The 62287-nt window shown below is 38.7% G+C and overlaps 1 protein-coding gene across 1 annotated transcript; it reads left to right on the plus strand.

Moving 5' to 3' along the window:
- Nucleotides 1-14687: 14687 nt before the first annotated feature.
- Nucleotides 14688-50677, plus strand: SSPN (sarcospan). Its single transcript, XM_008051122.2, has 3 exons — nucleotides 14688-15129; nucleotides 42356-42442; nucleotides 48468-50677. The coding sequence occupies exons 1-3, from the start codon at nucleotides 14854-14856 to the stop codon at nucleotides 48831-48833; spliced, it is 729 nt and encodes a 242-aa protein (XP_008049313.1). The 5' UTR covers nucleotides 14688-14853; the 3' UTR covers nucleotides 48834-50677.
- The last annotated feature ends 11610 nt before the right edge of the window (nucleotides 50678-62287 follow it).

Below are 62287 nucleotides of genomic sequence, written 5' to 3' on the forward strand. Positions count from 1 at the left end.
CTGTGTTCCTTGTAGATCCTACATGTTAGGGCATTGTCAGATATAGAGTTGGCAAATATTTTTTCCCAGTCTGTGGGCTGTCTCCCTGCTCTCTTGATGATTTCTTTGGTTTTGCAGAAGTTTGTCAATTTAATGAGGTCCCACTTGTCTATCTTATCTCTTATGGCATGGTCACTTGGGGTTTTGATCAGGAATTGGTTGCCAGTTCCAATTTCCATAAGAGTGTCTCCTACATTTTCTGAGGTTCTTATAGTTTGAGGTTTTATGTTTAGGTCTCTGATCCATTTAGAGTTGATTTTTTAGTATGGGGATAGGTAGGGGTCCTATTTCAATCTTCTGCATGTGGTCAGCCAGTTTTCCCAGCACCATTTGCTGAATAGGTTCTCCTCTCCCCAGTGGTTGGCAGGAGGCTTTGTCGAAGATGAGTTGGTTGAGAAATAGAGGTTTTTGTTTCTGGAATCTCAATTCTATTACATTGGTCTATATGCCTGTTCTGGTACCAATACCAGACTGTTTTGATTATTATAGCTTTATAATAAAGTTTAAAGTCTAGGAGTATGATACCTCCTGCTTTGTTTTATTTTTTGATGAGGATTGTTTTGGCTATTTGTGTCATTTATATTTCCATATGAATTCCTATATTGTTGTTTCCAGGTCTGAAAAGAATGTTGCTGGTAATTTGATGGGTATTGTGTTAAATCTGTAGTTTGCCTTAGGTTGATCACTACATTTAAGGACTTCAATTTCTCTACTTTAACAATCCACATGCATTCTGAGTACACAATGTATTTTTCCTCAATCTGAAATATAGCTTTTAAGTTCATTGTTCTATCTATCTACCTATCTATCTATCTATCTATCTATCTATCTATCTATCTATTTATCATTAAGTTGGAGTCTCACTTTGTCACCCAGGCTGAGGTGTGCAGTAGCATGATCATGGCTCACGGAAGCCTCGAACTCCTGGGCTCAAGCAATCTTTCTTCCTCAGGCTCCTGAGTAGCTGGGACTGCAGGTGCGCCCCCCTACACCTGGCTAGGTTTTTAATTTATTTGTTGAGACAGGGTCTCAATATGTTGCCCAGGCTGGTCTTGAACTCCTGGGCTCAAGTGATCCTCCCACCTCAACCTCCCAAGGTACTGGGATTACAGGTATGATCTATCACACCCAGTCTCCCACTAAGCAGTTTTAGTAAAGAGATTCATTTGAGATGAATGGGGAGGAAATCAGATATTTGTTTTTTCATCTTCTCCAGAATCATACTCCTACGTAGTTAGAGATCCAACAAATGTTGAAGAAGTATCCAACAAAAAGATCTACCAGATGTTGTTTGGGTGAATAGAACATACCAAGGGTAAGTAAAACAATGGAGAGGTACTCAGTAGAGCTTACAGCTCTGGAAGGGAAGAATTTAAAATTTCCAAGGGAAGCTGGGCATGGTGGCTCATGCCTGTAATCCTAGCACTTTGGGAGGCTGAGGCAGGAGAATTACTTGAGTATAGGTGTTCAAGACCAGGCTTGGCAACATAGCAAGACTCATCTATATTTAAAAAAAAAAAAATCCAAGGGGAAAACAACTCCTACTGTCTGCCAGTCTATTCAGAAGATTCTCTATACCTTGGCAGAGCTCCAGAAATGACATCTTTAGAAAACAAGAAACAGGTTTTAAACAAAGCAGAATGACTCTCTTAAATTGCACAGAATCTCAAAGAAGCTTTACTTTTGTGCTGTGTATTTAAAGGAGATCTATTTTCTTCTTCACTCAAGTTGTATGTGTCAGTAAAGGATCTCTGTGAAAATCATTTTCCTTTTTTTTTTAATGTTTAGTACTTATTTTTTCTCTTTTATTCAAAGAAGCTGTTCTGAATAAAGTTACTCAATATAGTTGGAAAAACTTCATTTGATCCTCTTTGTTTATCAAATCCTTTGTTATCTTCTACTTGAACAGCAAAAATACCATGTGACACAAAATTATTATTTAGGACCAAAGTCGGTTATCTTTCTGATGGCTGAAGGCAGATTGGTCAGCAATGGTAGTCCTCTCCCACTTATTTTTAAGAGCATGTAATATTATAGTTGTTTTCTCAATGGTGGCTTAAAAAGGGGGTGTGGTGAGACTGCATTTTAAAACCACAATTTCTCTTGGTGCTACAGGTCAGTTTACAAAAGGCAATTAGACAGGCAGCGATATCTAAAAAGTATGATTGTGAAAACAGAGACACTAATTATGGATCAAAGTTTAGTTACCATTTCTTTCTTTCTTTTTTTGTTTTGCTTTGTAGGATAATCTGAGCCAACCTTACCCAGTGAGATAATCACCCGACACAACCAGTAAACTAAACCTGGCACACTGATGCCTTTCATTGGAACATGATGAAGATAGCACTGTAACTTAGAAAGAGAAAAATCAAAGACTACCTTTTAAGAAACTAGAACTTTTACATAGAAATAAACGGCCTGCTCAAAGTAGTTGCTCTGTAAGGCATTTCACTCATGCAGTGTTGCTGTTGCTGTAAGTATTTTTGTTGATTATTTTTTTAAGAATTACTTTAAAACCCTGTGTGACACATTATTTTTAATACTCTATATGGAAGCCAATGGTATTCTTTTTTTTTTTGAGTTGGTGTCTCACTCTGTCACCCAGACTGGAGTGCAGTGGCCGCTCCCGGCCACTGCAGCCTCCACCTGCTGAGCTCTGGCGATTCTTCCGCCTCAGCCTTCCAAGTAGCCGGAATTACAGGCATGTGCTACCACGACTGGCTGATTTTTAAAAATTTATTGTAGAGATGAGGTCTTGCTGCCCAGGCGGGTCTCGAACCCGCGGGCTCAGGCAATCCACTCATCTCAGCCTCCCAAAGGTGCGAGATTACAGGCTGAGCCACCGAGCCCGGCACCAATGGTATTCTTGAAGTTCCAAATGTTTTGAAAAGCTATGGTTTTACTAAGTAAAAGTTTAATTGACAAAGGTGAAGAATTCATTTTATAGCATTCATTTAGTACCTGGATCTCTCTCATCCCGCCCCCCCCAACCACCTCCCTTTCTCTCTTTCTCCCTCTCTGCTCTCTGCTTCTCTTCCTCTCTTCTTCTCTCCCTCTCTTACTCTCTTCCTTCCTTCCTTCCTTCCTTCCTTCCTTCCTTCCTCCCTCCCTCCCTCCCTCCCTTCCTCTCTCCCTCCCTTTCTCTCTCCCTCCCTTTCTTCCTTCCCTCATTTGGGACAACGGTTTACAATCCTGGCCATGGATCAAAATCTTCTATGGAGAGTTTGAAAACTATGTACTTTGAAAAGTACAGATGCTGTATGCCAACCCCTCTTCTGAATTAGAATCCCTAGAGGAAGGTCTAGGTCATAGTCATTTAAAAAGGGAATCATGGGTGAATGAGTGATTCAGAGACACAATCAGGAATAAGACCAACTGGCTTATGATAGCCTCTTATACTTTTAGAAATTTCTATCTTTATAGTATATTATACCTATAGCTTCTCACGAACCTTTCTTTGGAAAAATATTATTTTAGCACATCTTATTATTATCAAAATCAAATTCAGTTAATACATAGAAAATCTGATCCTGAGAGAATTTCTTCACCTACCAAGTAAACAACATCTTTTTAATTGAGCATTCATTATATGCCTAATTCTGTGTTGTTAGGTGACTATAAAAGAAAGTCCAGATTCAATCTTTACCCAAAATGGCCACTTTTAGAAATTAGGGAAGATATTGGCAGTATTAAGAAAGGAACAGTCACAATACTCAGGTCTATAGCAAACCATAGCCACCTTCCTCATAATGTTCTGATATATAAACAGGTAGGGAATGCTGCAAATTTCTGGCTGGGCTGTGCACTCAGACACCACTGCTGATCACAGGGTGATTCTGAGCTGACAACAAAGCCTAGGCTGGACACCCATACTAAGCCTCATCACAACTCCTGGTCATCATCCCAAATCTCACTGCACTTTAGATGGCAACATGAAAGGAAGAAACTGGGGAAGAAACCCTATTGGCAAATAAGAGTGTCAGCAGTCAAGCTGGCCTGGCTTCCAGCCACTGAGCTAGTGGGTCACTAGAATCCCACCAGTCCACATTGGCTTCTTAGGGGTGCAGTCAAGGTGTGGGGCAGAAAACAGGAAGGTTACTACTGCAAAGCCTGCCGGTGAAAATCTGAATAGACAAAGAGCAAGGAACTCCCTTTCTGGATTTGCAAAGCATTATGTATATTTATAAACTGAAGTTCTTTATTCTAAGTGTTTGTTTTCTGCAGTCTATCCTACTCATTTTCCTTACTGCTAATACAGCTCTTAGCACACAGAGAGGTCACAATCATGCCTTATAAATGAATGAACATTGTCATATAAAACAATGGCAGCAAATAAGACCATATAATAATAACATTTTATTATATATAAAATACAATATAAGTAATACAAATATAAATAACACAAGACCATATACATAATATTGAAAGAGGTAGTTCATAGCCTGGATAGTTAGGAAAATCCTTGCAGAGAAGACGGGCTTGGGATAGACCCTTACACGGAGTCAACCTTATATTTGCACAGAGGACATCTGACCTGGTACCAGGGCTGTGGACTCTTGTTTTGGATGTTGGAGGAAAGTGACAAATCTGACGCTTTGAAAGTTAACATAAACTGGAAATCTGCCCAAAGACCATTATTGGTCAATATATAGACTATTCAGTTGCATGATTAATTTCTCTTCTAGAGGAGCATTCACAGAGGAAAGACTATTACAGAAAATAGTAAATAATTTCTAATATAGAAAAAGGGAATCAAAATGCAACTGTACAACCACTGAAGTGAGTTTCTTTTGAAAACGAACTTAAAACACACACACACACACACACACACACACACACACACACACACACACACACACACCATAATGTGCTCATTAGAGGACAATCAAAATAGGAAGAGGAATATCTAATCCATGTCTCACTGCCTCCAGCAATCATTGTTAGCATCTCAACGAGTTTTCTTCCAGGTGTAGTTTTATCCTTATTAAACCTCAAGCAACTTGCTGTAATAAATATTTCACATATCCCCCCTTCTCCTCTCTTGTGTTGCATCCCCTGGTCTCTCTAAACAGGATATTCAAGAAGAGTAAATTATTTTGATTTAAAATATAGATTGTTTAGGTTTTTAGAAACAGAATTTAAAATATTGCATGATCTGAAAATAATGCATGATATTGAAAAAATATTCCTTCCCCAGATTTACATGACACATTAGGTGATTATAGTGGATTGCTTATGGACAATAAAAGTTAAATAAAAAATAGATGTTGAGGAAGATTGCAAATGATGGACAGGGATGAGGTTCTGAACTCTGGCCAGACCTTGCTTCTTCAGTAGTCAGAGTGCTGAGAGAGGGCTGTCTTCTCAGAGGCCAACAAAACAGTTGGCTATTTAAGAGTCAGTCAGTTCCTCCTCCATTCACACAGCACCTTGTACTGATCTGATTACACCCTTACTAGCCTGGGCTGAGGAGAAAAGAAGTGAAACTAGGAAGAATTGTCTCCCTTGACCAAGAACAGGGAAGGAACTGCAGGCTGGGTGAAGAGGTGAGGTCAAGCTGAGATAATGTCCAGACTGAACCACATTCCAGAATCACCTCAGAGATAAATAACCACAAGGCATGAGTGACCACTCTGCTATGCCGAGTCTGTGAGTGATCAAGTCCTCACACATTTCCCAACAACAGATTGCCTGAGACTGGTATGCTGTAGTAGAGTGACTTTGTCCTGTGCCTTGCAAACAATTCTGTTCTAGTTTGTGTCTGTTCCTCCAGTTGAACATGAGCTCCTTGGGGGCAGGAACCTGCCTTTTTATCCCTAGTTCTTACTTGATTGCTTGGCAATATTAGATACTCAATAAATGTTTTTGAATGAGCTAAAGAAGGAATGCTGTACAGGTAGACCACTACTGAGAAGAAATAAAATTAAAAGGTAACAGTCTTTAGAAAATGAACACATTCTTTTTCCTTAAGAGATGGCAAGAGTGTTGAACTTAGCTTGGGATGTGCCCTGGCAGGGTTTTACAGCAGGATTTAATCATGAGGGTATAGCCCAAACATACAAATGCCTAGATCACACCCGAAGCATAAATCAGGCATGTGAAAAAACACATTTTAAATACGCTACAGCTGTTTCTGACCTGCATCCCTGACTAAAAACAAGTGCATGCAAGTATCTGTTAATTCACCACTTAATTTTATGATTTAGGCTAATAAAAAAGAACAAAAGTTCCAGGTGTAACTAACTAGTTGACCATGATGCCTTATTGGTTCAAATACACCTAAACTAAAAGTGGTGCAGATTATTAAATAGCACCTGGCATTTCCTTATCTGCCAAATTGCAAAAGCATTATAAATAGACACCTTATAAAATATATCTATCCTGCCCTAGACTGGTTTTGTGTCTTCAGACACAATTCAACAAAAACATTGTTATTTTATTATTCCTGTCTTTCTGGAAATGAACTCACTGCTCACTTGTCACTGCAACATGATTTCTTTTGCTCCTACAGGTCTGTTAACTGCTGAGATGAGGATGCTCACAGGCTGTGTTGAAATTCACCGGGGTGGGTGCCTTAGTCAGGGAACCCTCAGTTTCAAGAAATAGAAAGAACTCTCTTAAAAAAGGAAATGTACTGGCTTGCTTATTTAACTTAAAAGTTCAACAAATATGGGTTGCGCTCCCAAGTATATGATGCAGTAGTAAACAAGACAATCTCCTGCCTTGAGATGTTCAGGGTGTCTGCTTCAGGCATAACTGTTTTTAGGGTTCGAATATCACCCCTCTCCCCCATCGCTATATATCCCCATCCCTACAACCTACCTTTTTGGTTCTTTTAACCTGCACCCTCACTCCAGCATCTTTATCTCATGTCTAGTGGATAGATTCTGAATCACCCTGCTCTGGCTTAGTCTTCCATATGCCCAACTTTTAACTTCAGGTAGAGAGCAGAGATGCCCTGATTGGCCAGGCCAGGGACAATAGCCTACTCCTGTGGTCATGGAGTGGATGGCAGTCCACAGACCATGCTGGGGTGGGTAAGGGATCATTCCTCAATAAAGAGAGATTTTAGGCCTCAGAAATGATGTCCAACCCACATGTGTAATATTTTAGGGCGTAAGATGTTTGAGAAATGTGAACTTTTTCTTGCCAAGTTTTGACTAAATCTAGCTTGATGTTAGACAATCAAAACCTTGTTTTTGAAATACCAGCAACTCAGTAATTTCTAGGAGATTGTGTGAAATCAATTAAGGAAATCCAGTGTGAACTTCCTACTTATTTTGATGTAATCTTCACAAGGTGTATAGTAAAAGATTAGAAATAAAATGGCAGTCCTCTTTGATTGGTTGGGGTGGGTGACAGACAGCACTTGAGTATAGACACTTTCCTGTACCATGGGGTGGGGTCATAGGTGGGATGGGAGAAACACTAAAGAAATAGAATGCACTGCAGAAGAGGGGGGAATCATCTTCCTTTAGGGAACATTCTGGAAAAATTTCAATTACAGTATTGGACAAGAATGCAGAAGATGGTAGTGAGGAAAAAGAAAATCAAATTGTGAAGCAAAGTTCTAATTCAGTAGTTGAAACTTCAGCGATATCAGGCAGTGAGAAGAACAGGGAAGATCATGTCTTTTGTGGTGAGTGTAGGAGGGGAAATAATGAGGACGAGATTGCCAAAGAGAAATTGTGGACAGAGATAATGCACAGGAAGGGAAAAGTGAGGAAAAAAAAAAGAGGGCTGGGCTAGGATCCTAGCTAACAATGACCTGACTTCTTACCCCTACCAGGAGGTATTCTCTGTGTTTTCATCAACTGTTGCATTTGTACTTCATAGCAACCTTCTGAGGTAAGTACTTTACTATTCACATGTTGTAGAGAGGAAGTCTAGGCCTAGAGAGGTTAAGGAACATGTCCACAATCACACAGCTGGTAAGAATTAGAGGCAAGAGTGGGACTCAAGGAGACTTCGTCCAGCATTTGTACTCATAACCACATAAAAATCAAAGAATTCACAGAATTGTAGGGGAAAAAGAACACGGCCTATAGGACTTTGTCATGGGGCCAAAGACATCTTTAAAGGTGATGATAACTAGATATAGAACTAAATATGGGAGTGGGGGTTAGGGCCACAGAAACATGCACATTATAAAATGATCAAAGATGTCAATCTGGCTTAGAGTCAGACAGTGACTCAGCTCATCTTACTAAGGCTAGAGGATTAGTGGTCAAAATGAAAATCTTGTTGTTTGCATATGGCACATGGGATATTTAAAATGACTTGGTGGGGTTTTTAATGTTATTATTTAGAAAACCCGATTATAATTCATCCCAAGTGTCCCTGCTCAGTTGTTCCTAAAGATGACTCTTTAAACAAAAATAAAAATGGACAAATGAAATATGCAGTTAAAGAAATGTTTGTATCAGAAATACCTGAATCCAGATGATTCCATGATTTTTTGGGATTCATAAATATCTGTTAAAATCATACAGTGTCATTTGCACTGTACTGGGTACAGTGAAATGTACTGGGTACAGTGAAACCATGGTGATGAAGAAAGCAGAGTTCCTGTCCTTATAGGACTTGCAGTCAGGACTCCAGATAGCCCCTGTTCTCACCACCCTGGCACCGGGGCAGGCACATCTGTGCACAGAGCACAGTATTTCCTGAACATGTAGAATTGCCTATGTGTGCAGTGTACTCTTGAAATTTTTCTGTACAATAAAAAAACCAAGTCATTTCACTAAAATATAAGTGAATGTAGAGCAAAAAGACGTGGGTTTAAGGGAAAGTAACCTAGAGCAAGTCACTTAACAACTCTGAAGAAATCCTGACTTCACAGGGTTTTGGTCCAATTTAAAGAGATAATATGCAAGAGTACTTGGTAGCCTATAAAATACATAAACATCTAAGCCATTGTTGTTTTTATAATTGTAATTTACAGAAAATTATGTTTTTGCCTATTGTAGAGAAAATTTTCAGAAAATGATGCTGTTTTATTAAGACTTATCTATGTTTCCAAGATATGAGGGGGACTCAAAAAACCAGAATTTATTTATTAAAAAAAAGTGTATTTATTCTTACGTGTTTAAACTTTAGTCAACTTCAAAATATGCTTGATAGGTGTATTGTTTGATGCAATACACCTTTCGAGATGCTTTCTCCACTACTCAAAACAGATTTTGAACTTGTCAATTTTGATGCCTCTTAGAGCTTCTACTGTTTTCTATTTCACCTCTTCTACATCGGCAAAACGTTCCTCTTTGAGGACTTTTATCATCCAAGGAAACAAAAAAAGTCAATTAGGGTGAGATTGGGTGAATAGGGAGGGTGGGGCACAGGGTCATGCCAATTTTGCCCCAAAACTGCTGAACACTCAGCATGGTGTGGGCAGGTGTGCTTGTAAATCACCCATCATGAAATGGGCAAATATAGTGAAAGAATCTCCAAAACACATTAAGTGAAGCATAACAGCAATAGAAGAACAATCCGTGAGGAGAAGGAAGGTGGGTGATTTAAAAATAAGTCTCTGATACTCTTTGGTTCTTCAATGTGCTTTCTTTCAATAGACAGATCTTAATTCTTGTTCCCTGGAGTGTGGACTGCACATTGTGACTTAATTTTAAAGGATTAAATGTGACTCAGGTGTTGTTAAGTCACTTCTGAGGCTGTGTCATGCAAAGAATAGCACTCACCTTGTTTTCTAAATCTTGGAATCTCTTGTTCTGGTTGAAACCAGCCACCATGTTGTGAAGATACTCAAGCAATGCTGTGGAGAGGCCACATGGAAAGGAAACAACTTGCCAGGAAAATCTAGCCACCTGGAAAGCAGATCCTTCTGCTTCAGTTAAGACTTCAGGTGAGGCCGGGCACAGTGGCTCATACCTATAATCCCAGCACTTTGGGAGGCAGAGGCGAGAGGATTGCCTGAGCCCATGGGTTCGAGACTATCCTGTGCAACATGGAAAAAAGCTCGTCTCTACAGTAAGCCAAAAAATAAGCCAGGTGTGGTGGCACATGCCTGTAGTTCCAGCTACTTGAAAGACTGAAGTGGAAGGATGGCCTGAACCCAGCAGGTCGAGGCTGCGGTGGCTATAAGCGTGTGACAGAGTGGGAGAGTGAGACTCTTACTTAAAAAGAAAGAAAAAAAGGAAAAAGACTTCAGGTGATTCCAGATTTCCAGTCTTTAAGTCTTTCAGCAGAGTAATAGGAACAGACAAACCATCCCTGTTATGTGCTGTTTGAATATTTGACCCACAGGAATCATGAGTTAATAAATCATTTTTATTGTTTCAAACCACTAAGTTTTGGAGTGATTTATTATGCAGCAATAGATAATACAGAGGAGTCAGGCAGGAGAGAAATGAGGAGAGTTTGGTAAGATAAATTTTCAAAAAAAATCCCACCCTACTAGTTCTGTCGTTAATTATTGATAGATACACAGTACTTCCAGTATTTTTTATTACATTTTAAAAAATTGAGATGTTATTACATACAATAACACATATAGATCTTAAGTATTGTTCTGTGAGTTCTGACAACTGTTTGCACCCATATAACCACCACCCATCCAAGATATAGAAGACTTACTTCCATCACCCAGAAAGTCATCCCTTGCTCCTTTCTAGTTAATTCTCTCATCCTAGCTCCACACTTAAAAAATTATATTATCATAAATTAGTTTTGCCTTTTTTGATCTTTATATAAATGGAATTATGCAGTTTGCATTATTCTGTGTCTGGTTTCTTTCACTCAGCACACTGTTGAGTGTGATTCACCCAAGTTATTGCCTGTGACAATGGTTCACTCCTTTTCTTATTGGCAAATAATATTCCACTATATGAATATTACCATTTGTTTGTATTCTTCTTCCTGTATTTTGTAATTAAAAGCAATTTAGTTATTTCTACTTTATCATATACAATGGAAACATCAAAATTAAATGTAGAAAAATTTGATATTATAAATAGCATCTTATAAATAGGCAAAATGTATGATGCAATGATGAATAGTTATTATGTCTACAGAATCTCTATAGAATGAGAAAGTTACAAGTCCTCTGTTGATCATAAATAGTTATGAAAATACAAACTGCCATGTAGTAATTATAAATGGGTCAGTTCTTCTGGGAAAAAAATTAAGCTAAAAGACACATTTAGAATTTTTGAGTTTTGAGGTGTTTTATTATGCAGCAATAGATAATACAGAGGAACCAGAAAGAGAGGAGATAAATTAGGAGAGTTTGGTAAGATAATTTAAATTTACAAAAAATAAAAACATCCTACTTGTCCTGTTGTTAATTACTGATGAATATCCACTAACTTCCTGTATTTTTATTATGTTAAAAAAATTGAGATGTCATTATATACAATAACATACACAGATCTTAAGTGTTGTTCAATGAGTAAGGAAAAATAAACAGTAAATTTTTAAAAGAATAAAAATAGAAGAAAATAGGAGGTTTCTTTTGTACTACATACACTCTCCCATGGACACACACACACGCGCGCAGATCATCAGTATCCCTAGAGTCATTTTAAATATGGAGGCAAGTGAAACATATGGGCCAATGGAATTGCATGGCACTAATGAATTCCCAATTGTTTTCTGCAGAGCATTTGATACTTTTTAAAATCAAATCTAATTGAACATTTTAAGATATATTTAATTACATATTAAAATACCTAATGCAGACCTTTGGGCTGTAATAATTTTTCTATGAAATTCCTTTTTGTTCTGAGAATCTGAGATCATATGTTCAGAAATAAGTTGTTTTAAAGATTATTTCTAGTTGGATTTCCTAAGGACATTTTGTTAATGACACAAGTTTTAAAGAGTTATCATCTTCCCTGTTCTGAACTTCTGAAGCATAAATACTTCAAAATAATGCTAAAGTTGAGATAGACTGCAAAGATAGAGATACTAAGCTTGATTTTGTTTTTTCCCCCAGAGGATCAAAATAATCTCAAACCATATATTAACTACTCTCCTGCAATTTCTAATTTACAATCTCTGTCAGTTTTGAGTTATGGGAGCAGCCAAGAGTATCTGAAAACACTTTGTTTCTACTGTACTTTTTTCCCGGTAATATAAATATCTGAAGAGGTTATTGCTTAACCTATAAAACAGTGACATCATAATTTATGAATCCTAAAATAACCCATTCACTTCTGTTAAACTATGTGATGAGCTAGACATGGTGATTTTTCTCAGAGGAAAGGACATATTAAAGAATTTTCCTTGTATCTTTAATGACAGTCTGATCTCATTTTAGCCCCGATTACCCTCTTTCTATCACTAACCATTTGACGGTAACTTTTCTCTTCTTTGTATCTACTTTCCCAAATCAATTAAGTGAAAATACCATCCTATTTCTATTATCTCATGGTATTGCCAGATACCAGGCCATCTCAAACATAGGTTCCACCATGTTGGAAATCTGAACAGGTATGAATTTCCCTAGACTACTGGAAGCTGAAAATTGACGTTGGCAGTTGTAACCAGACTAGAAGGATTACGATTTAGCTGGAATGTTGCTCATTGACAGTGGTTTTATTTGTAACTTGACTCAGCTAGGCGATTAAAAGTAAGCTTTTATTATAAGAATATATGTATAGCTGTTTCCAAACTGTAAACCACTAGTTCTGAAATGTAGACGACAAACCTACAGCAATATCCTATTATCTTGTTTGACTATTCAAACTTAAATCTAATTTAAAGCTTTGAAGAAATGGCTAAAAAGATTTCGTTTCTAATTAGATGATAGTCCAGCAGTGTGGTCAGCAAACAGAGCCTGTTATCTAGTTATAAATTAGTAATAAGAGAAAGCATGGTCTCCATCGACCATTGTATATTATGGAGGCGAATCAAGATATTTTTGTAAAATATTCAGATAGCCTTAGGTCCAAGTCAATAACTAATTCTAAGATAGATACAATACTACCCATTATAATTAGATTGTTTAAAATCACAGACAATTTAAATAGTTTACACGCTTGCTTGCCTATAGGCAATATGCATACAGAAAGTAATTAATAAAACATAATTCACAAGACGATTGACTTTGGCATTCACATTCCAAACTAGGTTAGGGACTTAATAATCTAGTTATTTAATAATTCTGATGCTCAACTTTTTTCATGTTTAAAAGTAGAAATTATAATTATAAAGTGATTGTAAGGAGTAACAGTAAATTATGTAAAGCTCCTGGCATGTCCTTGTTTCAGAATAAATACTCAGAAACTGGCAACTGTATATATTATTAATGACAACAAACAATTAACTACAGGTAGTCTTTTGACTTTTAATAAATATTTACTATGTTTACATAGGAAACCCAAGCATTTTCCTGTTTTGTCATTTGGGTTGTTCTCAGTCAGGCCCAAGTCAGGTGGGTATCTCAGTGTAATGCCAACTCTAATTTGTCTGTTCATAATAGAAATCCTAATGTTGTGATGGCCCCAAAGCTGACAATGACCTTGCCTCAGTCCATCTGTTTTTCTGGTGAGAGTGAGCACTGCTTCTACTGCCGCTGCGTGAAACTGAGATGTGCGGTTTAGATTCTACATTTGTTTCATGGGCTACACTTTTCTTGCTGGTCCAGAAGGAAGGTATAAGAAAAGCATTGACATTCATAAAATTAGGATGAGGAATAATTTTACAGCTTCAAAGGTACCTTTGTGGGGACTTGGCAGTGTACAAAGAGAGCCAGGGACCATTAGTTTATAATTCAAAGCAAACAGAGCCGGGAGTTAAGACTTTCTTTAAATTAGCCGATAGCAGACAACCTAGGGATAGGCTTTATTTATATTAACATCTTGGCATTTATTTTTGAATACAGTTTCTGAATGTTACAATAACCATATCAAAGGAGATATAAATATCCCCAAAGTGACGGGATCATTTCTAAGTGGTTTCACTGAAATCAGCTCTATTGCTACCAAGTAGACGGTCTACAGAAATAAGGATAATCCGTTGTATTGATTTCTTCTGTGACTTTAGGCCAGGACCAGGTCTGTCTTGAACATCCTCATATCCCAGCACATTGTAGGTACTTTAAAAATAACTCATAAATGTCGGCTGAGTAATACTGTCCAACCCCTCTGCACACAGTTGTGGAGATTAGCAAGGACTGGCTGGGGACTTCATACAAACTCTTAAAAGAGCTTTCAACAACAAATACATACGAGAGAGTCCACAATTAGCCCAGCATCTCTATAAACAGTTACTTCAAAGGCAAATACCTCAACGGGAAAAATGTATTTGTCAGCTGGATTACAGAATTTAGAAAGAGAAGCGGCTCTGTCTCTGTTGGAGAAGAACAACTTAACTTCTAGAAATGACTTCACAGCTTGGAGCCCAGAAATGCCTGTCTTGGATTACATTGCCTAATAATTAAACTCGAACGATGTAAACATTGATCACTTTACACTGCACCTCGCAGAAAACAAAAACCCAGACCCTGGCGTCTTGCGAGGAGAGCAGACACCGCACACGCGCACACAGGCAGCCTGTCTACGGTGCACAGGGTCAGGAGGCCCCGGGTCCCGCGCCCGCCCCCGCGGGCGGTGAGCAAACCCTGCCGGGAGCCAGCAGGCGCTGCGTCCGGCGCGTTGGCAGTTGGCGACCCCCCTCGAATCCCCCTCTGCGGCGGGCTCCCTGTGGCCTTTGGAGGCTCGCGAGTCGGCTCCAAATGTTTTCCATATTTGTTCAGCCTGCGTAATTCGAATACCAGGGCCGGCTCAGCCCGCTGCGCCGCGCTCGGGGCCCGGAGCGCACGCACCCACCCACCCAGCCGCCACCCACGCAGCGGCCATGGGCAAGGACGAGCAGCCCCGCGGCCAGCAGAGACGGGGGGGGCCGCCGGCCGCGGACGCCGCCGGGCCCGACGACATGGGGCCGAAGAGCGCAGGGGCCCCCAAGGAGAGCCGGGAGGAGGAGGCCCGGACGTGCTGCGGCTGCCGGTTCCCGCTGCTGCTCGCCCTGCTGCAGCTGGCCCTGGGCATCGCCGTGACCGTGGTGGGCTTCCTCATGGCGAGCATCAGCTCCTCCCTGCTAGTCAGGGACACTCCATTTTGGGCTGGGATCATCGTAAGCATCGAGTCTGTTTTGCTTAAGCGCGTTTGCCAGACAGGAATGCAAAGCGGCATGGCCGAGTCGAGACTAACCCCGCTGCATGCGCCCTTCCCCGGGTCCGCGCCTCTAACCCGCGCCCTGCTTGGTCACTGACGCCTGGCGCGCTTGGGTTTCTGGGGGCGAGGCTGGACGGGTGGGACTTGTGCCCCTCTCCTGCTTGTGCTCGCAACGCCTTCCCCGGGCCCGGCTCCGACTCTGTGGAGCCGGGGAGTTGATCTCAAAGGCTGCTTATTTTGGTCAAAGTGGACAGCCTCAATAACAACAGCAGATTCACTCAGGCTTTTTCCTTATCTTACTCCCCGGACACCACCCCGTCCCCAAAACAGTAGCTAAAAGGGAAGTAAGTTCATCTAGTAAAAGCAGGTGAGAGGAAAAAAAAAAAAAAAAAAAAAGACTACTTGGAGTTGCCACATTGGGAAGTATTACTTTTATTTTTTAAATTGAGGTTCCGTTAGTAAGTTGTATGAAATGATGGGCTAAGGCAGGAAATTTGAATACAGCAAGCACAGCTTTAATCCACTAGAGTCTAAAGTGGGATAAACCCAGGGCGCTGGCTGTGGCAGAAATATCTTTGGGACTCTGCTAATGGATGTACTGTTCTAAGCAGAATACTGCTCAGCTGTTGTGTGTGTGTTGAAACATGTAGCACACTTGGCTTAATTAAATGAATTCTTTAATGTAAAACGGGTGTCATTTTTTGAACACCTACTGTTTGCCTGCCCTTCTAGAGTCCTTACTTATATTTTTTCTAAGCTTCATATCATCCTTACGGGATAATGATTACCCTTCTCAGTTCTCAAATGGGAGAACCTAGCCAGGCTCACCCAGGTTCATGAGTTGGCAAAGGATTCAGTCAGGTTGATTCCTTTTTACAACAGATTCTATCTGCATTTTTCTCATTGAGACACACTGCCACCATATTTATAGTTTTAGTGTTATTTATATCTCAGTGCCCTGTCTCTTATTAAACTCTTTCATGTGCATTATTTCACTTGACCCATGAAACAACACTTTGAGGTGGCAATTGTCACTCCTCTTTGGATGTAAGGAAAATGGGCAAGAGAAGTTGAATGACATTCCCCAGCTCAAAGATTGAATGTGGTAGAATCTGAAGAGACTAGAAACAACACTTTTGACTCCTACTCTCATGTTGCATCATTACTGCTATTACTGACCACACACTGTATAACTAATAACAGACATTAAAGATACCTGGTACATACACATTGATACAGGTATTTTCTAATTAAGATTATTTGAATTCACAAATTTTTGCAGATTTAAAACTTTTAATTTGTGTACTAAGAGTTCCCATAAAAATATCATGATTAGAGTTTTCTAAATCAAGTGATTTCAAAAATAGCTTTTCACTAAGATATACTGGGTATTTTAGTCACCTCAATGACTGTCAACATACTCGGGGGGGGGAATCTGTCCTTTAAAGCTGTGTGAATTTAAAGAAAAGAGAAATGAAACTCATTCAGTGTTTTTGAATATTATTTGCAAATGTGTTTCTTATCTTTATTTCAATTTCAAAAAGCACAACACCAAAGAAGCAAATCAGTTGGTGAATAGCTTGTTTTGATGTTTAAGGCATGAACATACAAACTGTGCAACTCTGAAATTTCATGCACTAAAGTTCCTATGGGATATGATGTTCCTAATTGCCCTGGAAGCTCCCTGGGTGTGGCGCAAAGAGCATTCTATACAGCCAGGTCTCTGTTCTTTCTGGCTTTCTTTTTTGTAATCTAGGATTCATTTGAAGTTTGATCTCAGTTTGTAGCCCTGATGGTATCTGTAATCTTAAATTTTTCTTTCAATAGAAAGTATACAAATCTACAGAGAAGCTAGTAGAGATGTCCTAAAACTAGTGAGGAGGGTCTATGAGAAGCCAGACCAGGGACAGCTCTCATCCCAGCAGGGCCCAAGGTGGGGCAATATGTCACTGTCGCACATAGACACCTTGCTTATCCTGGCCACGCTGCTATGGTTGGCCATAGGGCACTGTTCCAAGCTTTCAGGGAAGGGAAAAGACAGTGCGGCAGCTAGTGAAGTACAGATGTATGAACACCACACCTGGTGGTGAGTCCCAGCTTGACTATTTTTTTCTGAATAACTTTAGACAAATTATTTAACCTCTCTAGGTTTCCATTTCTTTACTGATGAAATCAGAACGATAATAATAATTCCTACCTCTTAGGGTTAAAAATGAATGCATGGAAAGCATTCAGTACAGTGCCAGTGAACGGGAAGATTCAACAAGTTGGCTCTGCTGATTTGCTGCTGATGAAGGCATCACTGGTAGTGTCACTCTTCAGAGGACAAGTGGCTCTATTTCACCTCTAGTCTTGCAGAACAGTCATTCTTGACTTGCTATGTTTCCCAGACCAGTTTGAATCCTGAAGGAGATATCTCAGCGGTATTTGATTAGTCCACTACTTTCTGAATCTCTCTTCAGTTTGATAAAAATGAACTTGGAAGAGAGTGGCCTCTTCAGGGTCACTTTCCCCTCAGGATACTAAGTGATTAAGGTCTGGTGTATTGGGTAGGGATATGCCAGTTTGCCCTCTTCAGGAGACCTACCAGACTGAAACAGTCCAGGTCAATCCATGGGACTGAGACTGAGCCACACTGGCTTCTGGGACACAGACTGAATCCAAGTTGAGTGAGGCACCCCCCTCATCTACAACTTTACATGCCTCACTCTTCTATTTCCCTGTATTCTGGTTTCCTCTTATCATAGGGTAGTTGCTTCCTTTTACAAGGGCTGCTATCCCATTAGCTTGGAATTTGGGTATTGCCATTGTCATAGTAGAACATGGGTATACAGATAATTCCACTTATGTGATTTTAGTTGATCAAGGCCTGAGTGACTTGATGAATAATCATTGAACTTTTGGTTATAGACTACAGAGGCCCTTGGTAATCTATGATCAGAGTTTTATGTCCTGTGGGATATTAGGAAAACAGGCTATTTCTTATCTATCCATAAATATGACTCCACTCCCTCCAAATCAGAGAGATGACTGAAGTCTTTTTATTTTAGTTAAAAAGATTCTTGAAAGGGGAAACATAGAGTGGAGTCACTATGGAGACCACAGAACTTGTAAATGTGCTGTTCACCTCTTAAAATGACTTGAGGGTTATAAGTTACACCACCATGTTGTAAGATGGCTTGAGGTTTGTAAGTTACACCACCAAGACAAAACAAAGTGAAATGGCATCTTTGAGGATGCACTTAGCAAAGGGTAAGGGGTCTTAGGAAAGTGAAGTTTGTTCTGCATTTTATTCTATTAATGACTTGAGTAGCTGAGTCAGATAGGCTCTCAAGTTTGCTCATTTTTTGGAATTTTTATTGATGAAAACATGTATAAGGATTGAAGAAATCTAAGAACTTTGAGGACTTTACTTCTTACTCACATGAGTGCAGTTTGGGTGTAGGTGAAGCATTATGTGCTAAAACTTTGGCTTTTTCTTCTTTGTTCCATAATGCTTGTGGAGGGTATCTGCCAAGCTCTGCATTGGTGTAAACAGAATAAAGCGTGTACCTGGGAGAGATCTCCAGATGCTGATGGTCATGTGCCCTTATCATATCTGACAGTAATGAATACTTCCAATTAGAAAATTTAGCCTACACAAATATTTTTAAAACCCACTTACCTTTCAAAGTATTCTGTGTGCAGTGATTTATATGCTTTGGCATCTCTACTCTGAAGTCGATTTAAGAGCAAACTCTCACTTCTCATCTCCAGTGAAGATATTTAATATTCGTTAGTCTCTTGCCATTGCAGGGAATATTCCCATGGAAGGGAAGAATTTCTTTGCCTCGTTGTATGTTTTAGCTTTCCCCACTCTCCCTCCATTGCTCCCACACCCCGCCCACTGGAATAAAAACCTTGAGATATATACCCATTAATTGCATTAGAAAGCTGAAGGCAAGGGCTTAAAAGAAAAGGAAGAATATTTTCTTCATTTAATGTCATTCATAAAATGAATCATATGAATCTATGATGATAAAAAGTCCTGTCAAGAATTTTGTTAACAGTTTTTATATGCTAACTTACTCTAAGGAATTCAAATTGCAGGTTTATTCAAATTTTAAAAGTCTATTTTAAGTCTTGACTTAATGGAAAAGAAGATTGGTTAGTTATTTATTTTAAAACAGAATATACCAAGACATTCACAAGTAGACATATGACCTATAACAAGTAAAGAACAGATCTAGTTATTACCCATAATTTATAAGGAGAAAGTAAGATATAATGATTTAGTTGTATGGTTTGATCATGGTTGTGAAAAGAAACTGGAAGAGAGAAAGTTTTAGCATTGGGGTTTTGGATAGATCCTTCAACAAGTCAAGAAGCTAAATGTGGTGTCAACTTTCTATATTGTCACTTGAAAAATGTAATCTAGAATTGTATTTTTAGGAATATACTGCATAGTAATACAGTATTATTCATATTGAGACTTTAATATGCTTCCCAAACCTAATATACCATCCTTGGTACCACTGGGAAATAAGTTTTATTATAGCAGCTGTCACAGGATTGTTAAGAACTGAGGAGTGATAATTACATGGTCCAACTCAATCTCCACTGAATACGTAGAATAAATAACGACAGGAAAGTTATCTTATAGGCACATGATATTCTTATAGCATAAAAATGAAATGTAACTGGATTAATTTGGCCAAATAAATTAATTTTAATACGTATATGAAAATAAAAAATAATATTCAATAGTGCAGTGAAATGTTTCCTGAAAGAATTTTGGAATAGAAAAAAGAATAAGAGAGGTTACAATTGAACAAAATAATTAGATGCTCAGAATCATCAGGAGACGTGTGTTTTCACCTTGACCACACTGAGCCAGATATGCACAGACTGAGTGCTTATATAATGAGAAATTTGTCCCTAAATCTTTCTTTTTTAAAAAATAAGGAGGAAAAGGGGCAGGTCTTGATATTTTTCAGTCTTGTATTATGGATATATTCAACTCAGTCTCTGGAAATTTTTGAGATGTCAGTCATCATTTTGGTTTTAATTTTTAAAAAACAGAATTACTAGTGCATAGAGCTTTGTAATAATCAAATGAAAAAATAAGTTATTCTCTTACTTTAAGTATAATGAACATTCAGTAAGTGTTGAATTGAAATCTTTTCTTCCACACTTGCCATTATCAGAGATTCTGTTTGAACTTGCATATACCCATTTGTAAACTGTATACAATCATCCTTTGGTATCTGCAGGGGATTGGTTCCAGGACACTCTGCAGATACCAAAATTCATGGATATTCGAGTCCTTGATATACGAGTAAAATAGTATGGTATTTGTGGGTAGCCTAGCATATTCTCCTATGTTCTTTAAATAATCTCTAGCTGACTTGTAATACCTAATACAACCTAGATACTATGTAAATAGTTTTTATACGGTATTGTTTAGTGAATAATGACAAGAAAAAAAGCCTGTACTTGTTCAGACAGATGAAGTCATCCAGTTTTTCCCCAAATATTTTAGATCTCTGGTTGAGTGAATCCATGGATGTAGACCCCATGGATACAGGGGGCCAACTATAGTTGTACATTAAAACATAGGCAAATTTAAGTTTATCTATAACATTTAAGAGAACTATGAGGTAATGGTAAGGAATGTGCTATCACTCAATTTTGGTTTCTGGTTTTCAAAAGTATTCAGAACATATTAACTTAGCATTTTCTAGATGTTTTATTCCACGTTGCAAAATGACAGGACCAAAAAAGAAGGAAGAAGAGGTCATTTGACTTACTTTGCATTCTCCTAATTAGAATAAACTCCTAATTAGGATGGATGTAGCTAAATGCTGGATGTCAACGTTACCAACCTCACCTTTTACAAAGAAAGCAATGGCATAGTTTTCACTAATATTTGGTCTAATGATGAAACAGATTGCCAATCTGATGACCATTTTCAATTTGGTCTGAGGAGATGGATGTTTCCTAGACTTTTTCTTGCCTTTAGCCTTGTCCATGACATCTCTATTAAGGGTTATTTAATTGGATCCACTTGCTTGTATTGCGCCCTGAAGCATCAGCATCGACATTAAAAGGATATCCACAAGGGTATGCTGGAGAGTTCAACATGCATGTTTCTGTGTTACTGTAGGACAGGAATGGAATCTAGTCATTCATCTTTAATTAGGTATCATTTCACTGCAAAATGCAGTTCATTTTTAGGGCCTAGATCTTGGCAAACTATAGTAGCACTAGTCAAAAAAGCCCATCGTAATCCAGAGCTGGATGGGACTTCATGATGTCATCCTTTAACCTCCTAGTTATTACCTGCTGGGAATGTTCAAGTCTAGGTTTATCACAAGGACTCCATAAGCTGACAGTGAACTTCTTTTTTAAAAAAAATAGATGCTGGGAGCAGGTTTTATAGCATAAACTATATAAAACCTATTCAGAGGCACACCCTCTTTCAGATGGTTTGGATGCAGCCTCAGATCTCTGTGTATTGAGATAAAACTTGGCAGGAATAGCTGTCAGATGCCTGAGCGAGGCAGCTCACTCCATCACCCAGGTTAATTTTAAAATTCATGTGTGTACACCTACACATATGGCATTAACTAAAATACATTTTTTTCCCTGTCTTAGTCAGCTCAGGCTGCCATAACAAAATACTGTAGACTGGGTGACTTAAACAATATTCATTTTCTCAAAGTTCTGGAGGCTGGAAGTTCGAGAACAGGGTGTCAGCATGGTTGGGGTCTGGTGAGGGTTCACTCCCTGGCTTGCAGATGGCTGCCTTCTTGCTGTGTGCTTGCAGGGTCTTTTCTCTACTCATGCACATAGAAAAAGATAGAAATCTCCCTCTTCCTCTTCTTATAAGGCCACCAATTCTATCAGATTAGGATCCCACCCTTAAGATCTTACATAACCTTAATTAACTTCTAAAAGTGACTATTTCCAAGTATAGCTACTTTGGAGTTTCAACATATGAATTTGGGAGGACACAATTCAGGCCATAGCAACTTTTGGTAGGTGTTGTATATTTGTACGACCACCTCAGTGATTCTTAAGTTCATTTTACAGCTGATTAATGAAAGCCCTACAGCTTTCTTGGAAGAGCTAGACGTCTGAATGTTTTCAATGAAGATTTTGAACTAGTTAACTGACATGTGGACCTACAACCGGGTGGTGTGGCTCTATGCTCATGCCAGTCATGAAACATATGGAGGATGTTGCTTTCATTGTGTTTATAGATCTTTTCTCTTGTCAAATTTCTGTAAAAATAAAGTCAAGTAGATATAGCTAGTGAATACAATTCATAAGGGTAGCGTAGGCATTTCGTTTGCTGCATTGGCTGTTGAAGACTTCGGAACCACTGTGTGGTAAATCCCTGCCTTCCTTTACGCTACAGGTAGTAGTAACCCAGTGTCAAGATGTAGCTTAAGAACACCTTGGCTTCTGAGGCAAAGGTGGTTGGCTGAGTGGTACCTTTGGGGGATGCTCATATTTTCAGCCATTCAACAAGCCCACTGTCCTGTGGGGGGCGGTGATCTCACACTTGGTGTTTCTAGAACTCAAGGGAAGTCACCTCTGAACTCTTTTTAGAATATGCAGCCATCGTTTTCATTTTTGGTGATGATATCGAAAATTAGGTTAACACTCTTTGTTCGGTGGAATGTGTCAGAATAAAACTGTAGGGGCATCCCCACCTTGGGTCTTATTAGTTAATAGCCTCTAGTAGGAGCCTGCATGTGCCTCTTTGGCCGATCCCCACTTTGACATATGTTCAAGGGCTTTTCATAGGATTCTGTTTGTTCAGAGTAGAAATCCCAAGTTGGGCTCTGCTTTTCCTTGACCCAGTACAGTACTGCACTAACCCCAAGCCACTCCAGAGGGAAAGACAAGGGAAGATTCAACAGGCAGCCTTTCATAATATCGGGTCCAATCTCAGTTTCAAAATGAGTAACCCACAAAAAACATGGCCACTCTTAAAATTCCAGAGGGATCCTGTAATATCTCCAGTTTGATTTTTGAGCATATTTAAAGTTGATACTCTATGACCTAACATTACTAGAGCCAAAGTCCCTTCCTAATCATGAATGTGAGTGTTTCAGTGAGGTGTTCACAAACGCGCATTCTCAGATTCCGCTCAAGCTCTGTGGGGTCTGCTTCTGTCACTGCAGAAAACAGCAACTCTCTCCTGGCTGGGAGAGATGGTAAGAAACCTTGAGGATGCTCTTTGCAGTGGTGTCCCACTCAGTTGTTTTTAAAGCATTTGATTCAGCATTCATTGTAATGAGCCATTAAAAACCTCTTTAAGATAAGTTATTATCAAGGCCTCTCTCTTGTATGGAAGATAATGACGGGAGAGGACTGGTAATGTGCTAACTAGATTCTGTCTAGGGAGAGAATTTTAGCTTTATTACTAGGGGGAAAAACAACGCCCGGCATCATTCTAAAGTATCATCAGGTGTGGAGTGCGTATCAGGCCATTAGGCACAAGCTGAACCTTGTCTTACCCTGAGCTTTGTCAGGAAAGCTATGATGGTGGCATTTTCCATGACAAGGGCAACAGCATGTCAGTCCTCCTCATTTTTGTTGGAGGTGCTCTTCTCTCAGAGAGAAGAAACCTGCAGGAGAACTATGTCTACTTCAGGGAGAGAGTGGAGCACCCAATGCCTTGAGCAGGGCACCCTTGGACTCCCTAAGGTGAATGAATTTTCATACATGCTAAGGAGTTTCTTCATGACTGCATACAGATGAAGTACAGGAGTTGAATCTTTTAGTTTACGAGTTACACGCTCAGTAAAAGTATATGCACTTCTCTCAAGCTCTCTGCTAGTCAGATCCTGAAACAGAAGGGCCAAACCCACACAGTTTGGCTTCATGTCATCATCTTTTCATGAACAAGTAGTTGGAGATGCCTGTTAAAGGGTTTCAGTGTGACAAGTTGTGATTTTTAAAATGAACATAGGGTGACCGTAACTATTGTGTTATGGAATCCTTGAGAAATAATTCTCATTCAGTCACCAAACCGAATGCATCACAAATTTTTCCACCTCGAGACCTCCCTGAAGCCTCGCTCCCTTTCTCCCTGTCCTCACACACACATCACAAAAAGCTCAGTGTCTGGCTAACCCATGTTGCCATGGGAGGCAAGGGGGGAACGCGAGAGAGACTGCAGGCTGCTTGGGGACACTGACCTCCTCATGTTGAAAAGGACAAAACACTTTTCAAATGAGCAGTAATATTGCTGTATATTACTTTACATTCCTTTATATTCTGTTTATTTTTTTAAAGTGCTCTCAATTAGAAAAGCCTCTTGAAAGGATATAGTCAGGATGCCCTCCAAGTAATCATCTCATAAACAACAGACCTTAAAACTCTGTGCAGTGTTTTTATCAAGCTAACAAACTCTTGATAAGAAGCAAAACCAAGGTGGGTTATCAAGCATTCAGTGCAAACAACCACTGCTGGAAAAAAAAAGAGATTGTTTACAATAACAGAAAAATTAAAGACATGATTTAAAAAAAAAGAAAAAAATCCTCTTGATATCTTTAAAAGGCTGAACAAGATGACTCTCTTATTTACAATGTTATGTAATTTGCTTTATATTGATTTACTGTACAATTTCTATATGCCATATCATTTAATATATTCATTGTACTATTTCACATATATGAATGCAAGGGTTTAATGTGGAATTATTCTTGCAGTCATTTCTAGAATGGGATCTAATTTGAAAAGCTACTTAATTATGCCTGAGTAATGAAATCCTGCCTATGATACACCACTGGAGTATGGCTAAATCCATATTAACAAGATTCCTTTTCCTCTTCTGAGGACCTGAAAAATCCCAAAGTGACACAAGTAAACTATAGGTTATTTTTTCCCCCCACAAGTACCGTATGTAACAATTCTGCCTCTCCTGTTGATTCATGAGAAACACTGGAACTCAATATTTGGTTCTCTTACATTTTTTGCAAATGAGTTATTTTGCAAAATTAAATATTCATAGAACTCGTGGATGATTAGTTTCTGGTGCCTCGCATCTAGATCCTCTCCCGCTGTATTTCCATATACTGGGCACAGTGCCCCCAGGAGCTTAGTCTCTGGGAGAGGAGACACTTGTACAACTAACTACAGCATAGTTTGAAAAGTCAAGTGCCAAGGTGATCCCCTGAAAAACGTGCAGTGGTGGCACAGAGAAGGGCATGATTTAAAAGGCAAGGAGAGGGGGTCTGAAATTGTAGGATGGGATCTAACTTTGGAGGAAGATGAGTCTGAGTAGGATCCCGGTTCTACCATTTTCAAAAAAGTGGTAATGATTTCTTATTTTCATTTTTGTGTTTGAACAAGTATGGGCAATTTCGTGCAATTCTATAATTTTTAAATGATAAAATATCTCAATTCCATAATAACATAGGAAATAATAAAGCACCCATTTATCCATTCCTAGCTTTGTTAAATTTTCATATTTTGGTGTAATTGAGTTGTATTTTTCTTTTCTAGAAAGGAAACATTACAGTGTACTGAAGTCCCCCGTGTTTCATTTCTTAGTCGCATTCCCCTACTTGTCCCTTCTTACCCAGAGGTATCTACAGTCCCTAATTTGGTATCTATCACGCCTATGCCTGTTTTCATACTTTTAAAATATATGTATATATCCATTACTAATAATATTTTAAGTTTTATATGAATGGTATCATAATATTGTTTTGTTCAACATTGCTTTTGCGATTTATTCATAAGAGCAGATAGATACAATTAATTTATCTTCTGTTGATAAAAAGTTAGGTTGTTTTCAAATGCAATTTTTTTTTTTTTGCAACTAAAATGTTGCAATGAACCAGTGAACATTCTTATCCATGGCTCCCTATGCATGCATTTCAAAGTTTCACAAGGGCACATTCCTGGAAGTTGAATTGTTGACTCATAAGATAGAGGAATCTTCAACTTAGATATCGCCAAACAAGTTGGACTAACTTACACTCCCACCATTAGTAAAACAGAGCTGTGGTTGCTTTTAACCTATCATATTTGTGTACAATTGCATCTTGTTTTAATTTGAATTCTTTTGATTACTACTGGAATCGAACATAGTTTATGATGATTGACCATTTTATTTTGTTCTCAATCATTTATTTCTTAAAAACATTTTCTATGAGATTTTTTGTTTCTTATTTACTTATAGGATTTGTTACTTTTGTGACCAATCTGTGATTTCAGGTACTGTAAATATCTTTTTCTGGTTGGTATGGTGTTTTTTGCTTATGGTTCTTTTGTTATAAAAATATTTACTTTTAATATATTTACAAATCTTTTTTGTGGTATATGCTTTGTTATAGTTTAAAGAAATTTCTCTCTAAGTTCATAAAGATATTTTTCTAGACCATTTTCTTAAAATGTTAAAGGTTTCTTTTTGTATATATAGATCTTTAATCTAAGTGGTCTAATTTTTTGCATATGATATGTAGTAGAGTCTATATTTTATTTTTTTCTCATGTGGATTGTTAATTGTTTTAGCATCATTTATCAAATAATCAACCCTGATCTGTTGTGCCCATTTATCATCTATCAAGTTCCCATATTAGATTTGGTTGTGATTTTCTTGTTTCATTGTTCTATTTTGCTATCACTATGCCAATACCATATTGTCTATATTAAAGCAATGCTATAATGCCACTTGTTATAAAGATGATAGGATAAACAGCCCATGTCCAATCTACTCCTCCATCTTAGTCTTCTTCAAAATTGTCTTGGTGAGTCTTAATAATTTTCTCTTATATATACTTTAGAATTGGCTTTTCAAGTTCCAAGAAAACTACTTCTGGTATTTTCATGGGATTTGTACTTCCTGTATGTGAGCAAAGATCTCTCCATTTATTTGGGTCTTCTCTAATTTTTTGTTTTTTGTTTTTTGATTACTGACTTTAACTTCATTGCTTTGCGCTCACTTCATATGTTTATCATAATATCAATTATTTGATATTTGGTGAGACTTACTTTGTGGCTATTTTATTTTAATTTTTTTTGGAAAGCAAGAAAACAGTATTTATTGAGAGGACAGAAAAACTCCCATAATGAGAGGGGACCCAAGAAGGTTGCCCTGTGGCTAATTTTTATAAACATTTCATGTATGCTTAGAAAAACGTGATGCTCTTACTTTGGAGTTTAGGGTTCCATATTCAATTTTAAAATCAAGGTTTTAATCATGTTGTTCACTGTTCTACATCACTACTGGATTTTTTTTCTTCTTGAACTAAAGGTTATTGAGAGATATGTTACATTTCTCAAAATTATATGGATTTATTTATTTCTCCTTATAATTCTGGCCATTTCCTTTAATATTTTTAGTCTACTTAGTAGCTACATACGAGTTAAAGATTATAAAATAGTCCTCTGGTCCAAGTTTAACAGTTATTTTTCCTCAGTGTTTTGAAAGTATTATTTCATTATCTTTGGACTTCAGTTATTGTTGTTAAGAAGGAAGTCTGCTAAATGTTTAATTATTGTTCCTTTATAGGTAATATGCCTCTTCTGATTATTTTTCAGATTTTCTCTTTGTTTTTGGTGTTCTACAATTTAACTACAATGAGTCTAAATGTGTTAATTCTACAAAGGACTGATTATTTTTCCTGAATCTAAGATTTTTGTGTTTTTTATCAATTCTGAAAATATTTCAGCCATTTTCCCCTAAATACTGTGTCTCTTTTCTCTCAAATCCCTTTGTCTGTAACTGCTATCAGATATATATTTAGAACCTTCTTATTCTATCATCTCTATGTCTTAGCCTCCCTAGTGTGTTTCATTCTCTATCTGTCTGTGCTGTGCTTTGGGTTATTTCCTCAAATCTACTAGTTCATTATTTCTCTCTCTAGTTGAGCTTAACTTGTCTACTGAGTTCTTAATTCCAACAATTTTATTTTTCATTTCTGGAGTTTCTTGATGTTTTTATTGATGTTTTTTTATGTGTTCCTGGTGCTTTCAAAAGTGCCCTGTTCTTTATTTTTCCTATTTCTTCCTTCATGTCTTTAATTATTTTTAATGCGCTTTTTAAAAGCCTCTGTCCATTGGTCCCATTATTTGGAATTCTTATGGCTATAATTCTTAGAATGTGTGTGTGTGTGTGTGTGTGTGTGTGTGTGTGTGTGTGTGTGTGTGCATGTAAATGCTGGCTTTCACTAATACATTAATTCTTATGTGTTTGCTAAGTTTGTTTTGTGAGTGCATCTTTCAAGAGGCTTTATGTGTGATAATTTGGAGTGACCCATTTGAGGGAATAACCCTCCCAGACCATTTTTGTCTTGCCATATGTCCCAGTGGTATTATACCTATAGCCACTTTGTTTTCTTAACCTACTTATTATGAAAAACTTCAGACTTCCACAAGAGTAGATAAAATTGTATAATGAACCTGTATTCTTATCACCCAACTTTAATAATTATCAACTTATGTTCAGTTTTGTTTCATCTATATGCTCCTGTATTTCCTCCACACCCACATACTGAATTATTTTTAACAAAATCTCAACCGCTACATCATCTCATTCATAAATATTCTGCTATTTAAGTCAAAAGATGAAGACTAAAAAATAATCAAAATACCAATATCATGGCTAACAATTTCTTAATAGAATCAAATCAGTGTTCAAATATTCATGATGAACTTATGAATATTTCTTTGCAGTTTGTCAAAACCAGTAAAATCTATGTACAGCAATTGATTCATGTATTTCTAATGTTTCCTTTGCTCAAAGATTTGTCTTTCTCACTTCTTTTTATTCTCTCTCTCTCCCTCTCCCTCTCCCTCTTATAGTTTATTAGTTGAAACAATCAGGTTTTTTCCAGGATCACTTTCATGTTACTTTCTCATCTTGATAGGTTCTAGGACCATGTGAGTAGTAAAAAACAAACAAAAAACTCAACTCAAAACCTGCACCCCCAATAGCTACGACAGAACAATTTTTTTATGATGACTCCAGTCCTAGGTGGGCTAATTGTTTTCTGGGTCTATAAAGATGTAGTCATTGCGAAGGCCTGTCTATATGTCATAGTCTCAATTCCGTTTCTTTACCTGTAGATGCTTGGGGCATGCACTGTTGGCCTATGGCTGTGTAACCAAGCCCTTTCCTTTGTAGAGACTGGACAACATTCTTCCCATACTAGTCTCTTTCCTTTCTTGGATTTTTGCCCAATTTCTTTTATTTTTCTTATTAGCTCTGATAGTCATATAAAGGATGTTGGCTACATTTATCCAGAATTTTAAAGTATTTTAATAGGGAGAGAGCTTTTCTATAATTTAGTTACTCATATTATGCAGCAATGAAACCTCTTAATGCTTAAAAAAATTTTATCAATCAACTTGCAAGTTTCTTAACATCTCTGAGCCACACTTTTCTATAAAATAGGATAATTTTTTAAACTTATTGCATTGTTTTGGGTAATAAATGAGCTAATATATACAAAATAAGTAACATAAAAGGTAACTTTTCTGGGTGGGGGGATACTGGAGCAGGGTTTGAAGAATAAATAGAACTAGCTTCAAAATGGCTGAAGGAGGAGTTCTACACAGGGTAGATAAGAAAGCACAAAAGACATTTTAGGTCAAAGGCATAATTTGTGTCCTGTGACTGTTTAGCTCAACCTTCATCCATAAACAACTTTATTGCTTCACAATTCTGCTGTTTGTGCTTATTCAGTCTTTTGAGGATGTAATTGCAAAAGTTCCCACAAGTTCCCATCAAATATGAATCTTAACTCAAATACCCAAATCTGTGTTATAATATTAAAATGAGACCCAAACCAAAGGGATTCTACCAAAGATCTCCATAAGTCATATACTGGGATTGTTGTCAGATTTCTCTTCTCAGTTTCCTGTGAGTTGTTGAAACACTCAGGCATGGGATTCGTTCGTTTAAAACGATGAGCTATTTGCAATCACTTTCAAGCAGTCTTGGAAATTTATGAACTATAGCGGCTTTGTGCTGGCACACTTCTTGCAGATCCCCCTAGCTTTCCAGCCTTACTTTGGCAGTAACATCAAGGAAAGCACACTATATCCATTGGATTTGGGGGATTCACACTCCTCTCACCCAGCTGCTGGTCACAAGTTCCAGCTCATTTTTATCTGTTCCATTGGGGTAGTTTGCTAATATCTTACAAAGAAACATATGAGATACGAGTGAACATCTGCAAAGCAGTGTGCTGAGAAATAGGGCTACCACTTACCAAACACATTTTTCATTTCACTCTTTCTGTGCTTGTACAACAGATCTGGCTAAACACACAGCAATACAAATTACAATGCAACGTTGTTGAGAAAAAAATTAAAAGAAAAAAGATATCAAATTTTGGGTATCAGATCATTTCAAAGCATGATAAAAAAAACTTTCCACTTTGAATTAGGAAGGGTGTATCAAGATGAAGGACTTGGGCCTGGCATGTAAGTGCTCCTTAATGCTCCATACTTCTTCACCAACCAATCGGATCTGTCATCACAACACAGCAGGTGAATTCACTCTCTCTTCTGGCTAGGGCATGGGCAATACTTTCCCTAAGAACCACCTCACATTCTTAGAAATGCTATTTTTACAATGTATTTTCCAAAGAGATCTAGATTTAACAGAGCTTTAGGTGAAGATAGGCCTGCTTGTGTATTATAATTGCATTAGTTAACATTTGTTTTACTTCGAATGGTATCTGTATACTCGTTTATGAAAAATACATACATTTACAGTAATTCAGGCACAGGCCTGTCCAATATCAATTCCTTAGGCAAAAGGACAGTTATAATAATAAAGGGGAAGAAAAAGATTGAGGAGATGTTAAAAATGGGCTGACTTAGGTGTAGTTGAGCTAGTGTCTTTTCTCTTTAGACCCTGAAATACTTTTCGTGATAGAATTTATCATCTAGAATTGGCTTTTCCCTGAAAAATTTTGACCTAGATCTCTACCAGCTTCTTTTAAAAATAATAATCTTATGGATCATCTTTGCAAGGTCAATATTACAACTTGTTTTCCCCAGAAAGATGTGGAACTCCCCAGAAAGATGTGGAAACAAACAGACGAGGCTCTGTGTTGAAGCCCAAATCCCTTGTGGGCCATAACGTGGTTCTTCCATAAACAGAGGATTTCTGCAGTAGAGCTTTTCATTAGCAACTTTTACTCTCATGAAAAAAAAAAAAAAGCGTAAAATCAGTGACGCTCTGGGGTTGTGGATTTCTATGACAAATGGAAAGGCATTGAATACCTTCCAGGTATATCATAGGCCAAATAAAACAATCCTCCACAAAAATTCCTAGATATAAAAAATTATTACTAGCTATAGTTTTGTCTGTTGTAGAAAAATAAGCTTTTTGTTTTAATCAAAGTATCACTCTGTCACCCCAGCTGGAGTGCAATGACACCATCACGATCATGGCTCATTGCAGCCTCAATCTCCTGGGCTCCTGTGATCCTTCCACCTCAGCCTTTGGAGTATCTGGGACGACAGGCCTGCATCACCACATCTGACTATTTTTAAAATTTTTATTTTATTTTTTTGTAGAGATGAGGTCTCATTATGTTGCCCAGGCTGTTCTCGCACTCCTGGGAAAAACAGCTTTTATTTTGAGCTTGGTGTAATAAAACAAAGAAAAGCTATTTTTTTTTCAAAATTAGAGTGCTTTGAGTTTTAGTGTTGGTGTATTAATCTTCAGTGTTTAGAGGCAGATTATCACAGTGTTCCCCTCTTGATAGTCAGTTCTGCCATAAACCCTTCGGCTGATTTTCAGTCTTTATATTTACACTGCTATCACTTCTGGAATTTGCCACAAATATCTGTGCACTAAGTTTGGTTGAAATAATTGTTTTTTTAAGTCATATTAATTTTGGAATCAATTATGGCCAGGAAATATTTTTAATTGAACAGCATTTTTTTTCCAGAACTTAAATGCTCATCATTGTAATACCACCGTCGTGCAGACAGAGAAATATATGCAGCTTGGTATCGTTACTAAAATTGGCATTGCTTGGGTAGTAGCTAATGAGTAATTTTGTAGCAGAATTTTTTAAAAAGCGGCAAAGAAGTGTTATAATTCTTAGTATTTGCAAACTATTTATAGCAACAATATTGGGAAGATTTTTGAAAAGAGGGTCCTTGTTATGGGAGTAAAATATCATCCCAGAGGTGATAAAACTGAGGCTTGAAGGGTTAATTTGGTTAATCAGCTAGAAAGTGGTAGAGGTGGGTTTTGAACTCATGTCTGTTAGATTCATAGCTAACATATATATCTGTCTTTCAGCGTGTAGCCCATTTTGCTGCAAAACTTTGTAGTTTCCATCTGTTGTCCCTTCTCCTGGTCATACATTTGTTGTCTATGGAGCCTGTGAGGTCTTAGATAACTTACAGTGGACACCTGTTGTTGAAATAACAGCGCCAGCTAGACTCTCATAAGAAACAACTGCGAGTCCGCCACCTTGTTTTTAAAGGGTTGTTGGACATTACCAATTCATTTCCTTAGGGGGAACATATCACTTTAAGGATTTGTTATTTGTATTTTGCTAATCACTATGTGTCATGTTTGCTGGAAAAAGCAGCTATGATAATAAGTGCTACGCTCTCCATAGCTCTTCTCAACAGCTGACATATTATGCATCTACTTATTTCTTTATGGTCTACCTCTCCACTGTAAACCATAAGCCCTATCAAGGCAGGGGATTTTTGTCTTTTCTGCTCATTGTGGCATTTCCAAGCCTCAGAGAGTACCTGGCACATGGTAGGTACACAATGAATGTTTGTTAAATGAACAGAATATGATTATTTCTAAGATGTGGCAGAGTGCTTGTATGTACATGTATCATTCATTTTCAGTTCCCATTTTAGAGGAAGTTACACTGGAACAGTTTGAAGTCGTATGAGATGGAAAACATAAATAAAACTTACTACAATTCCAGGCACTTTATGAACCTTAAAAACAAATTATAAAGTATTATTTTACCCACTTTCTACATGATAACACTGAGTCTTAATGACTGAGTCACCCTTCCTCAGCTTGGACGGTCATGTGGATCTCAAAAACTTTCTTCTTGGCACTGGGCCTCAGGAGTGGTGCTTCAGCGATTCAGGAGAGAACTATGTTCTTCAAATCTGCAGTTCTTGCTTGTGGTGCTGTCAAGATTCCTCCAGGGTGGTGGCTGTGCCATGTAGTGGCTGAGAGCCAGGCTCTGCACTCTCACAGGTGCAGCCATCGATGATGTGATAGACAGTGTATTTGCTACATGACCTTGACTGCAAAACCTTTCAGAGTTTTGGTTTCCTCATCTATATAATGGTGCTAATAATAGCTTCTGCCTTATAGGATTTTCATGATGACAAAATGGAGTAATTTATGTGCTTAGTATAGTGCTTGACATAAAACTGCTCAATATTAGCCTTAAAATGTCAACTATCTAGACTAGATAATTAATGTTCCTTACATATATGTAAAGGTCACATCAAGTGTCCACCCATGCTAACACAAAGTAGAAGGCACAATATTTGTAACCAGGACACTACATGTGTTATCAATTCTAAACATACTTATGGTGATAATGCATTTAAGAGTCATTAAATACACTCTAATTTTATTTTATTTTATTTTATTTTATTTTAATTTTAAAGATGTGGGCTACAATTCAGGGTTAGGTATACAAATATTGATTATGCAGGTACCTTGTTGATGAATTGTGCCCCTTCCTCCCCTAGCAGTTTCCCTCAACTGCCAATCTCACGCCCCCTCCCCTGGCAGTGTCCCACTACTGCCAATTCCTTTCTTATAGTATTATGATAATTGTTCAAGGTCTGCTTATGAATGAGAACATATAGTACTCTGTTCTTTGTTTTTGTGATAGATCACTGAGTATGATCAACTCTAAATCCATCCAAGTTGCTGTGAAGTTCATATGTTTGTCCTTCTTTTGGCTGCATAATATTCCATTGTGCATATGTACCACATTTTTTTTTTTATTCACTGCAGCTTCGATGGGTAGCATGGTTGGTTCCATGTTTTTACTATTGTGAATAGAGCTGCAACAAACATGCATGTGCAGGTATCTTTTTGTAGAATGATTTGCGTTCCTCTGGGTATATTCCCAGTAGGGAAATTGCTGGGTCATATGGAAGGTCAATTTCTAGTTCTTTCAGAAACTGCCACACTGTCTAGTGTGCACTAGTTTGCATTCCCACCAGCAGTATTGAAGTGTTCCTTTTTCACCGTACCCTCACCAGCATGTTATTGTTTAATATGCTCTAATGTTAATTTGCTCTAATAAACTGATACTTAATACACTAATAAAAAGTGACCCTAGTTGCAATGATAATGATAATCACAACTAGTTATTCTCCAGTAATATGGTGGACATTAGACATCTTATTTATGTTATTATTAATCCTTGGATTAACCATTGAAAGGAGGCATTGTTGTCTCCTTTTTATAGATAGGGAAACTGAGGCAAAAATAAATAACTTTGTTCACTATTATTTAGCTAGTAAAGCAATAGAGTCAAGGTTCAAACTCTAAAGCCCACAATTTTTCCACTATATAGCACTATCTCCTTAATTATATACATAGTTCTATACTTGATTTTAATAGAACCTAATAGACAGTTATCACTTGTTACTGGATATTTCATGCTTTTGAATCATTTTTACCTTTTTTGGCATCTAATTAGGGGTAAGATTACATTTCTGTGTTCTTTTATCTTGCCTTTACCTAAAAATATAATGAAAAATAATAAATAATAATAAGAAACATAGGAGGGGTAGTCTTTGTAATTCTACCATATATAAGCCCCAAGCCAAAAGTTTTGTCTTTTAAAAAAATAAATACAAAAATAAAAAAAGAAAGAGAGCAAAAAAGAAAAACAACTCAGCTCCTTCAGTGTCTTTTACATTATAAAAGAGGATGAGGGATGAGGGATTTTAATGTGTGATCAGTAAGATAGGAGTTGCATGAGCTGCTGTTGGCTGCTCATTTTCACACATGGTCACATGTGATTAGTGATGCAATCATTTTTCTTGTGACTCAGTTCCTTTTCTTCATATTGGGGATTAAACGGTAAATGTGTAAAAGGCAAAGACTATATCTTCTGTTTCATACACCCACTTCTTATCACAACAAAGGCTATTGAGCTAAACTCAGCTGGAGGATGATACTTAGATTGGGGTGGCCATTGACAGCAAGGTGGCAAAGATTATGCGGTAACCATTCTTACTCCATTCCCATAAATCAGTAACTACAGTTTCTCCTTGGCGCTGTCCCTGAAGCCTCTATGCTGATCCTATAGGCTGATTGTAGGGACTCCAGACAATTAGTAAAGAGTCTTTGCCAAACTTAGGTACAACCCAATCCTGCTTGGTAACCAGATGCTTCTGTCAAAAAAGGGACTCAGAGGAACAGAAAATGTGGTGGTGGTGCCGGAGCGCTCTAGAGCATTCTTGGTGGGTTTGTGAAAGCTGATTGCACCCATCTCTTCCCAACTCTGCTTAGTAATTTCGTGTTGGTATCTTGAAATCAACCATAGTAGAAGTATCTACACCATGAAAACTAGCCAGTGCTACAAATAGTCCTTCCCCAACTGGCTGTTAAACATTTACTATCACACCACATTAGAGGGGATACAATTTTAAAGGTTAATGCTTTGCTTTGGGTTGACGTGACTAATACACTTCGAGTAGCAGAATGCCACATCATACTGATTGATGATTTAGAGATGAGATACTCCCCAAACCACTGACCAGATACAGAGGCTACAGGCTCTGCCATGAGGTCGTATATAGGTAGCAATGAAGACATAGGGCTCCCCTGCCGCCAATTTTAAGGACTCCTATAATAGCAAAGACTACATTTCTTTATGGGGAAACAATTTGAGCCAATACCTTTTATAATACAATAGCAATAAACAATTTCAGGTGCAATTAATGTATACCTAGACTTTTACATTTCTGAAGCCTCAGTTTTCTTGCCCCTGTAAAATGCATTCTTGAAATGATTAAATGTAGGAATGTATGTAAAGTCTTCGGCACTAGATTTAACACTTTGTAAATACCTATAGATGGTGGATATCATTATGTTACTTATAATAAACAACTCTCTATAGGAAATACCACTAGTCAGTGATTCACTCTCACCTCAGACCTACTGGATCAGAAATTCTGAAAATATTACCAGCTTTTACCCACCCCTTCAAGTGGCTCTAAACCACTCTCTTAGATTTTGTCTTACTGTAATGCAATGGCAATAAGAATTCAGTAAAAAGGTTTAGGTCATGCTGAAATACTCTCTCCAATTCTTCTGAAAAAAAAAAATTTTTTTTTGAGTCGGGTCTCACTCTGTTGCCCAGGCTGAAGTGCAGTGGCACGATCGTGGTTTACCGCAGCCTCAACCTCCTGGGCTCGGGCAATTCTCCTGTCTCAACCATGCCCCTATGCCTGGCTAATTTTTTTTTTTATTTTTGGTAGAGACAAGGAAGTTCTTACTATATTGCCCAGACTGGTCTTGAACTCCTGGACTCAAGTAATTCTCCTGCCTTGACCTCCCAAAGTATTGGGATTACATGTGTGAGCCACCGCACCCAGTCTCTTCTAAAATCTTGATCCAATAAGCAATCTTTAATAGATCCTCATGCAAAGTTCTGTGTCATATTATTTAATTTTCAAGTATATTATGCTTCAACAATCCTCCCGGGTGAGACTACACGCTACTGACAGACTGCAATATATTTATCATTTGTTGCAAATGATTTCTAATACCTTACCTTAAATTATATTAAATAGATGTCAATCCATAGAAATTCTCTTAAGAAATATCCAGAGAAACATTTACAGTTCTGCTACTTCTCTTGCTTATCAACTGATTGAGCAAACATGAGACGAGGGTTCAATATTGATTGAATTAAAGCACTTTAAATGCAAAGGTGAATGTTGATTAACTTACAGAAGAAGAGTCACATTTCAGGTACACAAATGAAAGGGGGATGGAAGGAGAAGAAAAACATTGAAAGGCATTTGACAGGGGAACGTTGTATTCCCTAGACAACCCTGTCAAGCAGCTCTGTCGACAACCAAAAGAAGAAAACAACTAAATTGGAGGCTGTGTGAATGTCACAAGACCAGAATATAAATACATACGATATGGAGACAGTAAATACCAATAATTCTCATTTGCACAAAATGTTTTAGAGTGATACTTTCTAGCTGGGACAAAATGAAAAGGAAAAATATAGGTAAATCTCTAGCACACTAGTCCAGCATCTACCTTTTATTTATAATACCAACCCCCAAAAGATACCACTGCAGATACAATAGGCCACACAACAGAAACAAAGACAATGTAAAACTCAGGATTCACACATCCACAGAAATGGACTTGACATTCAGAGAACATTTCAACCCCGTTTAACTTTCTAACCTACAAGAGAGAATGCAGACTTCACCCTAGACAGACAAAAAATATCTTTAGACAGAATGTGGAATTTAGGACTTAGGTTTTCTCTTTAGGCTAAACGAATTGTAGAAATACACATCCAAAAGTAGGTTAATATGACAATAACTGCCTATTTTCCCATTAAATATCACTTTAAGCTTTTCTTACCAATGTAATTATCTGTGTACATGGACTAAATCTTAACAAGCACATAAATGCTAGTTAGCTTATTGTTCTCTCAGCACTAGTTTTCTCAGTGCAACCCATTTCCCATGTGGCTTTGTGCTCTATGACACTGTCTGCCTCAGGCCTGGGTGTCTGGTCCAAGGGAAGCCTTCTGGAAAGCCTTACATAACTGCCTTTTTTCTGCTCCATGGGCCTCACCTCACCATATCTAATGGGAGCTCTGGCCCGAACTCCAGGAATGTTGTTCCAGATAGGCCTGGCGGGTCTCACTGCTCATGAACATGAGCTTCCCCTTCCTTGCCTGGGACGGCAGAACACAGTGTCTTCCTGGCGTGTCCATGTCCTGCCAGCTCAGGAAACAAGACCTTTCATCTGGCATGAGAAATTCCCCACGGCATAAAGCCTTGAGTTTTAGGAATTCAATAAATACTGCCTTCTAAAATGTGCTTACACTAAGCACCAATAAACTCTCTGATAACAAGGTCTTGTTATAACATGAAATGCTGTAGGTAAGAAAATGAGACTCCCACCCTCCTCCAGAACCTATCAAGTCTTCTTGGAAGGTCAAGAAATTAAAATCTCTTGAATTTATTTAAGCTTTATAGAAAATATACTTTCCAAGGACCTAGAAGTAAAGCTTTCAAAATATCTAAAAAGACAATTGGTTTCATAATTTTTAGATATGAGATGCAACCAAAATTATCAGAAATACACTTGAGATGCTTTCTGTTCAAAAGACTCAAAGGTTCTTTATGGGTAACTTCTTTGGCCCTTTTCTGTTTTCACTAGATTCCATCTGGATGGGCCTGTGTTTCTTATGGTGTCAATTGCTTCACATATGCTAATGACTAACAAACACTTGTCTGAAGCCTAGGCCTCCATCCTGGGCTCTAGGCCCATTTGACTTAATGAGCTTTGAGTCCATGCGGGATCATCCTTCCCCACACCCATTCTGCCCCTTCTTCTCTATCTTGTGTCTCATTAAATGGCCACACCACCCACCTGGAAGCACCTTCCTGATCCTTCCCTTCTCCTCCAGCTCTTAATCTAATCGGTCTGTAGAGCCTATGAATTCGGCTTCCTTACTGTCATTCAAACATACCCACTCTCTATCCTTACTTACTTCTGCCTGAGCTCAGACACTCATCCTTTCTCCAAATATGAAAAACAGCCTCCTCGCTGGTCTTCCCTCCCCAAATATTGCTCCCATCCAATCCATTCTTCACAGCCGAAGGACCATTTTAAAAGGCAAGATTGATCACAATCTTCCCCTGCTTAAAATGGCCTAGTTGAACTAAAAGTCCTTTGTGACCTAGTGCCTGCCCATCTTTGCAAACATGTCTTTTGTCTTTTCTTTCTTTCTCTGCTCTTGACCTATATGAATCCTCGAATGTGTAGAATGTGTACACTGCATTTCGTCTTTGCACCCACTACTCCTCTCCCTGCCCAAAATACTTTTCCTCACACTCTCCTTCTAGTTAATTTATGAGTATCATTCAAAACTCATCTTCTTTCAGAAAGTTCCCCTAGGTCTCTTTAGGTTAGTTAGCCCTTTTGTGTATTCTTACAGCAGACATAGTCCTAGTGTTTACATAATATTGTAGCTATCCTCTCTTTTCCTATTGGACTGGGAGATCCTTGGACACTGGATAGTTTCTGTAGTAAGGGACTGTTTGTTTTTCACTCTTATTTTCCAGGATCATACAATAGCACAGAGTCTGCCTGTTGTATGACCTCCATAAAATTCTGTCTATTGGCAGTTTTTCTTTTTTTGAGGAACTTGTCCATAACAGGCCTTTCTGCCATGAATCTTTTTCCTTCTCTTCTTCTCGCTAATAAACTCTGTATTTTAAAACTTTTAAAAAAATTGTCTATTGATTGAACAAGTAAAATGCTTTACATGTGTTCCTATGCAACTTCTTGCTGGAAGTCAAGGTTAATGAAGGCTACAAAGAAGTAGTACTGCTGAAATGGGAAACTGTGTAAGTAGAGGCACTGAATCAGATTTTTAGGATACTGGTCAGTTAGGCTTGATTATTGGAATATGTCTCTTGTAAAGACAAAAAGGAGAGCCCTGGCTGACAGGTAGTGCAGCAGTCTCCAGGGACAAAGACAGCTATGGAGGAGAGAGGCCTGACCCCAGGCACCTGCAGACAGAAACTCACAGGCATGTACTGGAGATATAATCATCCCCACAGAAGCAAGTTTAGAAGCTTCCATCTTTTTGGTCACCAAAAATCAAAAAGGAGGTCTCTTCCATTGTTTAAAGTTCTGTAGATTCTTAATGTGAGAATGCATAGTAAACCCCTACAGGCTTTATCAAACTTATATCTCAATGTATTGTTTTATTAACTTTAAAAAAGAACTTCATCCCTGACTTGAAAATATCAGTCTCATTAGGGCTACACAAACAACTTCAGTCTCATTACTTCTGCATCTGACAGGTTTTTGCTGAAAAGCTGCCTCCCTGGGTCCTGTCTGCTTTGTTTTCTCTCCAAACCTCTCCAGTTTATGCCATGCTCACGTTTTAATGCTGTATCTCTCCACTGCAAATGTTATCTACTGCAATTAAACCCTGCCGCCAGTCCAATGATGGAAAATCCTGGAAACAGCCTGTACTAAGTGAAGGCTTAGCTTTTGGCTTCATGGTCCAGTAAAAATCTGAACAGCCTTCAACTTGGGAACCGATGAGGGCACAGACAGCATATTGATTGTATAACCAAGGGATAGGATAGAAACAGAACCTTCAAATGCTATGTTGGCTTCAAAAACCACTCTACCACCCTCACTGGGATTGCCTGTGGTGGGAAGCTGGCCCTGGGGTAGGATTTATAAATATTACCAAGCCAGTAGTTTTGTGACTTGATAGGTGACTCTCAGTCACCCTTTCAACATCTGTCTCTGGGAAAACTGTGCTTATCAGAAAATGCAATTCTGTTGCTTATGTTTTCTATCTTAAAATATAGAACTTTAACAACTTTTAAATTTTTTCAAAATTGAATGTGAATAGATATGCTTTGATTAGAAACACACTTTGAGAGTCCAAGGCAGGAGGATCACTTGAGGTCAAGAGTTTGAGGCACTGTCTTTAAAAAGAAAGGAAGGAAGGAAGATTCTAAATCATAGTTTTTAAAAGTCCAATTCATTAAAAAAGAGGCTGGGTGTGGTGGCTCAAGCCTGTAATCCCAGAAGTTGGGGGGCCGAGGTAAGGGGATTACCTGAGTCCATGGATTCGAGAACAGCCTGGGCAACGTGGGGAGACCTCATCTCTACAATAAAAAAAAAACAAAAAACTTAGCCAGGCGTGGTAGCACGCACCTGTAGTTCCGGCTACTTGGAAGGCTGAGGTGGAAGGATTGCCGGAGCCCAGCAGGTCGAAACCGGGGTAGCTGTGAGCGTGCCACTGCACTCCAGCCTAGGCGATGAAGAAGTTTATTTTCTCTCAAACTCACTGTTTCTCTGGCCAGCTGTTTCAGTCAGGCACATCCACCCTCTTTCCATTATTGATGCTCTAAACTTGGAGGTCGCTTTTCATTTCCCCCTCGCTAGGTCCCCCATCAGTCACACAATAGCCAAGATGTATAGATTCTGCTTTTACTACACCTGTCCTCCCCACCTCTTTCTGAATGTGTCTGCCACCATCTGAGTTCTGGCTTATCTGATGCATCAATCTTGCTCAAATTAGTAAAACATCCCAGGGTTCTCACTCTGAGCCACCCAACACCACTGCTCATTTTTTTCTGAAACATCTCAAATCCTGTCATTCTCCTGCTCAAACATTTTCAAGGACGCTTGTTTACTTACTAAATCCACACCATATCCTTAGATTTCCACCCTACCTTTTTTGCTCTATATTTCATTATTTCAGTTCTGGGTGCATATTTGCTGTTCTTGCGACACATTCTCTGTGCAGTCCTACCTCTGTGCTATCGCTTAGGTTGCTGTTTTAGCCAAGCTACCTGCTTTGAATCCGGTTCCATTATTTGCTAGCTTTGTGCCTCTGCCTCCTCATTTACAATATGACGATCATAATGGCCCTACCTTATAGCATTTTGTGATGATTATAGGGGAAACACATATAAAGCCCTTAGAAGAGCCGCAGCATGTAGTATTTAGCAAATGTTAGTGATTATTAATTTATTTTCTTCGAAGGACCATTTCAAATCCATCTCTTGTGTGCATCCTTTTATTTTGCCCAACTCAATGCTATTTATTCCCCGTTTATACTTCTCTGAATAATCTTCGGAATCTAATGCCCTGCCTTTGAATAGTGTGTATACTATTCAAAGTTGAGTAAATTTTATTCATCAACATATACTCTGAAGGTTTTGTGTAGCACCTGGCACATTAAAAGGACTTAATAATACTGGCTAAATTGAAATAAATTGATCTTACTATTTTTAAAGTGGTAGTCCACAAATTGAGGAAAAAAACTGTAGCACATAAGTAAACGAAATGGAGTGCTTGACCACACAGATGTTACTGGTGAGAGTCACTCAGACTAATGTCAGCCCAATGCACGAATTGCCCTTTTAGCGTCTTTCTTCTGTGTTCTCCATTGCAGGTCTGCTTAGTGGCCTATCTTGGCTTGTTTATGCTTTGTGTCTCGTATCAAGTTGACGAACGAACATGTATCCAGTTTTCTATGAAAGTAAGTTGTGATTTTTCTTTCTCTTTTATCATTGCACAGAAAGAAACCCAAGTACAAAATGAAGGAGTGCCCTTTTAAAAGCTTGCATATCTGATTAGTCTAGAAATTGCATTTTTACACAGGCCAAAAAATGTTTTAAGAGGGCATTGATCCAGACCCCAAAGGTAATGCTGATTTTTTATTTAATTCTTAATTTCCATGAACTGAGTTGGCATGGAGGATATAAAGTCTGTCCTTCAATGCCCTTAATAGGAATATTGAAAATTCATCAGTTCAACAACACACTTGGCCAGGGAAAAGGTGTCTCTTTCAGTGCTCACTTCCATATCTTGGGGCTTATTTGGAATATTTTGATAATGAAGCAGTTTAAGTATATTTCCTTTTGTAGGTGGGATCACTGAGACAGAAAAAGTACATTGGGTGCATCCAAATGGTCTGTGCCAAGAGTCTCAGGGTTAAGGGAAGGTGGGATATTCACGGTTTGGCAAGCATGTGTGTCTTTCATTTATGTGTATTTTTCTCTTAGGGACAGTGCATTTGGCTTGGAGCCAATTCAAGCACACAGCATTTTCACTACACAATAGACATGAATCCAAAGGGAAACACAGACACACCTTTTCAGAGTTTAAGGACACAAACACTGAACTTGGCAATCAGAACTAGTAGAAATCAAATCCCTATATTTTCTCTCAACTACTGTAGCAGAGAATAAAAAGATTTCTGTGATTTTTTGGGGGGGTCAATTCACATTGTTTACTTTCTTTTACAAAAAACATAAAAACTAGATGTTCTTTTGTTCACTAGAACAAGAAAACATAAAGCATAAGAGTGAGTTAATGATATTATTGAGATAAAAAATAAGATGTGTTGGAATATTCTAGTATATTAGGAGCTGTTGAGACAAAAAAAGCAATGTGTCAATGTTTTTTTAAAATCATGCTATATAAAATTATTAATGGAATAAAATGTTTGTATCATATTTATTAATAAAAAAAGCTGGCTACACAAAATGTACACTCCTGTAGAAGAAAAAAAGCTTTTAATGAGCACACAAAAATAGTTACCTGTAAGTGGTGGGATTATGTCTGCATTTTGTAGTTTTTCTCTGATTTTGAAATGCTCTTCAACAGTCAGACATAACCCTTCCAATTAAAAAATTAATATATGCTATTTTTAAAAATTGATAAAGTTAGAATTTGGGTGGATATGCCTACATTTGGAAATTTTACTTTTTCTGAGGACTTTTTACTTAAAAGGAGACATCAGTCCATGTTTACTTTTTGTGTAGAGGTCTGACTAAAGCAAGTCTTAGTGATTAAAAAAAAATAGGTAAGAAATGATCTCTTAAATTACAGGAACTTCATTCAGTAGGTTTTCAGCAGTTTACGTGAAATTCCCTCATGTTTCACCCAGATGATCCCAGAAAACAGCAGAGGAAAAAGTATCCGCGTCTGAGAGGCCCCGGGGCATCTCAACATCTGCACCTTAGTTAAAACAGTGAGCAAGGTGGGGAAAAGAAAAGAAAGAAAGAAAGAAAAAAGGAGAAAAAAGTCACTGCCAATGTCAGCCAGGTTGCGAATTCCCCACCAGGAAGATCTCATTAGCTATCTTTTTTTCCCACCTGTGACAGACATTGACAAATACTGAAGCATTTTCCTCTTCTCCTGAATGTGACCTTTAGTGATGCTGCTGCCAGCTCTCTAAGGTCGCACGCTACGTGATCTTCAGGTTGAAAGCGAGCTTCAGCCCGTCCCCAGGTTTTCCAGTGATGAAGGGTACAACTCCTTCCCGCATGCTTCTCAGACCATGGGGCGGGAGAGGGGGTGAAATGCATCTTCTTAAGGGGTTTCTCATCCGCATAGCTGCGTTTTAGTGCCCCCACGTTGGCACCCTTTCCCAAGCCTTGTTTGAGGATGTATTTCCTCCTGTTGAGCGCCCAGCCAGCCAGGGCAAGCAATCAGGCCATGATGACAATCTCACAGTAGTCTGTACACGTACACACACACACACACACACTCTCTCTCTCTCTTTCTCTTAGAGACAATAGCCACGGGCTCTTCTGTTTTTCTCTCAAGTTGGAACAGTCTTCTCCCGGGGCCCCTTGGCAGACCCTGGATGCCACCAGCGCTTGTTCCTTCTTCCTCCCTGGGCCCTGCCGCTGGGCCTGGCGGGCCGAGCGCCTCCTGCCTTTCCTCGTGGCCCTGCTTTCTCGGGGCTCACCTGGAGGTTCAGACACATGTCAGAGTCACGTGACTGCGGAACCATTCGGGGGCATATTCCCTCCTGCCCACCTCCAGGGGGCCTCCTCCTGGGCGGCGTGCGGCAGAGGGGCCCCTGCCGTTCGGGCCACCGGGGAAGGTAATTAAATCGGAGCAGAACCAGCCTCCTCCCCAAGTCACCGAAGGTGCAAGCTGCAGCCGGGTACCAATTAGAGGCTGCGGGCGAGCGGAGACGCGCCCGGGCGCTGCTGTTGCCTAAGCGCCCGGGGCCAGCGCGCCCCCGCCCGCCGCGCAGCGCCAGACTGATGGGCTGACACCCGCGAGACAAATGCCTCCCGCGCCGGGCTCTTATCAAGATATATTTGCTCGGATTCCCAAGGTCATCGTAAACACTTTCCGTGATAGTTTATTCGTGCCGTGTAGGTAAAACAAGCCACTTGATTTTAAATTACAGATTCTAACCCAGAAGCTTGTTGCTGTCAGATGAGTTAAAAGCCACGAAGACAAAATGCAACAGCGCTACGGATGTAGCCCACAGGCTTTGGGGGATCAAGTCTATATTTCTGTCTTAAAATGGATAAGAAACTTGATGCCGTGGCCTCCTCCAGTTTACTTGGCCGGATGCTTTCTCCGAGTGGGAGAAGGCGAATCATTAAGTGTGAGATGTACACTGATGTCAACTTATTCATATTCAATGAAGCTAAGGGGCATGGTTTTTCTTTGTGCTCAGGCTGACTTCTAGCATATTTGAGCGGCTCAATTAAAATTGAGCAACCACTGTGTTTGTGTAAATGTTTACATCCTTTCTACAAGCCAAGTAAGCATTGTTACTCCCACAGGACAGAAAAGAAGACACAGCCAGTAGAGTTGATATCCTGAGTCCTAAGAACTGGCAGCTCTCTCCAACTCTACTAATTTGTTTATTTATTTCACAAATACTTAAATAGTGCTACTATGTACCAGACACTGTCCTAGTTACAGATATCAATTCTTTTGATCCTTATAATAATCCTATGAAATAGGAACAATTATTACGATCATCACACCAAGTTTACAGATGAAGAAATGCAGGTGCACAGAGATTGATTAATTTGCCTAAGGAGGGTAGCTATTGAGGGGAGAACCAAGATTCCAACCCAGGCAATCTGGCTCCCTGGTTTATGCCCTTAACCATCACCCAGTACTGCTGTGGACTTGTTAAATGGTCTCGGGCAAATTTTTAATTTAATCTCTGAGCCAACAGGTCATATTTTAAAAGTAGACAAAATTCCCGTTTTCAGCAGAAGGATTTTTGTGGCCGTCCTGAGAGAATAGAATATTTTGCAACTATTTGAATTATTTGCATATTGAGAATGAGGAATTATTGTCATTGCTTCAAGATATTGCCCCAATGAATTACAGAAAACTGCTACCTAAGGATGTGTGTTGGTGGAAGGAGGGTTATTATAAGACCCCACCATACTTTCATTCATTGAAGGCAATAAAATGCAGGGGGTGCCAAAAAAAAAAAGCATGCATATTTTCAGTATCCTAGTGTCACCATGCGACAGGCAGGAGAGTCAAAGAAAATGACGGAAGCACAGTTGAGTGAATGTCATACTATGCATTGCTACATAATTCAATTAAACATTGAAAAGTAATGCACAGATAACATCTCTTAAAATGCCTCTACATTCTTTTGACACTCCCTACATGTACAGAAAACTCCAACTGGGGCCGTTCAAAGCAGATAACTACCGGGTAGGAAATGATCACTTTAACCTGGCCCTTCCCATCTGGTAAAGTTGTAGATGCACCAGTGTTCCCAGAGCAAATAGTTCCCAGTTCTCTGCTGGCTGCACTGGAATTGCAGCTACAATGGGTACGCACACACAAAGCACGGCCAGCAGTTTCATGTGGCTCTTGGCACCAAGAGTTTGAAGTCAATCATTGAGCTGGATTATTTCAGAACAACTCCAAATAGTTCAAATACCCTCCCCCTTGGCCCCACAAAATGATCCCATGTTTTTGGCCTAAGAATTCAAATTTTTGCATAAAATACAGTCACCAAAAATATTGGGGACAGGACCAAGGCAGTGCTTTCAATACTACAAATTAAATATTTCCTTTTAAATTTTATAACGGTGCCACTTTGTATTTATCTCATTCCCTTCCTTCAGTGAACACAAAACATGTTGAGTATAATCCTTGTTGTGTCCCTGAGATATGTTTCTACAAACTTTCACAGATAAAGATACTTAGGTAACATCTGACAACCCTTCAAACGATTTGAAGATAATAAATAGTGTGTGTGTTTAAGCATCTTTGATGAGAAGACCTAAGGAATTCATTTACTCTTTGGTTAAGACATGTTAAGATGTATGAAGGTAAAAATGACTTTACATTCCACTCTCTTCCACTGACCTCAGATACTCAGTCAAGCTGTGTGTGATCCTTGATGGATTCCCTTATAGGCAAACCAGACATGTGCTTAGGATACCAGTATCCAGGATGTACACACACATGTACGAATACACATACACATACCACTCAAGACAGAGAAAAAATAAAATTTTAAGTATGGTATACCACATTTGAGGCTTGAAAACATTTAAAATTGTCACTGTATGGAAAATCACTCATTTGGAGAACTTTTGTACATGTACTTTATAGTTCACATATATGTTTTTATTTTGAATTATATATAATGGGAGGTGGGAGGAAGCATAATCTTTTCAGAGCTACTTTGATCTGAACCTGGAGATGACTGGAACTAATCTTACTTCGGAAAGTTCTCATTCATCAGAATTGCTCCCTGTGAAGAGCACCTTTTGACGGTGGTAATATAAATCTTGCTAAGAACTGCATATATTAGTCCCCAAAGCTGAGGGCTCTAATCTTTACCTGAAACCTCAGCAGGCGGATCACTAAAAGAAGCATTTCCTGTTGGTAAGTCCAATCACAAAAATTCTTGTTCTGTAAAACAGATTTTATTATAGTCATGTCAATGAATACTCACAATTTTTGATCAGTATATTTCAGGTGTAAGAAAAATGCCTGAATTGTTCAGAGATTCCACAGTTCGTTAGCTTCAGAGTGACAACTTGAACCCAAATGTTCCAATCTCAAGGCGAACCCAGAGGTCTACAATGGTCAAAACCCCAGTGACTGAGGAGCCATTTAGAATTTATTTTTACACTCAAGAACCATACAGTTATAGTTGGACTTGGGATAAGACACATAGGTGATGAAGCTGACATCAAGTCACTTGCCTTCTGGAGCCATAACCTCTTGCTGGGGATTCTGTTGTTTATGGACACAGTTTGGCAACCACTACATTGAACATAGTCTTTTTGTTAACACCTGTTGTTAGCTGACCAATTATTGCTAATTTCGGCCAATTCAGAGTTTACATTGCAGAAACCTGTTCTTTACTTCCTAGTCTTGTTTCAGTTTTAATTATCTGCAGTTCTTGAGGTCAAAATAAGTGCCATGTGTCATTCAGAGATAACTTGCTAGGAGTTCATCTAAACTGCTTGCAATATCTAGACATAAACATACCACAGTCAAGCCAATATGGCTGTTACAGTTCATGAAAAGGGCCCACCATCTGGATAGCACACGAAAATGTGATCAGGGTTTAAGAATTGCTAACAAATAAACATGGGGCTATTTCCATTTCTTAGGTGCTATGTGTCTTAGGAGAAATTCGCTCCATCAGAGAACTTCCAGGAGAGAAGAAAAAGAAGAGTTATGATGAATTAACTTTGCAGATAATCATTCAGTGTTCTTCGTAACCAGAAAGGCTTTCTTTTGCTTTCTTGCAGTTGTTGTACTTTCTGCTGAGTGCCCTAGGCCTGATGGTCTGTGTGCTGGCCGTGGCCTTTGCTGCCCATCACTATTCACTGCTCACACAGTTTACCTGTGAGACCACAGTGGATTCCTGCCACTGCAAACTGCCCTCCTCGGAGCCGCTCAGCAGGACCTTTGTTTACCGGGATGTGACTGAGTGTACCAGCGTCACTGGCACTTTCAAACTGTTCTTACTCATCCAGATGATTCTTAACTTGGTCTGCGGCCTTGTGTGCTTGTTGGCCTGCTTTGTGATGTGGAAACATAGGTACCAGGTCTTTTATGTGGGTGTCAGGATGTGTTCCCTAACGACTTCTGAAGGCCAGCAGCAAAAGGTCTAACATTCTCATTCAAACTTGAGAGAGAAAAAGCATACTGAGTAGCTGAGGTAAAATCATTTTTTTAAACAAAGAAAGAAAAAAAAACCTTTTGTTAATAAATAATATTCACTGTTATAAATGAATATTTTTATATTTTCCAGACAACAAAAGAACATTTCTTCAGGTTTCTCTTGTATTTTTTTTTAACATTCTTGTGGCAAAAACAGGATCCAAACTGATTTTGAGATATTAAAAGTTGAAAGAACACTGAACAGGGAAAGAATGGCACAGATCTGCCTTGATAGTCTGGAGTTTATTCCTATTACTCATTTTATCCCTTACTTACATAATCTCCTTTCCTATTTGAGGGTGTGAAGTGTGAATTTCAGGCCCGTTTGCTAAATTTTGTAGACTCTTCCTCCGGTCCTTCCTACCTCTGGCTATGACCCTCACTATGTCTTGGAGAAAGGCGGAGATGAATGAAGAACTGACTCTCTTCATTTTCTTCTAGCAGAGCTGTCTTTAAGGCATGAAATAGCTTAAAGGAGCAGAGTAGAAAAGGATGAGACTTTGTGAAAAGGCTAAATAATTATAAACACCTGGGTTGGGGCAGTGGCCTTCTCTCTTCAGGCTCCCTTAGTTTGACTCCGTAAGCAGATCACTCACTAAATGCTTCAGATGATTGTCTGCCTCGCAATAATTGAAAGGTGGGGGTAGTTGTATTCTTAATGATGTAGAAGGTTTAAAAATAATTACATTCTGCTTCTTTTCTATCATCTAAAACAAATCATTAAAACTAATTTCTAGCTAATTGTTAATTATAATTATGCTCAGAAGTCTATTTAACGAGTTCCTGGCTGTATTTATGCAGCACTGTCAGTGTTAAGAGAAATTACTCTCACAAGAGAAGAGGCCTAAAGATTCTTTCTTCTGAAAGCCAAGCACCACAAGGAAAAAAATTATTAATAGTTCAGGTTAAAAACACTCATTTAAACAATAACAAGAGTATTTGTAATAGGAAGTGTTTATACAAATAGCACATTCGTGACATGTTGAAAAGTATCTCTCTTGGCAACCAAGTACGTTTTAGGAAGATTGGGTAATGCTGATGTGTTCCATTCACGAAATTGTATTTGATATACAGTCCTTTTATTGATTTGTATGCACAATCAAGCTACAGGCTCAAAATAATGTTTTGATGTTCTTATTTGAACAATTAATTTTTGACTTGGAGCATAGTCTTTGTTTTGTTTTGTTTTTGAGTGACTATGGTTTAAAGCACAAGTGCCCTAAAGTGGGAGACTTCTTTCTGTTATTATTGTTATTATTATATTCTGAATTATATCAATGTTTTAAGCAAGTCGAAATGGAAATTCATGCAGCGTAAATGTTACCAGGAACTTTATTATTGTTATCTGTTGAAAGCAGAAATTTAGATGACAGCCGAGCTCATTTGCCTCTTCACATTGCCTATTAATATACTTTACTAATCATGAAATTCTACCTAAAAGAAAAATATTTTGTTGCCTTAGAAGAGAGGTGAATAATTCCATTGATTGTGGTAGTGTTAATTTCTACACAATATAAATATCCAAGGAAAAAGAGAAACGATAAGTCAGTAAGCTAGAGGATTGTAAATATCTTTTATGTCCTCCAGATAAAACACCTGATTAACAAATGTTAAAACCTTTTTGTGTTTTGACTTGCTTTAAAAATGGCCTTCCTGCACATTAGCTCAGACCAAAAAGGCTCATTGGAGAGCTTAGTGGATAAGTCTTTGGAGCAGAATTGATCACACACATAAATTACATTGATAGAATACCAAGCATCCCGATGATGACCTGAAAAATACTTTGTGCCCTGTTTTTTTTTAAAGAAAGACTAATCCATTTTGAATTTTGATATTGTTTCTTACATAAAGAAGAAAATGACTGAGAATTTGGAATGTTGTAGGCTGTTCTTTAAAGAGTAAGAAAGTAGTGCTTTAATGCCAGTTGCCATTAATCAGGCACCACTTAGAAGCACATCTTGAGTATTTTAACAACTTTTTACAGCAAACACTACATGTTTTTTATAGTAAAAAATTAAAACTCTCCATATCACTATGGTGCTCTATGCTTTACAAGCAATTCACAGGGTATTTCAAACAGTAAAATAACTTTAGCTTTGCATCCTTTTTCTAAATAATGCATCAAATTAGAGGTAACATAGTATTAAGCTTTATATATATTTATATATGCTGCGTGTGTGTGTGTGTATGTGAGATTTTACTATTGTATGATAAAATCATCATTAAATCCTCAAAGAGAGAAAAAAAAATGTAAGTGAACAGAAGGAACAAAACAAAAAAGAAAGAAAAGATTTCTTTGCTGCGAGTTCACTGTACAATTGATACACGTAAGAATTGTGTTTCATGAATAACTGCTTTGGACTGGATTTGAAGTATTTTGATGTTGTGTTTTGCAAATATTGAAGTTACAATCACGGCAACAGAAAAGGAACAGATACACAGCTTTACACTTAGCAAAATGTTACACTTAAAATCTGACAAGGCGCCAAGATGGTGACGATCTCTCCTAAACCATGAAACAGTAAGATTTGCGCAATCCTCCTCCTCTTCCACCTCCTTCAGGAGAATTAAATGAATCAAGACTTTGGAAAGAGGGGGAGCAGCCGGGACTTGGCAGTACTTGAAATAAGAGGAATACAGCAGCCGAAACGTACAGACTTTGTAACCGAGCCCACTCGATCGGTCTGTGCCTTCCCGTGGCCACCATCTGTGCCTTCCTCACGCCATCCAAATTTGTGTAGGCTGCTCCTTGGAGCTATGCCTAAAAATATAGCTATACCAGAGCCCTAGAAACTGTAGTCAAGTAACAGGCCTAACTTTCTTTCCTCTCTGGATTAAAAGTATCTACGATCTCTTCTAGCTGCACACATTAATGTGCTGTTCTGATAGCGAGAACCCATTATGTATATGTTCTCTATTCATTCCAAGGCATCATCATCTTTTAATATTCCTGTACTTCCCTTTTTTCAGGCAGTATATCTGAAATATGTTTATAAAATTTTAGTAAGGGGTGGGGCAAAAAGGACAAGAGTGGAGCGGTTATTTAAAAATAATCACAAATGAATGTAAAAGCTGCCTGCAAAACCAATCCTTTCCTATCATGAAGCATATCTTTATATTTTCTTGAGATTGTCTCTGAACTATTGCTTTGTAGTCATGAATTTCTGTAAATCATATTGGCTATCAGTTCTTACTATACTCAAAGAACTCCATCATGTTTTTAGATGTACATTATATGTACAGGAGAGCGTTAGAAAGAACCAATGACTAAATCTATTGACTCATAGAAGAAAAATTTGTTTGAACGAATTGGTTGTTTAACCTTTGAAATGAATGCCTTGATTTGTTTCTTCTGATTTTCTACTACTTTGTTATCTCGAATGGCTATTATCCCCTTCAAAAATACCGGACTGTACTTTGGTGCTGTGGTTTCATCCTTCTGGTGTTGATCAAATCATGAAGAAAATGAAGTGTTTCTATGTATTTGAGGTGGTTGCTTTTAAAGGGGATGTGTATAATTCAGATTTTCTTTATGAATAAAGTTTTCATAACCCCTGAAAACATTGTGTTTGGCTATGTTTTATATTGACAGTATGTTATACAGGTTAGTGTTTATTTCCAAAAATCTGGTTTTGAAGTAGACTAAAACTAATATTCATTGTGATCCCTTTGTTCCAGTGTCTGTTTCTGTCTTGGTTCTCTGCATCCTTTGTAGAAATCAAGGTTGTAATCACTCCCAAGGCAGAGAATCTGAGCTGGAAAAAATCTTGCAGAAGGTACCTAAAGGGGTGGTTCTTACTTTATATCTACTAATGTTCAATAAAGCTTGGCCTTAAGAATGGGATACATGTCGAGTGGCACATATTCAATCATATTCTATATTTCATTATGTAGAAAAACAGACAGCCTTTTTCATTTCGGATCTGAACTCAAGGACCTCCTCTTACCAACTCTGAAGTAATTTGAAGAGTTGATTATACTGTAACATGCAGCGGTTCTTTCTGTTTAGTTTAGTTAGAAAAGCTTGTACAGCACAAAAAGAAAGGGGTAACAATGTAAGACACACACTCTGAGCTGTGTTTCTTATCCTTAGTGTTAAGGCTATAGGGGCATCACGTTGGAAGTCTGACTGCCATTTCACATCTATGTGACTTTGGGTAAGTCCTTCAGTCTGTAGTTTCCTAATGTGAAAAGCAGAGACAACTACCTCTCAGAATCATGGGGAAGGCTAACTGAAATAGCACTTAGCAAAGTACTGGCTCATCGAAGGTGCTTAATACACATTTGGTTTCTTCCTGCCTTAGCCGAATTCCATGTAGCCCCTGACACATCTCTTCACTGATGCAGTCTCCTGTGCCCACATCAAACTAGATAAGTAGCTCTACTTTGCTGTCTCCTCAGTGACTGCCTTTTTGTAAGCTAGAAACATTATCAAGGGGGCCTCAAACAGAAATTCTGCTTTTAAAATAAAATGGCACCAACTTGTATTGGCAGCCATGTAGCACACAGAATTGTGTGCTGTTTGGGTCCCTTTGTTGGTCTACACTCTGTAGATTTTTCTTTAATGTGGTTGTCTTCTCTCAGTTCTTTTCCCAGGCAGAAGTAGAACCTGAGACGTTTCTTCTGTGTCTCCTATACTTTCTAACTTAGTATAACAGTGGCATGTTTAACCCAACTTTTGAAAACAAAATATTTATTAAGCCTTAGCACATATTAGCCCACCATGAATACATACTGTAATGCACAATCCTTCATTTACTTAAAAACCAGTCATCAAGCACTTTTGGCATGCTTGACTCTGCGGGTCACTGATTCTCATTCAAGGATTATAAAAGGTTTACTTTTCAGTATAGTCAGAAAATACCAAATGGAGCTCCATGCTCCAAGCTGGATATGAAAACATTAACAAGAGCTTTTAAATATGTGGCAAATTTAATTATTGAAATTATACAGCCAGTAATCTACTTTTTCCTTGACAGAGCCTGTCTATCTTGATAGGTCATGATACATTATTCTATTTTTTCTTTTGGCACATTCATATCTTTCATAAGTTAGTCTTTAGAAAGTATAGAATTAATATTAGATATTGTATCTTTAAAAATTCAAGGTGTAAGTGAAAATTAACTAATGCATAGAAATACCAGCTTGGAGACAACACTTTATTCTTTCCAACAAATATTTATGTATGTTTATTGATTCCTTGTAAAACATTGGTACTTAGAGGAAGTGTTTTGTTTGGGAAGGTCATTAAAAAGATCCTTTAATCAAAAGTACATATGTGGGATATATATCCATCTCTTAATCTTGGGAAAAAGCAGATTCCACAGTAGTGATCCAAATACAAAGATTTTATGTGAGACATGAAGTTTTTTTGTTTTTTAATTTTAAATTTTAAATATGTGGGGTACAATTCAGGGTTAGGTATATAAATGTTCATTATGGATGTGGTGTGCCACCCCCTCCCCTGGCAGTTTCCCACTACTGCCAATCCCTTTCTTATAGTATTATGATAATTGTTCAAGGTCAGCTTACGAGTGAGAACATGTGATACTCAGTTCTTTGTTTCTGTGATAGATCACTCAGTATTATAGACTCTAAGTGCATCCAATTTGCTATGAAAGTTCATAATTTTGTCTTTCTTTTACTGCATAATATACCATCGTGTGTATGTACCACTTTTTTTTAAATCCAGTCCTCTTTTGATGGGCAGCATGGTTGGTTCCATGTTTTTGCTATTGCAAATAATGCTGCAATAAACATGCGTATGCAGGTATCTTTTTCATAGAGTGATTTGGGTTCCTCCAGGTATATTCCCAGTAGGGGGATTGTGGGGTCATGTGGGAGGTCGATTTTCAGATCTTTTAGGAGTCGCCACACTGTTTTCCACAAAGGTTGTACTTAGTTTACACCAACAGTGTTCCCTTTTTGCTGCATCCTCTCTAGCATCTATTGTTTTTTGAGTTATTGATGATGGCCAGGCTGACTAGAGTTATCTCAGTGTGGTTTTACTTTTCATTTCGTTGATGACTAGTAAGGCTGAGCATTTTTTCATGTGTCTGTTGGATGCTCGTAGAGACATGAGGTTTAACAAAACTCTCTGACTGAGGGCATGAGGATGCCTGGAGTCTCTTTTGTGAAATGTGAGTGGTTCCTTCCTTTCCCACATGGAAGTTTGCTGGAGAGGAAGGCAGGGCCCCCTGAATGAGATCAAGGCCCACCTGATGCTGCCAGGTATTATAGAAGAGACTAAGATAATGCCCAACAAGGGGACTGAAAAACTAAAGGTCAGCGAACACTTTAGACCCCTTGAACTGGAGATTTTGAATGACACCTCCCTCTGGGCAGAGTGCCCTGTTTATTCTATTTGATTTCTTACCTAGACCCTTCTCTCCAAAAACTCTCACTATGTTGTCTTTGCATGACCAGGTGTGATTGTAGAGAGTAAAAGGATAACTCTCAAGTAACATAGGGAGCAGTGATACTGTGAGCAGAGAAGATGAGTGTAATCTTATGAAATCCACTGCTAATTGGTCTTCCTACATCTCCCTAGATACACATTTATTAGACCATTGGTTACCCAGGGGAGGCTTAAAAATGTGGTATGCCAGCCATAGTGAATTGTCAAAAATAGAGAAAACAGAATCTGAAATTGTATTAAAGTTGTCAATTGATTATTTTAAACTCTCTTTCACTCAAGGTAGAATGTGCATACTCTTACAAAATAGTGTTCCTCTTCTACACTGTGGGTGGGAGTGTAAACTAGTACAACCTCTGTGGAAAACAGTGTGGCGATTCCTAAAAGATCTAAAAATTGACCTCCTATATGACCCCACAATCCCCCTACTGGGACTATACCCGGAGGAACTCAAATCACTCATGAAAAAGATACACAAATTCATGAAGTGTTCTATATTAAGAAAGAAAGAAAGAAAGAAAGAAAGAAAGAAAGAAAGAAAGAAAGAAAGAAAGGATACCTGCACATGCATGTTTATTGCAGCATTATTCACAGAACCAACCGTGCTGCCCATCAAAAGAGAACTGGATAAAAAAAATGTGGTACATATACACAATGGAATATTATGCAGCCATAATGAAGGACAAAATTATGAACTTCGCAGCCAGTTGTATGGACTTAGAGTCTGTAATACTGAGTAATCTATCACAGAAACAAAGAACTGGGTATCACAAGTTTTCACTCATAAGTGGACCTTGAACAACTGTCATAATACTGTAAGAAAGGGATCGGCAGTTGTGGGAAACTGCTGGTGGAGGGTGGAGGCAAGATTAGCAGTAGTGGGAAACTGCCAGGGGAATGGGGGGCACACCTCATCCACAAAGGTACCTGCATAATGAACATTTGTATACCTAATCCTGAATTATTCCCCACATATTTAAAATTTTAAAAATAGTGTTCCCTCGTATACTTTTACCAGAAAAAATAGACTTAATTTTTCATTTTTTTTCTAGATTTCAACAAAGTGACAAAAGGATGGTTATACAATTGCAAAAGACAGAGAGCTTACTTAATTTTAATATAGGGAAGCTTAGGACTCCAGACATTGAGACTGGCTATGACAATGAGATTGGCTATTTAACCAATGGCAGGGAACATGCACTCAGGCAAACGCAGGGTGGAGTGACATTGTGAGTATATTTGGAGGCTGGATAAGGTGAAACCTAGATTTCATTTGGCCTGGCTTGAATTAGAGTAAGAGCAAGCATCCTGGTGCAAACCTCACCTCTCACCAGTAGATTTTAAATTTCACTCTAGAGAGTTCTGGAAAAATGATCAAGAACCCTCCCCCAACTTCTGAATCTTTCTCTCTCTTTCTTGTCCTTGGTTCTTTCTGTTCTTTCAGGTTAGAACCCTCCCGCCCCATAACGTCATGCCACAGCAAAATCTGCCCCTCCCTCATCTGTGAGACTCTATTAAGGTCTTATTAACCCAAATGCTAATGGTGAATACAGAGATCCCCATAAATTTCATTTTCATTTTAATAGGCTATTTCCAAAGATAAGAAAAACCTTTCAGATCCAGAGAAAAGAGGCAAGATGCCAGGGAGTGGAGACTGCCTGATTGTCCTTCAAACCCAACCATGTAGGTAGCCACCTACTCCATCTGATTAGAATTATCAGAGTTTCAGAGCTGGTGCACTTGGAGAACATTGTCCACCGACTCCGACTGTGGCTTGGGAGCCTGTGTTGGTCTACAGCCAAACAGGCTGCTGGTTGCAGCTGAGCAAATCTCTGTTCAGATTGGTTGAAGGGAAGTATCCAGAAGAAGTCAGAGGGAAGGGATTTTCCTCCCACGATTTCAGAGGCCATTTTACTATGGAAAGCAGGATGAGTAAACGGGAAGAATTCATGCAGAACCTCTTTGCTCCCCGTGCCTAGATCCCTGAGCATTACTTGTGACAACTCACCAAGGTTGACTAGCTTTGCTCAGACCCTTGGGCTTCGTCTATTCAATCCACACAAAACACCCTCAGACACCAGCTCGCTGCCCAGAGAAGGACATGTCAGCCAAGAAGTGGAGAAAATGCTCATTTCTTGTTGAAAAAGTCCCAAATTGTAACTTAACAGGGTGATCTTTTTTAAAATTTCCAAAATGTGTTTTCCCCCCAGAGTCCTTGAGAACAGACCTATAGTTTTCTCTCTCCTGGTTTTACAGTCTATCTGCCTAGAGCCAAGAGACTTGGCTCTGCTCCTCCCTTTGAGTCAGAGTCTCGGCTGGTAGCTGAACCCAGGAAGCCCTGGCCCCATGTCTCTCCCTGGAACCACCAGACCACACAGCCTCCTGCTCTCAATCCTTTGGCTGGATGTCCTGCCTCCTCTTTGTTTGGAAAGAGATGTCTTACGTAACTCCACAACCTTCTAAATGCTCCATTGTCTTCCACTTGGGAGAGCTCAAAATAACCCATTAGTGACTTATGACTTATCACCAAGATAGAATCTATTACCCACACAGCCACAGTCCCTAGGGAGCTAGCCTCACCTATCTTACCTAGATCAATAATCAACAATGAGACTTAATGACTGTGGTCTTTGGGGAATTATAAGTTCAGTACAAGGCACAGGAAATGCAAAAGCCAGTTCATCTATAGGTCACAGTATTCTGCTCAAGCAGCACATGAAAGTCATTTGTAATTCAAGATTGAGACAGGCATAAACAATTCTGATCTGATTATTCTTTTGCTAATCTGATTTTGATAAACAGCTGATGAAAATGGAAGGTGTCTGGTCACCAGAGGAGAGATACCCAGGCAGTGAAATCAGTTTCTCTTATCTCACTGGGTCAGGATTTGTTTCAAGGCTCCTATTAATAGGCCATAATGCCAAGAACTTTGCTGCCCTGGACTGCAAGATCCTCCTAAGTAGGATGACAGAAACTTACTGGGTAAGGTGTTCTTCTCCACTTTCATTTTCTATGAATCTCTGATTAGCCCTGTTGGGAATTCTAGTAATTATTTTAAGCTGGCACCTTTAGAAAAAAAATATATATCTATACCTCTTAGGATTCAATTAAAAATGAGAAGAGCCTCTGCATGGTGTTGCCAAGGAGCTCTCACTGTATAAGGCAGGAGTGCAGACCAGGACGAATAAAACACTCTGCACTAGGTGACATTTCCATCCAATTCTGCTGCCAGAGCAGCCCTGGGGAGGGAAGCAGGAGACAGAGAGAGAGAGAGAGACAGCCTGCTCCAGCCCACTCTCTCCTCCCCACAGACCTCATAGTCTTTCAAGGATCCCGGAAGGCCCTTGCTTATTTCTTTCTGCTGCAGGTACTTTTTCATGTGGGACCAGCTACGTGACTAGATTCAGGTGGAGGCACATTGTTTTCCCTGTTCAGTGACATGTGAGTCCTCGGCAAGGATTTCAGAACAGGCTCCCGGACTTGGTGAGGCACAGCCATCTCTCACTGCCTTGTGAAGTGTCCCTGGGTAGCAGGAAGAAAGGTGAGAGGCTGCCTCCCATGCTGTGGCTGTCCCTGCCACTTCCCTTAGCACCTCCATGTCAGGTGCCAGTTCACCAAGTTCAATGCAGGGATCTCTGGACAGCAGCTGCCAAGTCGAGCGTGCAAGAAATTGTGCTGTGCTGAGTTTTGTGTGCAAATGTGGTTCAGGTCTTGTCATATTCAGCTCACTGCATTTCAAAATACTGAGAGAAGGAGGGGCTTTCCATTCTGGCTTTAAAAGAGGAATTTCTCCAAGGATTGTCAAAGACCCCTTCAGTCTTCAAGCCCAGGCTTCTTGAAGGAGCTACTTGTCTTCTTGGAAGCCCCACTAACTTTAAAATGATGTGGAAAAAAATCTACTTTTGATTTCTTTTTCTAGGAGACAAGGTGAATGAAGTTCAAGTCCATCTCAAATGAGGAAACTGGATTGCTTTTGTTTTATTTGAACACAACCTGCATCCAAAAATGGGTAGGGACTACTTATACTGCAAGGACGAGAATGCAAAAGGCAGTGCTCAACACATGAGGTCCGACAATTAGGTTCACAAACCATCCTTGAGATAGTGCTACATACCTCATTGCTGAATATCACTATGGTCAAAGTACTTCCCTTGGGAAGCTATGCACCAATGCCAGTACCTAGTCTACCCATCAAAGCAATTTTGGAATTATTTTTCTAGAATGGCCGTCAGAGCTGTCATTGTTTTTTTGTTGAGTTCTGACAATTGAGTTTGCCACTGTGTGCTTATGTTGGCAGTACTATACAAATAACTGTATTGGAACACCCTCCCTACTCATCTGCTCTGACTCCCAATGATTTTTGTCTTTACCCAAAGATAAGGAAACATTGAGAAGAAGACATTTGATGACATTCAGGACATTAAGGGTAATATGATGACAGCTTTGATGGCCATTCCAGAAAGAGTTCCAAAATTGCTTTGAGAGGTGAACTAGGCACTAGCATCAGTGAATAGCTTCCCAAGGGAAGTACTTCAAAGGTGACCATAGTGATATTCAACAATGCGGTATGTAGCATTTTTTCTAGCATGAGTTCATGAACTTAATTGTCAAAACTCATAGCTCATGAGAGTGTCATTACAAATCCATTTTCTCTGTCAATATGAACTAGCTATGTAGGAAGGATTTAGAATAGACATGAGAAAGAAATTCCTAACAATGAATGTGGAATAAATAGAAGAAATTATCAAGGGATCTTGTGGAATCCCTCTCTGTAGCATATTAAATTATCTTCTCTGAAGATTATTAATAAAATGGTATACAACTCTCTAGAATGGCTTAATTCACATACTATAATAAAACAAAATTCTTCCAACTGGAAATCATGGGAATTTACCAAACCAACAGAGACTTCTAATGGTGTCACTGTCCTTTCTTATTTGTCCCCTGGCCTCTTCTAGCTCCAAAAATACTTCTGGTTTAGGGAATTCAAGAGGCAGGACCAAAAACAGGGAAGCTAAAGGACTGTAGAAAGAAGTGGAATTGAAATAGTAAGAAATTATCATTTTAAGGTCACAATAAAAATAAAAGTTAAAGAATCATTAAGAATAGTCTATATATTTTAAGTTCATGAAAACAATATGTAAAAACACGACCCTCTTTAACTAGACCTGAGAAATCCCAGAAAAATATTTTAAGGAGTCCTTGAATTCAGTGTCTTTATATATATGAGAGACCACATATTATGGTCATTAAGAGTATGGTTCTGGAACCGGGCTGCCTGGGTTTGAATTTCAGTGTGTCCTTGGACAAGTCACCTAATTTCTTTGTGCTTTCCTGCCTTGGTCTCCACATCTAAAGGGCAATAAATAGGGGTTCTGTGAAGAATGAATGAATGATTATCATATGTAATAGATTTAGAACAGTACCTGTGGTCAATGCTGTACGAGTGTTTGATGGTGATGATGATGACAATGATGATGGTTATTATAAACTGTCAACAAATGGAAATTCATAGACACATTAGGAAATCAGGAAAATAAAATTCCTCTAGCAAAGCACCCTGAAGAAACATGCAAGTTAACAGTTTCTGTCTTCTAGAGCCTAAGTACAAAACAACAATGTACCCTGCAAACTTTGGAAGGTGCAACGCAGATGATTTTCTTATGTTTGTTCTGCGACTATGACCTCTGTTCAGTGGACAAACTGGATCAGAGCTTCCAAGTCCTGGAATCTTGGCATTCTGAGGTTCACTGACCTAGGGGAATGATGCCAGGGCCGGAGTAAGACTTTGAGAGCCCAGAGCCATCCCATGGGCTTCCAGAGCCATCCCCCTACTCCCATAGATGTTGGTGACTTCAGATTATAATAAATACATATACAGCCTTTTAGGGAGCAAAAAAGTATCAAAAGCTTAGAGTAACAAGCAGTGTACATTGGGAAGAGCAACTCCACCATCTTTGCCTTGGAGACTGTTAAGCTTATGAATTAAGAGTTTACACAGATATAATACACACGATTCTTTCTTCAACACAGCTGGAAGAGCTATTTTCTTGCTACACATCCATTAGCTCTGTCCCTGAGCCCTGCCCAGCACCACTAACTCAGGTTCCAGGTAGGGACAGGACTTTGACAAAGCCCTGCTAAAGACCTTTATTTGATACTAATATGGCTTGTAGCAAACCAATATCCTTGAATTTTACAGATCCATATCTAGATAATCAAGGTCTGCCCTGGCAATCAAGAGATAAAATCTTCAGAGGCCTTTTCCAAAGCTATTCTTACAGGCTACATTGCTGCCCCAGAGGCCCTGTGGGGTGATGTCAGAAGTGGGCTTAAAATGCAAGCCTACTCTGTTCGAGCCTAACCGTAGAGTACTACAAATTGATGTCTTGAGTACTCTGAAGAGCTAAGATAGATGAAATTTGGATTCACAGCATGCTGGTGAATTAAAAATAGACATGAAATATAGACATGACCAAACAAACTGTCTTGCTGGAGGAGAGAAGCCTTCCTTGCCTTTGGGAAAAATGTCATGGGATCTGATCTGCCTACGAGCAGACACTCCAAGCCACATCCATTGCTCCAACAGCAGTGGCTCTATGAGGTCAAAAGAGGGATGTGGCACAATCTCAAACCGCCTCTCCTCCTTACCCCAAGTTGACACTCTTCCTCTACTTTTCTTTCGGGCAGAGGAAGAAGAGCCAAAACCAGGGGAAGAGACCAAGGAGACATAGCATGAAGACCCTCGGGCATCTGCCTGCAGAGTTTTGAATTCACGCCTCCTATAACACAAAGCAGTTTCTGGATGAAAAAGAGATGAAAGTCAGAGTGAATGAACATGTGAGGTAATTATGAGGTTTAAAAAAAATGAAGCCGGGCTCTGTGACGCAGCCTGTAATCCCGCGCCTTGGGAGGCTGAGATGAGTGGACTGCCTGAGCCCGCGGGTTCAACACCCACCTGGGCAACTTGGTGAGACCTCATCTCTACAA

Source organism: Carlito syrichta, unplaced genomic scaffold, assembly GCF_000164805.1.
Source record: "Carlito syrichta isolate Samal-C Ts95f unplaced genomic scaffold, Tarsius_syrichta-2.0.1 Scaffold165851, whole genome shotgun sequence".
Classification (NCBI taxonomy): Eukaryota; Metazoa; Chordata; class Mammalia; order Primates; family Tarsiidae; genus Carlito; species Carlito syrichta.

What these genes read in the sequence shown, in the direction of transcription:
- SSPN (XM_008051122.2), top strand. Translation starts at nt 14,854, where the DNA reads ATGGGCAAGGACGAGCAGCCCCGCGGCCAGCAGAGACGGGGGGGGCCG. An exon ending in CATTTTGGGCTGGGATCATC is followed by an intron (nt 15,130 to 42,355) that starts GTAAGCATCGAG and finishes TCTCCATTGCAG; the next exon opens with GTCTGCTTAGTGGCCTATCT. An exon ending in GTATCCAGTTTTCTATGAAA is followed by an intron (nt 42,443 to 48,467) that starts GTAAGTTGTGAT and finishes GCTTTCTTGCAG; the next exon opens with TTGTTGTACTTTCTGCTGAG.